The sequence below is a fragment of the Chiloscyllium punctatum genome, chromosome 18 (assembly GCF_047496795.1).
Source record: "Chiloscyllium punctatum isolate Juve2018m chromosome 18, sChiPun1.3, whole genome shotgun sequence".
NCBI classification, from domain to species: Eukaryota; Metazoa; Chordata; class Chondrichthyes; order Orectolobiformes; family Hemiscylliidae; genus Chiloscyllium; species Chiloscyllium punctatum.
Window position 1 is genome coordinate 58,397,065 of NC_092756.1, and position 72,089 is coordinate 58,469,153.

The 72,089-nt window shown below is 41.2% G+C and overlaps 1 pseudogene; it reads left to right on the forward strand.

Moving 5' to 3' along the window:
- The first annotated feature begins 14,998 nt into the window (after positions 1–14,998).
- LOC140489023 (Ig heavy chain C region-like) lies at positions 14,999–51,878 on the forward strand (annotated as a pseudogene).
- Positions 51,879–72,089: the final 20,211 nt, after the last annotated feature.

Below are 72,089 nucleotides of genomic sequence, written 5' to 3' on the forward strand. Positions count from 1 at the left end.
TATAAACTCACACTGATCCTAAAAGAATTCTACTAGTTACAGCTTTCCAACCTGAAAACAAGTAATTATCTCAAATCTGTATTTCAGGTTAGCTAACCAGGGCTCCCCTGTACCTGTGTCACTGGCCAGAAAGATTGTATGGCCTTATGCTGTGCGGTGTAATTTAGTCAATGAGTTGAATGACTATATTCTATTCCTGTGTAACTCCATAGAGGGACAGAATAGCCTCCTCCTGACTCATTATAACGATTCTGACTGGCTGAAAGGGGTCTTCCTCTCTCTCTCTCTCTCTCTGTAACAGCCTCGAGATGTGAACTGGGAGGACCACACGTGGGATAGGAGCAGCAGTAGGCCATTCGACCCCTCCAGCCTGCTGCACAATTTAGAAGCATCATGGCTGGGTCTGACTGTAGATGATCACCACCTTCCTTTCTGTTCCCAATAAATATTGACTCTTCTGTCCATCAAAGATCACTTAAAGTCAGTCTTGAAAATCTTCAATGACCTCGTCTTCACTGTTCCCTGGGGATGACAGCGCTATAGATCGCACAGCCTGAAGGAGAATGGAACAACATTATCTCAAATGTTTATGGGAGACCCTTTAATTTGAAAGTGTGTTAACCTCACAGCAAGTTACCTCCTCTTTTCAGAAATAAGGGCAAAACAAATGGGAGGAGTCATAGACCATTCAGCCCCTCAAACTTATATCACAGTCCCATTGACTATTCAGTAAAGTATTTATCGATGTCAGCCTCCATTGCACCCTTGGGAAAATATTCCTGGCATCTTAAGGCCATACAGCATAGGAAATTGAAATATGGCTATTTCACCCATCAACTCCAGTTTGCTGTTCGGTGTTGCCTGACATGTTTCTCAACATAATTCTCCCACCTTCTCACTGTAACTCTGGAACCATGTTTCAATCAAAAAGTATCTATCTCTGTATTAAAGACACGTCTTTGGCTGTGTGTGTGTGTGTGTGTGTGTGTGTGTGTGTGTGTGTGTGTGTCTGTGTGTGTGTGTGTGTGTGTGTGTGTGTGTGTGTGTGTGTGTGTGTGTGTGTGTGTGTGTGTGTGTGTACACCTGCTTAATGGCAGGAGCCTGGGTGGTAGTGGAGGGTAGTGTGTGCGTTTCTGTGTCTACCTGGTTAATTCTGTTTAATTATCGGCACAACATCATGGGCTGAAGGCGCTGTTCTGTGTTGTACTGTTCTATGTTCTGCGTAATGGCAGAAGACATCGAATAATAATCTGTTGATCCATCACATGAAGGAAATTGGTGACATTGATATGAAGTCATCATCATTAATTATGAAAAGCCCATCTGCTTGCCTCATGTCCTTTCGAGAAGGCAATGGGTCATTCTTCCCTGGTCATATGTGACTGCAAACCCACTGCAATGTGTTTTACTATTCACTGTCCTGTGGAACAACTGAACCAGCCACTCAGTACAAGGTTGGCAAAACATGATGGCCTGATCAGGGCTGCACACATCTCGTGAGGGAAGAGCAAAAGGAAAGGTAGGACCCTTCCTCTGACTCTTGCATGCTTTCAGCTCATTCTCATTCAGGTGGACGACCATTCCCATATTAAGTGCATTCTTTCTTCGTCTCTCCCCGAGCATGATGTTCATCTCCATCGGCATCTCTGGTGCTGCCTTTAGTGATGCTGACCTACAGATGTAAGGAATTTCTTAATTCCACATCTTTCATCATTCGCGGTGCAATCAGAAGGAATGCGTTTTTGTAATGACACAGGAAAGAAACAGATGTGTAAGTGTGGAAAATTAGGTATTGTGATCAACCTTGAGAGTGTTGTTGAGGCAGTCTTTGGGATATTGTTGACTGATTTTTTCTCCTTTATAAGAAATGATCACCTTGCCGCAGAGAGAGTGCAATGGAGTTTTACTAGACTAATCCCTGGGATTGTGGTACCGTGAGGAGTGAGGGGAGATTAATCTCTAGTGCTGTGAGAGAATGAGAGGTGATTGCATTAAAACTGGAGAGGGAGGGACAGTCACTCACTATGTACTAAAGAGACACTGATACTGTGATAAATTCCATGGCTTTTTTTAAAACTCAGCTAATTCAGCCTTTGAATAAATTCTCCCCACCTTAATACAGTATAGTTGGTATGTGATCCTGCACTGAACGTCACGTTCGATTAATCCCGATAGTAGCCACAATACCTTCATTCGAAAACAGTTAACTATTCCCACCAGCTTCTGACGTCCATGAACAACATGGACATGTCTTCTCGGAGATGAAAGATGCTTCCTTGAGACTAGACACAAAACTTTTCGCTTCCTTTCTCACTGCCAGCAAACCACGTTAAAGTATCATGTGCACCACAAGCAACATCGTGAAGCCGTCTCTGAGTGCAGTCTCTTCTCCATTGGTTTGTTGTATTGGAGCATCGATGACACCGTCCTAGTCCTGGATAAGTGTTTCAAGGAGTTGAACGGTCTTCACCTGGTCCCATGGAACAGGTTCATGCGTTTGATTGAGCTCTGCCTGATCCTGTTTAACAGCTTGATGTGCTGACCAGACCCCTCCTCTTACTGTGGAACAAGTAAAAGGATTGAATGGGCTGCCCCTCTTCTTGTTCAGTAGTTTCGATGTGATGAACGGATTCTAGATATCCGTGTGCAACTATCTTGAGGTGCTGAATGAGCTCCTCTTTTAACCGTGGAAATGTGCAGTATCTGGCCACCAACCACAAACATCATCATTTTTCCTCTGAAAGATCCCAGCCAGTGGGAAGGTTACACCTGATCCTCATTAAGCTCAAATAATTAGGTGGTCCTGAAGGCATCCTCAGTCAAATACTGCCTTGATATCAAGGCCACTCAGTCTTCCATGAGGCCCTGTGTTTGCCTCTTGTTTCAATCAATCGGTGATGGTATATGCATCGGGAGTGATTTCCTCTCACAGAGGGACATCAATGTCAGGAATTATCTGGGCGGGAGAGTTAGGGGAGCTGCATCACTGAAAGTATTTAAACAGGAGGTGGATAAGATTTTTGACCTGTCAGAGAGCTGAGGGGCTTAAATAATGGAGCATTAAAGAGGAATTAATGGGACTCGGCAAGATGGCGGGTAATTCTCTCGAACTGCTGTGGATAGCTCTGCCTAACAGCCAAGGCAAAGTAATGTTTTTTGCCATCCCTGGCCAATTTATGTGGTGGAATTATTAGTTTAAATCCTTACAAAACACATATGTTATAATATTTGGGAGACGGAAGGATACCAATGGGAAAAGGAACAAGCAAACAGCATCAGGGAGGACTCTCCCCTGCAACACCAGGCATTCCAGAGACTGCAGCAGCAGCAGGAGCAGCCTCTCCTGATACCCCCCGGAGACCTAACAGACTCACAGGAATTGGCTTCGGCGATGGAGCGAGTTACCTTGAAAGTTAGGGCTGCGATTGAATAAATCCTTGGGCAGATTCGTGCCCAGATCCGACCGATCACATCCATGCTGCAGAAGCATGACCTGGAGATCCAGAGCTTCCGGGAGAGGCTGGAGAAGGTGGGGAGTCTAACTAAAGCCTCGAAAGCTGCGAGGGAGTCCTCATCCAGTCGGTTCCAGGTGCTGGAGCAAGAAGTGCGGACCTTGTGAGACCATATCGATGACTTCAATAAATCTCCGAATTGCAAGGCCCCCTGAAGGTGAGGAAGGTGAGCAGCCAGTCAGTTTCATTGAAAGCTTGGTGTCAAAGTTTTCACGTCGAGTCCAGCAGGCTTCAGATTGAAAGGGCTTATTGGGTAACAGTGCACAGGTCAGGGCCCGTGCCGCGCCCCCGCTTGGTCCGAGTGTACTTCTATTCATATAAAAACAAGCAATAAGTCATAGAAGTTTCCAGATCCGTGGGATACATCCGCAAGTGCTGCTGTACAAGGGATCAAAAATCATGTTTTTCCAGGATTTCTCTGCAGCAATTATTCGAAAGAGGAAATCCTTCGATTAAGTTATAAAGTGGCTGAGGAACCTGTGCATCCAATACTTCATGAGATACCCCACAGTGCTTCGTTTTAGCCACGAGGACTTAGTTTATACATTTGACTCAGTGGATAAGGCTAAAAACTTTGTGGATGCTTTAAAATAGACGAATTGGCCTGAAAAATACGGTTAATGTTTGTTCTCTTTTATATCTTTCCCCATGTTTTTCCTTCCCTTTTTTTATTACATTCTTTCTCCCTTAATAATTTCCTTTTTGGAAAATGGTCAAAATACTTTGGAATAAGTAGTTGCTTTTATTTAATAACTAGATTTTCTGATGATAAATGTTGTGGATGTTCTTTGTTGTCTCTCCCTCTTTTTGTTTGTTCTGCTTCTCTTTTAGTCACAAGTACGGGTGACATGAAGCCAGGGACGGGTGGAGTGCTCATCCTGACTTTATCTTTTTTTCTATCGATTTAAGGATCATCTTCTTGTTTTTTTTTATTTCTGGCCTACGGCTGGGGCACAGTCCGGGTTTGAAGGAGTTGTGAAGGAGGGGGGAGAGTCTTCCATTCAAGGTTTTATAGTTGGTTTTCTTTGTAGTTTGTTTGGTAGGAATAGTTGTTCATAGTTATGATAGAGGAGCTTTTGTATATATAGCTTTTCAATTCTAAGAGTCTTTATTTACATATGCTCGGCGCTTTGTAAGCATGGTTCTCCCTCCGAGGGTATAAAGTTTGTCTGAAAGGGGATATGGATAAGTGTCTTATTAAATGGTGCACCTTGGAATATTAAGGGAAGTCATTCGCCTGTTAAAAGGAAAAAAAGTGTTTTCTAGCCTTAAGAGGGAAAGGGTTGATATCGCTTTGTTGCAGGAAACCCATCTTGATGTTGGGGAACACCTGAAATTACAACAGGTTATAACTGGATATTCTTTTTATCCTTTATTACTAAAAGCAGGGGAGTGGCGGTACTTATCCATAAAACTCTTCTGCTCACATTATTGGAGCAGGCGAAAGATGAGCAGGTACGGTTTGTGAGACTTAACGCCCTGATACATGGGAATTAATATGACATTTTAGACGTCCACTGCCCTCCAGTGCATCCCCTCAAATTTTTGATTAGTGCTTTCTCTAATTTGAATGCTTTTGGAACATGGCACATTATTATGGGGGCATTTTCATTGTCTTTTGTATCAGGAGTGGACAGGATGCTTTGGGGTACCCCATCTATTTCTTCGGAAGACAAGCAGGAGGTTGACTTATGCGAGAAGTTGAGGCTGGTGGATATTTGGAGATGTCTTCACCCTACCAGCAGTGACTTCACCTTTTTTGCAAACCCACATAAATGTCACATGAAGATTGCCCTCTTTCTGGCTCCCTTGGCTCTTCTGGATTAGATTATGGGTTGTAAAATTGGGAATATAGCTATCTCTCATCACGCGGCAGAATATGTGGATTAGCTTAGATTACTTACAGTATGGAACAACAAGTCCACACCGCCCCGCCGAAGCGTAACCCACCCATACCCCTACATATACATTTACCCCTTACCTAACACTATGGGCAATTTAGCATGGTCAATTCACCTAGCCTGCACATCTTTGGACTGTGGCAGGAAACCGGAGCACCCGGAGGAAACCCACGCAGACACGGGGAGAACGTGCAAACTCCACACAATCAGTCGCCTGAGGCGGGAAATGAACCCGGCTCTCAGGCGCTGTGAGGCAGCAGTGCTAACCACTGTGCCACCGTGACGCCCACTGAAGGCCAAGAGCAAAGGGCTAGGTTTGCAGCACCGGCATTTGGGCCCTTTTCTCATTAAGGATTCTAAATTTGAGCAATGCTTTTTGAAGGAGTTTCAGGAATTCTTGTCAATCCAATCAAGCATGTCTAGTAGTCCGTCCATGCTATGGGAGACAGCTAAGGCCTTTGCTAGAGGATTAGCTATTTCCTATTTGGCTCGCCAGAAATGACAGAAGGAGGAACAGCAGCGTCTACTTGAGACGCAGTTGAAAGCTGCAGAGGAGGCACATTTTGCACGGCCTTTGGTCACTAACCTACAGCAGATCACCGCCCTTCGGGCTGCCTTGAATTCAATACTGGCACAAAACAGAAAGAAAGAACTTGCTTTTCCTAGACAAAGGCTGTTCGAATATGTGGAAAGGCCAGGGAAGTATTTAACATATCTGACTCGGAAAAAGCGTGTTCCCCAATCGATTACTGTAATCTGAGACAGCCTCGGGGTCCTTACATACGATGTTAAAAAGATTAATGAGGCTTTTCAGTGCTTTTACTTTGAATTGTACCGGTCTGAAGGTTGCGAGGACAGGAGGGTTAAAATGGAGACATTTTTTAAGAACCTTGTCCTCCCAGGGGTAACCTTGGAACAGGCCACTCTCCTTAATGGCCACTTGACAGTTCGGGAAATGCAGGAGTCAGCAAGGCAACTTCAGAGTGTGATAGCGCCTGGCCTTGATGGTCTTCCGGGTGAGTTTTATAAGGAGTTACAGGGATTCTGTCAGGGCCGATGTTAGAGATGTCCAATCACTCCTATATGCATGAATGCCTAACACCATTTTTGAGAGAAGCTAATTTTCTTAAGAAGCGGAAGGTTCCTGAGGATTGTGCCTCATACAGGCCCACCTCCCTATTAAATTCAGATTGCAAGATTCTGTCCAACATCCTGGCGCTGAGATTGAAAATGATGTTGCCAAAAGGACCAGACAGGCTTTATAAAGGGCCGTAGGTCCTCTCATAATATTAGAAGGTTGCTGAATGTGGTCCAAGTTTGTCAGCAACGATAGATCGGTTGGTGATTTCCCTAGTTGGAGAGAAAACATTCGTCTTGGTGGAATGGACTTTTTTAAAGTCTTAGAACAGTTTGGGTTGGGTGAAGTCTGCACGAGGTGGGTGGAGGATTTATATCGCCACCCTCTGGCAGCGATCATCATCAATGGGGTGAGGTCTGGGAATTTTACGATTGGTCGGGGTAGTTAGCAAGGCTGCCCCCGCTCGCTGTTTTTGTTTACGTTGGTGATAGAGCCGCTGGCAGAGGCCATTCGTCAGAACGTCCACATAACTGCTCCGGAAGTGGGATCCAGGGCACACAAGATTACACTGTATGCGGATGATGTCCTTCTGTTTTTATCGAACCCAATGACCTCCGTACCTCATTTGATACAATGTATCAATTCATTTGGGGCTATTTCAGGATGAAAGATTAACTTTGCAAAATCGGAGGATATGCCTTTGGGGAATTTTAAGGATGTGCCAGAAGTTGAATGTGGCCCTTTTAAGTGGTCACGGGTAGAGTTCCGGCACCTAGGCGTTTTTATTACCCCCACGTTTGATCTGTTATTCCGGGCTGACTTGGTTCACTTCCTCGACAATATCTGGCGAGATCTTCAGAGATTTGAGGCTCTTCCAATTTCATGACCGAGCCGTATATCTCTCATTAAGATGAATGTTCTTCCTCGTTTGCTTTATACCATGTGTATGCTCCCTATATTTTTTTCCCAGGTCAATGCTGTGGAAACGTATGGGGTGGTTTGGTTAATTTTTCTGGTATCATGGGCGGCCCCTCATCAAACTTACAAACTTGCAGACTTGCAGTTGCCACATGGAGGGGGAGGAGTAGATTTCCCAGACATCAGAAGGTATCAATGAAGTTCCCTGCTGTCCTGCGTCTGCGAATGGATATGTAACGATCCAAACTCAATATGGCTGGATATTGAGGACTCCCAAGCAAAATGCCCTCTTATTAATCTGTTCATCATGGATAAGATGCAGACAGTTATGGACCACTTCCGGAACCCCATTGTCATTATTACAGTCAGGGCTTGGAGGGAAATGCGTCAGAGTGATCTATGACTTCGCCATCTACACCTATAGTTGGTTTGCCAGGGTTCCGACCAGGGATGATGGAATCAGGGTTCAAACTATCACAGCGAGAGGAGTTTCTAGTTTGGGAGACTTGTTTGAGGGGGAGGATATGATGTCTTTTGAGGAACTGACCTGCAAATCGGGGTTGCCCAGCAGAGATCTTTCCGTTTTTTTCAGGTTAGGGATTTCATCCAGAAGAAGACGACGCTTCTCACTAAGCCCTATAAGCCTGATACAGAGAGGTTGTTGCTACATTCCACAAGCACCCTTTCGGTTAGTGCCCTTTATCGCCTGCTGGGTGGCAGGGCCTGGCAGGATACTAACCGGTTATGTGAGGTCTGGGAGGAAGAGCTAGGAGTGGAGATCTCTTCTGAAACATGGGAGAACATATAGGAGAATAGTCAAAAGATCTCAATATGTAACAGGACATGTGCTGCACAGTTAAAAGTTCAGCACAGGGCTCATCTGGCACCAGAACATCGGGTAAGTTTAAAAAAGGGTCATCTTCCGTTTCCCCCAAATGTAAAATAAGTATAATTACTCTTATCCATTGCTTCTGGACATGCCATAGGCTTTGTGTTTACTTGAGCAGTGTGGAGGGACAGATAGGGAGGGTATTGAGGAATGAAAACAAACTGGAACAGATATCTCTCCTCTTAGGTCTACCAAATTTACCATCTTTAGACTGACATGGGAAGAAACTATGTAATATTCTTGCATACTGTCCATGGAATAAAATTCCGATGAATTGGGTGTCTGAGAACCAACCGGGCTTGCTGGGGTGGCAGAAATTAATTATGGAGGACATTCGCTTGGACATATTTTACAAACATGGTGCAGCACACAACAGAGCATTTTTATAAGGCATGGCAGCACGACTTGAGGTATTTGGAAGCGGATTTGCCAGTTGTCTTAACTAAGGTGTTTGTTTAACGAGAATGGTTAGATTTGTTCAGCCCTGGGCCCTGGAGGAGGGTCTCCTGAATTAATACAGATATATATTCAATGCTCCTGTTCCTCTGTTTGGAAGCTTTGCGCCGAGCATAGCTGTTTTGTATTTTGTGTTTTTTTTGGTTTTTCCTTTTTTTTGGTGTTGCTTTGCAGTGTTAGCGTTTGTTTTGTATTAGAGGGTAGGTTTATAGTTAGAAGACAATTGTTGTGTTGTAATTTGTGTTTTTTTTTTCTTTTTATTATACTGACAATTTTTATTGATTGTATTTTACAATACTTTATATGTTTGTGAAGTTAAAAAATTGCTAATAAATACATTTACCAAAATAAAGGAAAGGTCTTGCCGGAGTTATGCTGAAAGATATTTGAATTTTGGAAAGACTAGAATATGTCAGTCGTCAGTGATGTTAGGAGCAGGAAGGTAGTGCAGAAAAAATCAACCTGGCCAAAGATCTGGTAGGGTAGACAGCACATCCGATATGTGGATCATTGGGATTCCCGGGTTAGTAGGACCTACATTAGGAGGACAGAATGGACCTGAACTGGCAGCAATCTCCGACATGTGGATCGTTGGAATTCCCGGGTCAGTAGGATATACACAAGAAAGATGGATGGACCTGAACTGGCAGCAATCTCCGTTATGTGGATCATTGGGTTTCCCGGGTCGGTAGGATCTACACAAGATTCTACATTAGAGTGGTGCTGGAAAAGCACAGCAGTTCAGGCAGCATCCGAGGAGCAGGAAAATCGACGTTTCAGGCAAAAGCCTTTCATCAGGAATAGAGGCAGAGTGCCTGCAGGGTGGAGAGATAAACGAGCGGATGGTGCAGTTGGGGAGGAAGAATCAGAGAGTACAATAGTTGAATGGGGGCGGGGTTGGAGGTGATAGACAGGGAGGATGTTGGGGGTAGGTAGCAAAGAGTACAATAGGTGAATGGGGATTGGGATGGAGGTGATCGGTCAAAGAGGAGGGTGGGGACAGGTAGAAAAGAGTAAAATGGGTGAATGGGTTGGGGATGAAGCTCAAAGAGGAAGGTGGAATGGAAAGGTGGAAAGAAAGATAGGCAGGTAGGACAAGTCATGGGGACAATGCTGAGCTGGAAGTTTGGAACTGGGGTGAGGTGGGGGAGGAGGAAATGAGGAAACTGGTGAAGTCCATATTGATGCCCTGGGATTGAAGTGTTCCGAGGTGAAAGATGAGGCATTCTTCTTCCAGGCGTCGGGTGGTGAGAGAGCGGCGGTGAAGGAGGCCCAGGGCCTTTATGTCCTTGGCTGAGTGGGAGGGGGAGTTGAAATGTTTCGCCACAGTGTGGTGTGGTTGATTGATGCGGGTGTCCCAAATATGTTCCCTAAAGCGCTCTGCTGGGAGGCGTCCAGTCTCACCAAAGTAGAGGAGACCGCATCAGGAGCAACGGATACAATAAATTATATTGGTGGATGTGCAGGTAAAACTGTGATAGATGTGAAAGGCTCCTTTGGGGCCTTGGATGGAGGTGAGGGAGGAGGTGTGGGCGCATGTTTTGCAATTCCTGCGGTGGCAGGGGAAGATACCAGGGTTGTTGTGGGGCGTGGACATGACCAGATAGTCAAGGAGGAAATGGTCTTTGCGGAAGGCGGGAAGGGGTGGGGAGGGAAATATATCCCTGGGGGTGGGGTCCGTTTGTAGGTGGCGGAAATGTCGTCGGATGATTCGGTTTATGCGAAGGTTAGTAAGGTGGGGGGTGAGCACCGGGGTTCTGTCCTTGTTACAGTTGGAGGGGTGCGGTCTCAGGGTGGAGGTGTGGGATGTGGACGAGATGCGTTAGAGGGCATCTTTACCCAAGTGGGAAGGGAAATTGCGGTCTCTAAAGAAGGAGGCCATCTGGTGTGTTCTGTGGTGGAACTCGTCCTGTTGGGAGCAGATGCGGCAGAGGCAGAGGAACTGGGAATACGGGATTGCATTTTTGCAGGAAGTAGGGTGGGAAGAGATGTAATCCAGGTAGCTGTGGGAGTCGGTTCGTTTCTACCACTGTAATCTAGAATCTGGTTTCCAGCATCTGCACTCCTTGTTTTACTTAGGATCTATACAAGAAGGATGGGATGGGCCTGAACTGACAGCAATCTCCTGGCAGGCAGATTTGCTATTGTAACTCAGGAGGATTTAAATTAGTGTGGTCGGGGTGGTGGGGGTGGAGGGGGGGAGGGAGGACGTGGGAACCAGAGCTGAAATTCGACAATACAGTGACTGAGGAGAAATTGCAGACTAAAACCAGTGCAACTAAGGCTAGCAACACAGAAGCAGAGGGCACTGAACACAATGGGACTTGCAACCTGAAGTGTGATTAGTTTCATGTGAGGAATCTAGCAGGGCAGAACTTGGAGCTTGGGTGAGTACATATAATGACAATGTACATATTACAGAGGTTTCTTGAGAGAGGGACAAGAGAGCAATCAATCCAGTGGGTCCAGAAATAGTTGTTGAATATGCAGTGAGTGGCTGGAGACAGTTGTTTAAAGTTAAATAATTATTTAGTACTTTGTCGAAATCGGACCATGAGTAATGCAATGTACAGATTGAAGTGACAAAGGAGGACACTCGAATTGTCTGTCTACCATATTTTCTGATTTACTGATAGTCTTTTGTAATTTCCTGTCATCGGAAAACAGCAGCAGAGAATCTACATCAGAGAATTTCAAACCAAATATCACGTCAGTATCTGATGTGTTGGGCTGAAGTGTATTTATTTCAATGCAAGGATAATTATGGGTAAACAGATGAATTTAGAGCCTGAATCCGTACATGGGACTGAATCCTGCATCTAACCCGTCTCGTCCTGTCTCGTTTATACATCTCTATGAGGTCCCCTTTCATTCGTTTAAACTCCAGCGAAAACAATCCTGAACTGGACAATCTGTCCTCATACGTTAGTTCCACCATCCAAGCAAGAGCATCCTTCCTCAGAAAAGGAGACCAAAACTGCACACAGTGTTTGATTTGTGGCCTCACCAAGGCCCTGTATAACTGTAACAACACATCCCTGCTCCTGTACTCGAAACATCTCACAATGAAGGCCAATATAGCATTTGCCTTCTTTACTGCCTGCTGCACCTGCATGCTTACCTTCAGCGACTGCTGCACAAGGACATGTGGGCCCTGCAGCACACATAACCTCTCCTAATTCACAGCCAATCAGGTTGTAATCCACCACCTTGCTTTTATTTCCAAAGTGAATAACATGACATTTATCCAAAATAAACTGCATCTGCCATTGATTCGCCCTTTCACCCAATCTGTCCAGATCATGCCATAGGATCTCTGCATTCTCGTCACAGTTCACCCTCTCACCCAACCTGGTAACATCTGCAAGCCTTCAGATGTTACATTTTATTCCTTCATCCAAATCATTAATATATATTGTTAATAGCTGGGGTCCCTGTGGCACCTCACTCGTTACTGGCTGCCAATTTGACACGGATCCCTTAAGCCCTACTCTATTTCCTCTCTGCCTATCAGTTTTCTATCTATCTCAGTACACTTACCCCAATCCCATGTGCGTTAATCCTGTACAGTGATGTCTTAAATGGGGCATTGTCAAACACTTTCTGAAAGTCCAAATATACCATATTGATTAGTTTCCCTTTGTCAACTCTGACAGTTATATTTTCACAGAATTTCAATAGATTTATCAAGGATGATTTTCTCTCCATGAATCCATACTGACTCTGTTTGATCCTGCCACGGATTTCTCAATGCTCTGCCATAAAGTACTTGATAAAGGATCTGAGAATTTTCCCCACTCCCGCCCTGAGGCTTATTGGTCTATAATTCCCTGGTTTCTCTGTATCTCCCCTCTGAAAGTTGGAATGACAGTAGCTGTTCTCCAATCTGCAGGGACTGTACCAAAATCTAATGAATCCTGACAACCAAAGCATCCACTATTTCTAGAACCATTTCCTTAAGGTCTCTGGCATGCAGATTTATCAGGCCCTGAGGATTTATCGGGTTCAATCCCCTCAATTTCCCAGCACCATTACTCTACTAATATTGACCTCCCTCAGTTCTTCCCTCTCACTAAATCTTGCATTCTCCAGGACTCCTGTTACCTGATTTCTATCTTCGAGTCAGAGAGTCCTACAGCACAGAGACAGGTTGTTTGGCCCAAACTGGTCCATACTGACCAAAATGTCCAGCCATGCCAGCCCCATTTCCCTGCATTTGGTCCACATCCTTCTAACCCTTTCCTATCCATGTATTTGTAGAAATTGCTTTAAGTGTTGTGCACGTACCCACCTCAACCTCTTCCGCTGGCAGATCATTGCATCCACCAGCCTCTGTATAAACAAATTGCCCCTCAGGTTCCCGTTTATACGTTTCCCCTCTAACCTTAAACTACTGCCATCTAATCCTCGATTCCCCAACCCTGGCAAAAAGGACTGGGTGCCTGCCTCTCATGATTTTGTGCACTTCTCTAAGATCCCCTCTCAGTCTCCTAGACTCCCGAGAAAAGCAGTTCTATCTTGTTCAGCCTCTCCTTATAACTCAGATCTTTGAGTCCTAGCAACGTCCTTATAAATTTTCTGCACACTTTCCAGTTTAGTGACAACCTTCCTCGGGCAAGGTGACCAATACTGAACACATGCTCCAACTACAGCCTCACCAACCTCCTGTACAAATGTCCTATTTTTTGTGAAGACAGAATAAGTATGCATTCAGTTACTCAGTTGTTTCTTTGTCTATTGTTATACATTTCCCCATTTCTATCTGTAGGGACCTACATTTGTCTTCACCAATCTCTTTCTCTTCACGTACTGTAGAACCTTGTAGTGTCAGTCTCCATGTTCCCTGTAAGCTTACTTTCTTTTGTCCTGTGTTTTCCCATCTTCATCAATCCCTCGGTCCTTCTTTGCTGAATTCGAAACTGCTCTCAAACATCAGACCTATTATTTGTCTTGTCCAGTCTCTATGCTTCTTCCTTCAATTGGATGCTATCTAATATTCGTGTATAAGCCATGGATTGGCCCTGTTACTCATTTTGCTTTTGTACCAGACAGGAATAAATAGTTGTTGCAGTTCCCCCATGATTTCCTTGAATATTTGCCAATGCCTATCTACTGTCACACCTTTAAGCAACTTCCACTAATCTATCAACGCCAACTCATGCGTTATATATCTTCATGGTTTCCTTCACTAAAATTCAGCACCCTAGTCTCCAAATCAGCTGGCTCACTCTCCATCTTGAGAAAAAGTTGTATCATCCCCAAGAAGTCTTACGCAGCTAGATTGGCAATGATTCCCTTCTGATTACACAGTACCCAGCCTAAGATGGCCTGCTCTCTCGTAGGTTCATCCGCATGTTGGTTAAAAAACCTATCCCGTGTGTACTCCAGGAATTCCCCCTGTTAGACATTGTGGCTTTGTGATTTGTCCAATCTATATGCAGATTAACAGCACTCATGATCACCGATGTCTCCATATCACATGCTTGGCTAATTTCCTGTTTAATTCTGTTCCACAATGACCACTGCATTCTGGGTGTCTGTGTATGACACCCACTAATGTTTTTTGTCCCTTGGTATTTCACAGCTCCACCCACACAGTCTCAACATTGTCGAAGCTAATGTCCTAAATAGAGATGAACAAAAATATGCGACCAGGAATTGAGATATTTTTGCTCAAATATTGATCTTGGTTTGATGCTAATTAGCTGTGTTCAATGAGTTGCTTCGTAAAATCTGGGACCGCCAGCAGAAGGTGATGAGCTAGAACATTTGTGGAATTGCTTTCTCAGTAGATGAACATCAGATACATTTTGTTGAGATTTTCACAGTAGATGCAATGACAGTGCTTCTCCAGCAGTTGGAAGTGAGGGCTGATAGTAGATCCTTCAACCAACACCTTCACTCAAAAAAAGTTAAGGCACAAAAAAGATTGACTGAAGCTACTTAGTTTAACATCATTTATTGAAGAAATGGTGGAGTCTTTAAAAAAGGATGTTATAGCAGAACACTGAGAATGGCTTTGAAAAATGGAAATCTTGCCTGATAAAAGTATTGAAATTCTTGAGAAAATAGAGGAAACTGTGATTGTAATATGTTTTGATTTTCTGAAGGTGTTTGCTAGCACCCATGCATTAGATTACTGAATAAGATAGGAGCCCTGAATTTGGAGGTACTTTATTGACATGCAGAGAGGATTTTTGAAATCCCAATCAGAAAAGTTTGATCAAGAGTTTTATTTCCGAGTATGTTAATCTGTGGACTACCACATAAATATGTTCTGGGGACACAAAAAATTGAAAAATACTTTGATGACTTAGATGCAGAAAGTGAATATGCTGTAGACAAATTTGAGATTGACTCAAAAATTGGAGCGCAGGCAAGTGGTGAGTATGAGACAAAAAGAACTTTGCGGAAGGATAAAGATAGGACAAGAGAGTGAACAAGGAGCTTTGTATAATCATGTAATGTGTATGAAATAAATGAGAACAGACATATGCAGTGAAGTTATGCATTTTAACAGGCAAGATAAAGATTGAATTCAGAAATCTACAGGGAGTCCGGATCGCCGAACCACAAAGAGTTAGCTTTTAATTTCAACTGTCAATAAAGATGGCAAATGTCATGTTGGGGTTTGCTTAAAAACTAATGGAATATTGAGATTAGGAACAGTCAGATAGAGCAGCTAATGTGTGGCTGAGGAGCTGCTGCAGGGGTTAGGATTCTCATTTTCGATCATTGGAATCTCTTCAGGGATAGAAATGACCTGTATTAGAGGGACCTGAATTGGAAGGGGACAGATATTCTTGAGGGAAAATTTGCTAGCAGTATGCTGAAGGTTTTAAACTAGTAGGGGGGGGGGGGGGAGTGGTGGGAACCAACAAGATAGAGAGAAAAGAGAAATTTTTGAGGTAAGTGCAGTGAGCAATTCTAGGAGTCAAGGCAGACAACAGTTTGGCAAGAGCAAGGTAAGACTGCTAAACTGCACTTGCTTCAATGCAAGAGGCCTGACATGTGAGACAAATAAACATAGGGCATAGATGGGAATGTGGGACAAGGATATCATTACCATTACAGAAATGTGGCTCAGGGATGAACAGGACTGGCAGCTTAACTTTCCAGGATATAGATGCTATAGAATGTATAGACAGAGGAGCAAGAGAGGAGGTGGAGTGGTGTTTTTGGTTATACAGAACATTACAGCTGATGCACAGAGGATTTTTCTTGGAGGCTGCCCAGTGATGTTATATGGATGAAACTTAAAAATAAGAAAGAGTTGATTACCTAGCTGGGATTGTAAAATGGGCCTCCTAACATTCAGTGGGAAGTTTACAAGCGAATATGAAAGGAGGAATCTGCTATCTGTCAGAAAAATGGATGATGGTAGGGAATTTTAACATTCCAAACAGAGTTTGATATAGTGTTAAGATTTTTAATTGGAGAAATTGGTTAAGTGTGTAGAAGAAAACGTTGTTATTCAATATGTGGATGCACCTCCTAGACAGTTCGCAATACTTGATCTTCTGTTGGGTACCAAGGCAGGGCAAATGACTGAGGTGTCCACAGGGGCACACTTCAGGGAAAGTGATCATAATTCTATTGCTTTAATAATAATGGATAGGAGAAAGGATAGAATTGATTTAAAAATGAATGTTTCAAATTGGAGTGTGGCCAGTTTCGATGGTATTAGACTTTGAGAAGTTGGTTGGGGGAGGTTATTCAAAGGTAAAGGGACGGCTGACAAGTGGGAGGCCTTTAAGAATGAGACAATGAGAGTTCAGTGAAACTTCTGTTTGTGTGAAGGGCAAGGGATGGGAAAAGGTCAATGATGAGACAAATTGCAACTCCTGTCCAGAAAAAGAAGGGGGCATTCATCAGATATAGACAGCTGGGATTGAGTGAATCCTGAGAAGGGTATAAGGGCAGTCGGAGTATACTCAAACAGGAAATCATGAGGGAAAAAAGGGGACATGAAATTGATTTGGCAAATAGAATTAAGGAGAATCCGAAAAGATTCTAAAATTATTTTAAAGTAAAAAGAATAACTAAGGAGAGAATGCAGGCCTTAAAGATCAACATGGCTTTCCATGCATGGAACCACAGGAGATTGCAGAGACACTAAGCAAATATTTTGCATCAATATTTACAGTAGACAGGAGCATGGAAGCGAAGAAACTTGGGACATAAATAATGTGACCTTAAAAATGAGTTCATCTTAGAGAAAAGGAGGTGTTGGAGGTCTTAATGTAGAAAAATGGAAATAAATACTGGAGAACTGAATGGGTTTTCCCAGAACTTTGTGGGAAGCTAGGGAAGAGATTCCTGGACCCCTTGCTGAGATATTTGTATCGTTGATAATCATAAATGAGATGCCAGAAGACTGGAGAGTGACTAATGTGGCAGCATTATTGAAGAAAGTTGGATTGAAAAGCCAGGGAACTATAAAATGGTGAGCCTTTCACGACAGAGATGCTGCCAGACATTCTGAGCGTTTCCAGCAGTTTCTGCTTTTGTTTCTGATACACAGCATCCACAGTTCTTTCAGTATTTATTTAGTAGTCAGAGCATTAATTTTTGGATTGGAGGTCTGTTAGAACATAACAACATCCGAATATAAGGAATACGATCAGGAGTAGGCCATCTGACACCACGAGTCTGCTCTGCCTTTCAATAGCGTCATGGATCATCTTTCAATGGACTGAGACTCCACTTACCCACCCGCTCACTATAACCTTCATTCCTTTACTGTTCAAAAAATCTATCTTCACCTTTAAAACATTCAACAGTTTAGCCTCAGCTGCTTCACTCGGCAGGGGATTCCAGAGATTCACAACCCTTTGGGTGAAGACATTCATCCCCAAATCAGTCCAAAATCTGCTGCCCTTATTTTGAGGCTTGCACTGTAGTTCTGATTTCACCCATCAGTGGAAACAGCCTCCCTGCTTCTGTTTTATCTATCCCATTTATAATTTTACAACCCCCCTCCCCCATTCTTCTAAATTCCAATGAGTATAATCCCAGTCTGCTCAATCTCTCCTCATAAGCCAACCCCCTCATTTCCAGAATCAACATGGTCAAACTCCTCAGTAAACCCCACCACAGTGCCATCTCATGTCAGGCAATGAAAAGTGTACAGAGTACTCCAGGCATGGCCACACCAGCGTCCTATACAGCTGCAGCAGAAAGTCCTAATGTTAAACTCTATTCACTGGCAATGAAGGACATTATTCCATTTGTCATCCTAATTAGCTACTGGACTTGCAAACTATACTTTTGTGTTTCATGCACAAGAACACCCAGGCCCCCCTGCACAGCAGCATTCTGTAACTTTTCACCATTTTAAAGTAGTCCACTTTGGTATTATTCCTACCAAAATGGATGACCTCATGTTTACTAACATTGTACTCCATCTGCCAGACCCTTGCCCACTCACTTAGCCTGTCCATATCCTTCTGCACACTTTGCCCTATCACTCATTTAAGTGGCTTCTGTGAACTACATCACACTACACTTGGTCTCTAACTCAAAGCAATCTATCTGAATTGTAAACAATTGCAGTCCCAACAATTGTAACCAATTGCAGTCTCAGCACTGATCCCTGAGACACATCACTAGCCACTGATTGCCAACCAGAAAAACACCCATTTATCCCCAGTCTTTGCCCAATTTTTCATTTCTGTTAGTTAACCAATCTTCTCTCCATGCTACTGCATTGCCCGTAACACTGTGCATCTTTATCTTATGCAGCAGCCTTTTGTGGAGCACCATGTTGAATGCCTTTTGGAAATCCAGATACACCACGTTCACCAGTTCCCCATTGTCTACAACACATATTATGACCTCAAAGAATTCCAATAAATCATTTAGACATGACCTGTCTTTCATGAACCCATGCATTATAAAATAAATGTGAGGTGTTGCATTTTTGTAAAGCAAACCAGGGCAGGACTTGGGGAGTGTTGCTGAGCAAAGAAACCAAAGGGTGCAGATGCATCATTCCTTGAAAGGGTGGGGAAGAAGGTGTTTGGTATGCTTTCATTCATTGGTCATAACATTATGTGGAGGAGTCGAGATGTCATTTCTCAGCTGTACAGAACATTTATGAGGCCACATTTAGAATTATTACAGACAAATCTGTCTGATCATTTTTATCAAGGATTTTGTGAAACTTGAGATGGTGTAGAAAAGATTTCCAAGAAAGATGCTGGAACTGGAGTGATTAAGGTATAAGTCAAGCTGAATAGGCTGGGGCTTTTCTTTTCCCTGCAGCAAGAGGAAAGAAGGCTGAGGAGTGGCCTCAACAGGACTTAGAAAATCAGGCAGGGCATTGATATGGTGAATAGCCAAGACCTTTTTCCTCAAGTGGGAGAGTCCAAAACAAGAAGACAGCAGATTAAGGTGAGAAGAGAAATGTTTGAAAAGAACCTGAGGGTTAACCTTTTCACATGTATGGATGGAAAAGCTGCCAGCGGTAGTGGTCGAGGCTGGTTCAATTACTGCATTTAATAGGCACCTCGATGGGTGTATGAACAGGTAACATTTAGAGGAAGATTGGCCGAATGTTTGGCAAAAGCTACTCAGTCAGATTGAGATATCTGGTCAGTGCAGTTGGAGCGAAGGGTCTGTTTCTGTGCTGGATATCTGTATGACTATAATGTTTGTTAAAACTGAAAAGAAGCTCTACTCTTACCACAGCTGGAATACTGTGACCTGTTCTTGGGACTCATATTCCAAACAAAAGGTACACTGGAATGTGAGACAATCCACATGAGGTTTAGTCGACTAATCCTGAAGATGGAGGGACTGTCTTGAGAGTAGCGATTGAGTCGTTTGGGCCTATACTCATTGCAACACAAAAGATTCAGCGGTAACATTCTGAAACATCTATTATTTTCAGGAAAATTGATGGTGTAAATGCAGAAATGTTGTTTCCCCTTGTGGGAGAGTTTCGGACCAGGGAGTAGAATCTCTGAATTAGAGGTCACAAATTTCGGGCAGAACAGAATTTTGTCTCCCAGAATGTAGTGAATCTGTGGAATTCATTTCCACAGTAGACTGTCGAGGTTGGGTCATTCAGTATTTTGAAGGCTGATATGGGCAGATTTTGATTTGGTAATTGAATCAATGCTTACAGTTAAAATCCTGAAAAGTGGAGCTGAGGATTATCAGTTCAGCCATGATGTCATTGTTTGGAAGACCAAACTCCATTGGCTGAACAAGCTGCTTCTGGTTCCCTATCATTGGTCTTTGCTCTAAGTTAGTCTTTTCAGAATTATATAGGCCTCATTTAAATTAACCTCCATTTCATGTTTGAAGCCCAGCTGCTTCCATCCCTCCTCATCATGAACAAAGACAGGGATCGCCTTTCTCCCTGTTTCATGGCATTGCACTCTGTCTCTAATGCAGTGACTACATTTATAGTCCTCCAGTTCTGTTGAATATTTGTCAAACACAACCACAGTTGTCACAGAAAAGGTTAAAGACAGAACAAAACTACATTTAAACTGCCATATCAAGCACACTGTCGGCATGTGTTGCATGGAATACACACATTGCGTATTAAAGCTGTCTCAGCACTCAACCATTAAACACTGCAAGGGTTGTTCATAGATGATTTGCTTATGTGTGTATGTATGTCTGTGCCTGTCGAAGATAATCTACTTGTATAACAAAGTTTTGATGCATAGTGTTGTTCCCTTTTTATTCTGGTATCAAGCATTACAAAATCAGAAAGACAGTGGGGAGGAGATCAAGCCCCTTTAAATGGCTATGTCATATATTTTCCGTGATTGTACAGCTCATGTAATGTACTGGGTAAATCTCCCTCTACATTGCGCTGTCGAATGCAATCATGTCAAATCCATTTTGGTTTAGACACAGAGTAGAGCTGCTTTCAGGATTCCCTAAAAAAAACGCTCCCAGCGTAGGTACAACACAGAGTCGATACAGAAAAAATCGACATCTACAATATTAAACATTCCATGAAATGTGCAGTGAAGGTCAATTATAGACTAAATATGCATTACACTGAACCATTAAACATTCCTCAGCCAAGAATAATACTGCTGAGATACAATGAAAACACTAACACAGTAAAGTCTTGCAGCCTCATTCCTATCAAGCATTTCCAGATCACTCAATACTCAGACAGATTTTTGAAAATATCTTGCTGTACTGACTCAAATCTCTCGAAAGAAATAGATGAATATGGCTGAGAGCATATGTTGGTGAGGTGTTGGCTTCATGTTATTAAGGAAAACATTGTCCGATTGTGGAGAGGCAAAACAAGGCATCAGAGAAAAAGAAAAATGGGGGGCAAGCAGGAGGGGAAGAGAGAAAAAGAGAGTCAGAAATATTAGCGGTGCCAATGTATCTCTTAATTATAGTTTTGTTTGACTAAACATGACAATTGATACCTCTGTCATTCAACAATCATACAACTTATGCATTAAAAAGTCCTAACATCACTTAGTATTGGGATCCATTGAGGTATTTACATTTTTTCCGCAATTCGTGTACTGGGCTTGTGGGGAAATATAAATTGGGGGTTTGTTGTTCTGTAATTTATTCTGAGAATTCTATTTCTGTGTTTATTTACATAAATGCTTAATTGGTTTCAAGGAAGTGATGGTGACAGCAAAGCCAGATGAAAGAAGTGATTTGTTGGTAAGATTCAAATCGAAACAAGTTTATTTTTAGTGTGTTGACCGTTTTCAGAAGTGAATACAAATTCATGAAGACGAATTGCAACAGATTTTATTCATTTCTGAAAGATAAACACAATTTAAAACTTTTATTTAGGTTAACAATTCAGTTCTGAAAATTCTGCCATTAAACTTCAATGTTGAACTGGATCTACACTGAATGTTCCACTGAGTTATATTGTAGTCCTATTAGACGGTGCATAATCACTCAAAGTGCGTTTTAGAATATTCACGTGAAATACTTGAAATGACATCAGGAACTGCCGCAACAATTACATTTAATTGATATAGTTGTTACGAGGTTTCGTTACACGTATTACTTAATGGTAAGGGTCAACAATGAGTCCCTATCCCGAATTGCCCATTGAATAGCTTGCTAAAGCCACTTCAGAACACAGTCAATTACTTCCCAGTGGGTCTGGAATCTCATGTCGGCCAGACCAGGTAAAGATGACAGATGTCTTGTCATTCGTGAACCAGCTGTTTTTGTATTTTTTCTATTGACTCGGGTTACATGGTCATCATTTGGCTTTCTTTCCGATTCCAGGACGTCTTTAAATTCAAATTTCAACCTGGGCAAACGATGGTATTCCAAACCCCGTCCATTCAGCATCAAACTGGAGTTTGGGAATACTGGTGTCATGATACCACCACTGTGATCCTAATATTGGAAATGCACAGAAAGCGGTCACAAACAGAAATACAATAAATCTGACACTTTACATCATGAACAAACATTGGAGTGCAATACTGGCAACAACTCTCTTGCTGTTCACAGTAACATCACAGAAGACTTTGCATCCAATCATCAGTCTGAAATCTGTATCGGACTCTGAAGAGTTTGCCTCACCGTAATTTGCATTATTGAATTCTTCACTGAATTATGAAAACGTTAGTCAAAAATCCCAAGAAGGTGGTCATCAGCTACCTTTTTGAAGGCCTGCTATCTTGCTCGGCTAATTATGGTTGATCTTTCTTAAGAAGCTTTATTACAACCAAATGGTTTCTCAGTCGAGACTGTAGTGCTGGAAAAGTACAGCAGGTCAGGCAGCATCCGAGGAGCAGGAGAATCGACGTTTCGGGCATGAGACCTTCATTAGGATACGTGATGAAGGGGTTATGCCTGGAACGTTGATTTTCCTGCTCCTCGGATGCTGCCTGACCTGCTGTGCTTTTCCAGCACTACACTCTCAACTCTGATCTCCAGCACCTGCCGTCCTCACTTTCTCCTGATGGATTTCTTAGTCTGGTTCGGCACAGGAAAGGACCATCACCTTATTGTTGAACGGGTAGGGCAGGCCAGGTGGGAAGGTCAGACGTCCTCCTCTGAAGGACAATACTAAACTATGTAACATGCTTCAAACCTTTGGTAGGTCTGTCATTATCGTTCATTATTCCAGCGTTTTCATTCATACTCTTTTATTAACTGAAGCTACCATGGTAGGGACTGATTCTGGAACTTTACTCCAAACGTTTTGATTGCTTATTACATACTCATAATGCCTCCTCAACCACTTTATCAAACTGTCATGTTAGCTTCAATGATTTTTTTTATTGACTCATGGAACATGGTGGTTGCTTTTAGATGTCCGTAGATGTCCTTCAGCAGATGGCAGTAAGCTGACTTTCTGAAATAACATGTTCCAAAATGACCTGAGGAAGGGAATTCCAGATTTTGACCCAATTACAGTAAAGGATCGGTGAATATTTCCATGTCAGGATGCCGAGTGTTTTAGAGAGGAGCTTACAGTGGAGCTGTTCCCATGTATCTGCTGCTCCTGTCCTTCGAGATGCAAGTGGTAGTGGGAAGGTACTGAGAAGGAAGTGGCTAAGTTACTGCAGTGTAGTATTTTAGATAGTGCCAATGGCAGGGACTAAGAATCAGATTTGGAGGCAATGGATGCTTGTGGATGTGCTACAGGTCAAGTGGGATGCTTTGTCCTGAACAATGCCAATCTTCTTGATTGCAGTTGAAGCTGCTCTTATCCAATCAAGGGGGGAGCTGTGCTATTAGCCTCCTGACCTCTGTCTCTTAAACAGTCAATTGGCTTTGCGAATCAGGAGGGTGAGTTATTCGCTGTCGTATACCTAGCCTCTGGCCTGCTCGTACAACCATTATATTTAAGTGGAGTGTCCAGCTCAATTTCTAATGAACAGTAAAACCTGGGGTGTCGATGGTGAGGGATTCAGTGATGGTAACACTATTGAATGTCAAGGGATTTTGGTTAGATTGTCTTTTATTGTCAATGGTCCTTGTCTCGCAGTTTTCCGGTGTGAATGCTATGTGCCACTTGTCATCACAAGTCTGGATATTGTCCAGATTTTGTTGCATTTGAATGTTGACTGAGGAGTCACAAAAAAGTGCTATATTAATGCAGATTTCACTTCTGACCTTCTGATGGAATGAAGGTCATTGCTGAAGCAGCTGAACATGATTGAGCCAAGGACACTTTCTTTCGGAACTCCAACAGAGAATTACTTTGGCTGAGACGACTGACCTCTAACAAGCAGAGCCATCTTTCAATGTGTGAGGTCTGACTGCAGGCAGCAGGGAGGTTGTCACCTAATACCCATTGAATCCAGTTTTGCTGTGACTCCATAATATCACACTCTGTCGAATGTGACCTTAATGTCAAGGGCTGTCACTCTCCCATCGTTTCTGGAATTCAGTTCTTTGTCCATGTTTAAATCAAGTCTGTAATTCAGACATGAGCTGAGTAGGCCTTGCATGACCCACATTTATGCAGGTTATTGCTGAGCTAGTGATGCTTGATAGCACCATCCTACATCTAACTCATGATTGAGCATGGACTGAAGGCGCAAAAAATCGCCAGGTTGGTTTGACCTATTTTCTGTGCCCAGGACATTCCTGGCCTATTTTCCATGCCAGTGTTGTACCTGTACCGGGATTGATTGGCTAGCACAAGTCATCAGTATTATTGCCAGAATTTTGTCAAGCTCCATAGCATTTGCAGTAAGCCCTGCACCCACCCACTCCCCCCCCCCCGCCCCCTGCCCAACAGTGTCTTGATTTCACATGGAGAGAAGCGAATGCCCAGCTGACAGGTATCTGTGATATTGGTGATCTATGGAAGATACCGAGATGGATCAGACAACTGGCACTTCTGGCTGAAGATTGCTGTGAATGCTTCAGCCTTAACTTTTGCGCTGATGTGTTGTGCTATCCAAAGCAGAGAAAGGGAATATCTGTGGAGCTTATTCCTTCAACGAGTTGTTTAATTATCAACTTTAATTCACGACTAGATGTGGCAACACTGCGGGCTCAGACCACAGTTTCCCGAATTAATGGTCTAGCCACAATATCTCCAGACTATAACTCCAAACCCCCCACTCCATGATGTGGATATTCACAACAGAAGATCGCTTATCCTTTATATTGTGTAGATTCCAACAATGCATCGCATATTATCTTAAATTGCTAGTCTCGAAAATACTTTACTTCAAAGACTTTAGGATATAATGTTCTGTTTTCAATTCTTCTCTCCAACCGGCAAGATCATCGATGTGACACTGGCTTTCCTCCTCATTAATTGCAAAACCAAATGTTTTTCACCTCATCTTTGAAGATACTGATCAAAATTGCTACGTTCTTGACTAGATCGTTCATATACGCTGCAAACAGCAAAGGATCCAGCACCAAGTCATATAGTAAGGCACTGGACACAAGATGTCTTCACAATGACTACGTTCGACCATTACCTTCTGCCAAAAAATAAAACTTCGATGCCTTTGCCAAACTGCACCAATCCCATGAACCCTTACCATATTGAAGATGCAATATCTGGTCAAAAACCTGATTGAAGTCAAGAAGCATTACACATAATTTTTATACCCGATGTCACTTCTCATTGCCTCTCCGGAAAACAGAATCAATCACTTCCGATATGATATGACTTCCACCAAAGCCATGCTGAATTTTATTGCTTAAACCTTACAATTCCAACTTCTAATGAATGCTGTCTCTTAGATTGACTTATTAAATTCCCCCAAGCTTTCTACGTTTAAACATTGGTTTATGAGTGAAACTACACAATGTCATTTAGCTCCTTTCACCTGGTGGTAACGCTGCTTATCTCTCTGACCGATAATTTGCTCTCGCTGAAATAATCTTCTGTCTCTTCTGTTTCATTGTGGAAAATGGGAATGGAATTGAATACAATGTTGAGACCAACAACAATCTGTCCGTTTGTTCTTGACACTGTCAGGTGTGTTCACCTTCAGAGGTAGGAAGACTGTTTGTGCTGATAATACGGAAAGTAGCGCCTCGTGTATCATTCTCAGCTGGAGCGCAACTTCCTGTTTCTATGTGCCAACAGCAAGCCACACATCTCACTTCTGATCAGAAAATAAATCCAGTGGATACAATCTGGCGGAAACATCTGCCAATGTGGCCTATATCAGGACACAGAGTGTGATGCGATCACATCGAAGTGACATTTGCAAATCGACCTTTCAATCTCTGTTTCACGGTCTAATTCCAGGACGTCATTGGACGAGTCTCTCGACCATCGAACAAGCTCATTCGATTTACTAATGTCTGGAGCACATTGACATGCACCTTTTCATGTCTTTGATCTTGTACTACTTGTTAGTCTTTCTTCAGATTTAATGTTCCCAGTTTTTGATTATGTCTTCTGTATCCATCACCTTCCCAGCCGAATACATTCTGTTTGATCTATTTCCTAAATTTTGATCAACTAAACAGTTTTGTACAGACAGGTATGTCGGTGTGTCAGATTAACAGAATCAATATATGGAGAGATCACCTTGGCTGTATCAAACTCTGACCGACATTGAATTCAAATAAAGCACAGCACTGTATGGTTTCAAACTTTGCAAACCCTCTCTCTTTGAAAGAGCTTATTCTAACGGTTAATTATTTTCTTGATTATTTCAGAAACTATGACTAAAATCCCGATTTTTAATAAAGTTTCAAATATTATTAAAAGTTGCAGCACTGGCATTTCCTACAGTGAGCTTTGTGGTGTTTAAATATTTTGGTCAAAATTTGCTTCAAGCAGAAGACTTAAACATTGGTTTTTCCGAGTTCCCAGCCATTGTCCTTGCAGTTCCATAATAACTGCAAGCTATTGAAAAGCCCCACAAAGAACAGAATGTCCAGGCCCTGTACACATCGAAACGCCATGATGTAGCCTCGAAGCCCTCCGTTTCTTCCTGTCACGCCAACCCAAGCAGTACATGCTCAACCTCAAACTACATTTCCTTTCAATCCTCCCACTTCCTCCAAACGAAAGGGGTAGCCATGGACACCTGTATGGACCCCGCTATGCCTGCCTCTTCGTCAGATTTGTGGAACAGTCTATCTTCCACAACTACACTGGTATCATTTCCCACCTTTACCACCGCTACATTAATGACTGTATCAACGCCACCTCATGCTACCACGAGGAGGTTGAACAGTTCATCAACTTTAATAAGACCTTCAACCCTGACCTAAACTTCAGAGGGACCATCTCGGACACCTCCCTCCCTTTCCTAGACCTCTCCACCTCTGTCTCCAGTGACCAACTAAACATTTACTACAAGCCCTCTGACTCCCACAGCTACCTTGGCTACACTCCTCCCACCCGACCTTCTGTAAAAATGCCATCCCTTTATTGTCAATTCCTCTGCCTCCACCGCACTTGCTCCCAGGAGGACCAGTTCCCCCATAAAACATCCCAGATAACCTCCTTTTTCAAAGATTGCAATTTCCCCTCCCACGTGGTCGACGATACCCTTGAACCCCATTCCTCCAATCTCAACAGGGAGCCATTCTGGTCCTCAACTTCCAACGCACCGACCTTGCATACATCATATCATCCTCCGCTGCTTCCACCGCCTGTAAACAGACCCCATCACTCGGGTATATTTCGCTCCCTACCCCATCTGCATTTCGGTGGCACCATTCCCTCCGCGACTCCCTCGTCAGGTCCATGCCCCTCCACCAGCTCACTCCCCACCCCTATCACCTTCCCTTCCCACCACAGGAAGTGCAAAATCTGCGCCCACGTCTCCCCCTCACCTCCGAAAAGGCCCCAAATGATCCAGAGAAATTTATCTATACTTCCACAAATGTCATCTGATGTGTCTGTTCCTCCTGATGTGCTCTGCTCTACATCAGGGAGACAGGACACTAACTTGCTGATCATTTCAGAGAACATCTCTGGGACACCCGTGCCAACCAAACCCACGGCCCCGTGGCTGAACACTTTAACTCCCTCTCCCACTCCACCAAGAACAGATCAGTCATATTCTGTTCATTTCCAATGAATAAATACAAAATAACCGAGCCTGAATTTGGGATGATATTAACATGATTTATTTCGAACTAAACATGAACAGATTATTTTGACATAACAGGTGGAGAGATTCGCTTCCTTAAAAAGCAGCTCAAGTGATATAAGCTGGCACCAAACCGAGTTTGCTCAATACTGAGGCAAGAATACAGCATACAGTCTTGAGTGAAATAATTAAAGAAACTATCTTAACACCGGAACAAGATAGAGTTTTTAAAATATAAACAAAGACACAAGTATTTTAGGATATAATAGAAAAGTAATTTATAGTATATTGAAATGCAAACAGAGATGTGAATTTGTGTCTCTACATTCTTCCTAGCTAAATTAATCATTTCAGAAATGTCTTTGTTAAATTTCATGAATCATTCGTTGGTCCATTCCACGAACCTTGCTAGGTCCTTGTTAAATTCTGAACCATCGCCTTCCAGGTTCACGGTGGTTGTGAGTTTCATGTTACAGCAAATTGTGATGTTGTCCACTGTATGTCAATGTCTTAGATAAAAATATAAGCAATCACAGCTCCAAACATTTACAAAATATCACTATGGATCTTCCTTGAATCCAAAACACATTGTCCCTTTGATCAATGATTTCTAAAATTTACTCCCATATCTATTGTGAAGGACGTTTTCAAATAACTTGAAATGCAAATGGTTCATATCAGTCGGAATACAGTAACATTTCATGTGTTACCCCATACAAAAAGAAATCAAACAATATTCACGAGTTGCTCTAAGCAAGTCTATGACGAACTGTTTTATCAAACAAAATCATTTCCAATGTTGTGAGGGCTCGTCTATCTTCTGTGCAATGGTCTGAATTTTGTGTCTGACTGCAGATGAAACTGGCTGAATTGGAAAGAAGTACAGTTTGTGCCTTTCACATTGTTAATGTATATTGCTGACTTTAGTTGAATAAAGTGATGTTGTCCCAGGCATCGTCTGGCACCATTGATTAGACCATTAATTTCCACATAACTAGCCAGACTATCAGGTGCAATGTATTGATCACATTGAAACGAATGCTTGGAATATTTCTGGTGTGCAGAGCCTCTGAACGAGACAAAGTAGGAAAGATGAATTTAGGGTAGTAGGACGCTTTCACGACAGAGAGAGATCACTTCGCCCATCGCACCTGTATCACGTGAAGACAGAGCCTTCCAGCCAACACCCAATTTATATCATGTTGTCCATAACCCTGCAGGTGATAGCACTGTAAACATTCGGGAACATTGTGTAGGGTCTAATCCATTATCAACATAGATATGATCTCCAATGCTGTAAATCCTGGCTTATGGGAAAAAGTAGGGGCAGAACTGTATCAATATTCAAACAGTTGGTACAGCCCTGAGGAGCTAATAGGCCCATTTCTAAACGTTATTTCCCAGGACATTTTGACAATTCTTGACTTAATATCATTGTAACCTGACATGAAAAAAATGCAGACATGTTCCCAGAAATGCTGACAGCAACATACCTTTATTCAGCCAAGATCAGCAACATAAATTAAGAAAGTTTTTAAAAAAAAAACTTTCTTTTAACTGATTATTGACAACACGGATTTCACAAATGCGAAGTACAGAGAGGAATGGTGGAGGGTTGTGGGTGGGCGATGTTCATTGTTCCCTGATGTCTGGTTGCGTTTGAGAGCAACAGATGAACCTGCGAACCAGATTCAGGGTGGTACTGCTGGTATTTCAGCAGATACTGTGTAAACGGCATTCTCCCATAAATCAGCAATGACACAAACATTTATTCTTTATGGTGTTTGAAGCCAAAGAAAATTGAAAAATATGGTGGGACAAGTTCCTTTCATTTCATTGAACTGGTATCAAGGGACACTGTCTGTGGACCTGGGGTGGCAGGAGGATCTTAAACAGCAGAATGTGAGGGAACAGTCACCGTTGGATGTCCAGATAGACTGGAACTTCTTTCACTGGAGGGTGAGAGTTCAGGCGCTGACCTCATATAAGTTTATAAAGTCATGAGTGGAAAGGTGAATGGCTCTAATTTACATGATTCATACTGGAAATATACAAAGCTTTCGTTTCAAAAATATCACATATCAATAAACTCCACCTAATAATCTGGCTAGTGATGTGGAAATTAATGGTCTAATTAATGGTGCCAGACGATGCCTGGGACAACACTTCTTTATTCAACTGAAGTCAGCAATATACATTCACAATGTGAAAGGCACAAACTGTACTTTTATCCAGATCAGCCGGTTTCATCTGCAGTCAGACACAACTTAAAATTTAGACCATTGCACAGAAGATAGACGAGCGCTCACAACATTGGAAATGATTTTGTTTGATAAAAGAATCCATCGTAGACTTCCTCAGAGCAAATCATGTTAACACACTAGTTCTTTTTTGTGTGTGGGGGGGTAGTGCATGAAATGTTACTTTAATCCGATTGATGCACTTCCAAAGTTATTTGAAAACGTCTATCACAGTAGATACGTGAGTAAATTTTACAAATCATTGATCAAAGGGGACAATCTTTTTTGGACTCGAGGAAGATCCATAGTGATATTTTGTAAATATTTGGAGCTGGGATTGTTTTCAATATTTGACTAAGACATTGGCGAATTTTCCCCATGGTGGGGGATTTCAACAATAGGGAACATGTTTTTACAATGAGTTGAGAAAAATTTAAAAATAAATATCAGAGACAACATTTAACACAGAGAATGGTTTTTTTGTGTGGGATGATCTTACAACGTTTAGAAGACATTTGGATAAGTAAATGAATATCAAATGTTTGGAAGGATATGGGCCAAGTACACACAGGTGGGATTAGTTTAGATTGGGATTATGACTGGCATGGACTGGTTGGACCGAAGGGTCTGTATCCATGTTGTTTCACTACATGACTCTCTGACTATTTATCAATTTTTCTCAAAATTAAGCAGTGCTGTAGTGATCCTCGAATGAACTGTTGATGTTACGGTTGTGTCTGAGACTCTGCGAATATTTCCTTCAATGAGAGGAGTGACTAGTTCTCCAAGTTACATAACTAATAAATAAACTTTCCTCCAGCATTGTTGCTGAGTCGATTTGTTTCTGAGGAGGCGGTGGTTATGTTTTGCGGTTTGCTTTCCACCAACTGGTCAACAGTGAGACAAAATATCTTTGATCCACTGCAGAAACTCCACCTGCTTCCAGTAAATGAAACTGGGAACTCAAGGACCTTTTCTGCAGTCAGTTTAATTGCTGCCAACTATTGTATCTGGCCTATTAAAGTGAAAATGAATCAACTAAAGTAAAATCCTACCAAACAAACTATATTTTCCCATTTACTCACAATGGATACATTTCACTTGGCATTTCTTCTTTAAAAAGGAAAGTCACTGAATACAGCATTCACTGTGTGACTGTCAGAAAACAGGACATTGAATGCAATGACGTTCTGGTTAGTTCAGTCTGTTTATTGAGTATCTTTAAAACTCCTGAATATAAAGTTAATGGATCCAAAATCCCACATTGCAGTCACATTTGTTATCATCTCAAAGTAAATTAACAAACTTGAATTGGTTCACACTCACATCACTTATTGCACCATTCTCTGATTCATGCATCTCATTAAAACTGAGTGGGTCCTTTATACATGGTTAACACTGGTGTAGTATAACCATGAATGTTTGCTGATTTTTATGAGTTATCTCCCCCTGTCAGAGCTATCAGTGAGCAGAGAAGTGTACTGTTTATGACCTACATTTGTGGTAATGATTATTGTAATACTCTCTAATTTAACCAGACATTCCTGATGTACCCAGACGGTTAACTTCAATGGTTTAGATGTTGAGGATTTTTTTAAAAAAACGTATGGACTATCCTGTTCTATTTCAGTAGATGCTCTTTCAAAAGTTTCCCTAGGTGTTATGTATCACTGCCAACTCAGTTTTTGTTTCTCAGGCACACAGCTTTCCTTTAATATGCATTTTAGGGTCGGAGCAATTTGAAAAAAAAAGATGCAGGGAGAGACATTCTGCAACGTAAGTAGATGCTTCTAATCTCCGAGTCCAAACTGTTTAGTGACATACACTCACATTCTGAACACAATCACTTTAGACATGCTCCATATCCGGTTGCCAAATTGAATTTAGAAACGCAGATTAGAAATAGTATGTTATTTTGTAAAGTGAGAGAGACTTTGAGTGACAGCAAAAATAAAGTCACTAATTTTGTTGGTTAATAATATTATTGAAGTTCTTTTTAGCTTTATCTGCTTGTGGTGGAATGTAGAATTAAAGGGAGTTAACTTCTAATTGAATATTCTAAATATAATCACTTTGGACAAGCTCTGTGTTCAGTTGCCTAAATTGAATTTTGAAATGTTTAGTATGAATTATATGTTATTTTGTAGTGGGACAGAAACTGGCTGTGTCCTGGGAAAACAAGCTCAATTGTTCTACTAGCTGGTAATATGTTTGAACTTTGATTTTAGTTTTATCTGCTTGTGAATGAATGTAGAAATAAAGGAAGCTAACATCCAAATGAATTTGTTTTTTAAAAAACAAAATACTTGCAACTATCATGTGAAACAGACCTGAAGCTACTCAATTTTACTTCCACCATTTAAATAAAAACACTCTCAAAGAAGCTATTCAGCAAAATAAATATCCCAAGACGTGTATATGTCCATGTTTAAGCGTAACCTCGTAAATACATGATCCCATGTGTTCGGGCTGTACAAGCTGAGACCAGGATCCAGTCTCAGCCTCCATCAGGAAACCAACAGGCGGAAGCTGTAAGCCTGCCCCTTCCGATCGCCATATAAATCCTGGGCACTAGACCGTAATTCAACACTCCTGGGTCGGCTTTGTTTAGAAAGATCGTGACAGAACCGCTTCCCAGAAGTTATCAGATTGATTGTGTCGACAATTTTTCTCAGTTTATTACTGACTTTCTTATGATGTGAATGTTTTTTGTTCAAGTCTGTCTTTGTCACTGTCTCAATGTTAGTCTACCGCTGGAATGTCAAAGACTCAGCCATCATTTAATCTTCATTAATGCTCGTGGTTTATTTGTTTTCTTTTTTAAAGGTGTCCAATCGGAGGTTGTGTTGACTCAGCCAGAGGCAGAGACTGGCCGTCCGGCAGGCAGCCTGAAACTGACCTGTAAAACCTGCGGCTTCGATCTTAGCAGCAGCTCAATGCACTGGGTCCGACAGGTTCCCGGACAGGGTCTGGAGTGGCTGCTTTGGTACTATAGTTCATCCAGCAGTAACTATGCACCAGCGATTAAGAATCGATTTACTGCGTCCAACGACAATTCAAATAAACAACATTTTCGCGTTGGACATGGGAACCTGAAGATCGAAGACACCGCCATCTATTACTGTGCAAGATACCACAGCGAGAGGAACCAGGGCTGGACCCATTCAAAAACAGCTCGAGGGAACATTTTGTCAATTCCACCATAACCTGACGGTCAGTACGAGTTTTAAATGCAATTATACCAACTGCGATCTGAAGCAGATCTCAGGCTGCCTCTTACATAACTATCAAAGAGGAAATGTACCATTTAAACTAGCAAACTGGTGACACAATGGGAAAATGTTTTGGGCATGTCATATGTCCTGCTATCACTTCGATCAATTAAATGCGCGGACAAAATGTTGGTTTTAATATATCTGACAGCTCAGGAAATCGCTGCTAATTGTCATGTCAACTATGGCATTAATTCTGAACATGATCAGTACTAAATGGCTCTTTCAAATGAAAATTGCGACCTAGAGTAAAGAACAGAGAATGAGTGTACTGGTCTACATCATTGTGATACTACAGTGGGTCACAGTGTTGTGCACAGCGACGTCCTCATACAATAACCACTGACAAGGATTTATCTCAAGTTGGTGATTTCTACAGTGGCAGGAGTGAGAAATAATGTGAGATGCAATTTAAACACAATCCAGTAGTGCTAGTTTGTACAAATGTATAATTTGTTTCTATCTTCTTCGTGAGGATTGTCAAGTTAAATGCAGACCAAACCTGGAAAAGTATTCCAAGCTTTCAAAATACAATGAAGAGTAAAAGCTGAAATAATGCACCAAGTCATTCTTAGAGGAGTCTGAATCACTGCTTTCTAGGAAGTGAAGAAATTATCTGCATTTTACAGTTTACAGTCTGTCATAGTATTTGACACAAGGTGTCGCACAGTGATATAACTGGAATGACACTACAATTATGATCAATACAAAAACCTATTCAGCCTCCATTGTTTGAAACTAGTCAGTGATTACTTCTACAAACCGTCTTAAGTTGCAGTGCAGTATTAGTTCTGTGCGCTTTTATGCCAGTATTACTATTTAATTTGTAAAATTGTTGGGTAATTATTGATACACCAGTTGGGGATTTTGAGAATCAGCTCATGTGTTACTCTTTGAAGGATAAAACAGTATTAAAATTTATCAAGAATGATCAGAATTCACTAGCGCAATTATGTGATGAAGATTTATCGTGACTTTATTTTGCCTGTGGTTCTGAAAATTTAAAATGATGGTAGATTTTTGATTTGTTTTATGCAGAGCTGGTTATTGTGTGACCCAGTCCAGAGAATGTAACACTGTGATGGTCTTGATTACTAGGGCCAAAGGACCATGGTGACAGTGACTTCAGGTAAGAACTTAGAACTTTCTCAGTGACTTTTTAAAAAACTTTCTATTCATGTGACTAATTTCTAAATTAAATGGAACTCAGATTCTGTGCTGAGTTTGGTTTGGTTTGGATTGATTTTTGTTCACACTGATGATAGACTTCAGTTAAGGCTCAGCAAATAGTGAAAATGGTGATGATGGAGTCAGTTGTTCAGTGTATCTCTTTTTTGATCAGATGGGCATTCTGTGTAGCTGGGTTACTTGAAACACCTAATGTCTCTTAATCAGTCAGCTATAAATAATGTTTAATGTCAGTGGCATCCTGACTGTGAGTTTTATTATCAACAACAAACGCAAGAATTCAAACATGTTCGAGATATTACCAAACATGATTAAAATATGTTAAAATATCATTATTCATTTCTTGAATATATGTTCTTACCATGATTACATTTTCTCATTTATTTTGTTAATTAGTTGATGACAAGCAGGTTAGAAACTGTCATAGAATTTTCTTGCGGTGCTATATTTCATTCTGTTGATTAGATTATGAGTTTGTTTTACTTTATTCTGTTGAATTGAGTTGATTGGATTTTGAGGAGAAAGTGAGGACTGCAGATGTTGGAGATCCGAGCTGAAAATGAGTTGCTGGAAAAGCGCAGCAGGTTTTTGGATTTTGGCTTTGTTTTAGTTGATTCGGTTGAACTGTGTTGATTAGATTCTGACTTTGTTTTTACTTGGTTTTGTTGAATTGTGTTGATTGGTTTTTGAAATTGGTTTATTTGATTCTGTTGAATTGAATTGGTTGGATTCTGATTATGTTTCATTCAAATCTGTTGCTTTGAGTTGATTGGATTCTGATTTTATTTTCCTTGATTCTGTTGAATTGAGTTGATTGAATTCTTATTCAGTTTGTGAAATTGATCTGCGTTTTCATGCTTTCTGTAATTGGTGTTTTCTTTCTGGTGAGGAGAATGTCTCTCTGGATTACTGTTCATTACCAATATTTGTGAAGTTCTTTTGTTTTTCACGAATAATTTCTGCATTTGTTCAACTTATATGACACATTTTTCTCTGCTTGATTGAAAACATTACATCCATTTGTAACGGTCTGAAAACTAACTTAAGGCAGAAACCCAGAAGTGTGAGAAATGAAAAAAAACGAGTTTTTAATGCATTGACATTTTTAAAAAAAGAACTCAGTTCTAATTGTAAACTAACTTAATTTTGTTTTGAGTAGCCTCATTCAAAATAAAATTTGGGACTAAAATCTGAAACTGCAGAATTGATAAGTTTATGTAATTGAAACTAACTTAAAATTATAATGTGGTAATATTTGTCCATTCAGTAATTTTGATTTGACCATGAAGTGATTAATCAATATATGCATTTAACTGCTCTAATGTGTGCTGCACAGGATTATCATGATCAAGAAGGGTGTGCAGGTTGGAAATAAGTTGAACTGTTGCCAGAAACGTTACAGCTTTAAGTGTTAAGTCCCCTCACAAACAAGGCTGCTGTTATGACTTGTTATTTCTATTCAATTTAATAATTAGTTTGCTTGATTCTGAGCAGCTTTGTTAGACTTCAGTTTGGTCTTTTTTTGTGAGGTTACATCATGTTCTTGGTTCTGTTGAAAATGTTTGCAGAGCTAGTTCTGCTGCAAACACACAGTGTTGTGATCTGGTGATCGTGGATCTGTTGAGGAGGCATTGTGCTTGGGTAACATTAAATGTGTTATATTTGGGAAACCGTTTCTGGTTTCTACATTGTTTTTGCAATGTTAACACGGTTGGTGACAGTGAACCGCTCCAGGTTCCTCATTCAATGCAATCAGCTTGCGAGTTGAAATTTCATAAAGCCTATTATTAAGTGAAAGGCAAATCGCAAAGGTTTTAGAAATGAAGGGAAAACAGATACCTTCAGGTGCCATTTTTACTTAAAATAAATAATTACGGATTAATCTAATCCATGCTCCACAATCCACATTCAGAACTCCACTATCTAGTTCAATCACAAAGTCTGTCTTTAAACAGTTTACAAGTCATAGAGAAATATAAATAGAAGTTCAAAAGTCTAATGTACTAATAGTTCTTGCTCTTGAGTAAAAATGCCATGACAGTGTTACAGTTGATCAACAAACACCTTTCAATTCCGCTGTACACTACATACATATTTTTCTGGCTGGAAAAGATCATTGGCAAAGACCATTTGGAAATTCTGCTCAATTCTATGAAGAACCGATCAGTTTCACTGCTTTAATCAGTTTCACACGTAACTTGAGTTAATTAATTGTTATGTCCCTGATTAAACTGGATTTGCAGGATAAAAATAAACCATTAACTGAATTATTTAATCTGCACAGTGCTTTAAGCGTTCCCAATCTGTGCATTTTAAATAAATAGTTACATTTGACAACAAAACATCAACTGAAGAGTCATTCTTTCGGAAACAACTGCTATAGTGAATTATGTGACCAAGGCCAAATTTCGAATTAATTAAAATAATCCACCCATGAACTCGCAGGGCAGCATGGTGGCTCAGTGGTTGGCACTGCTGCCTCATAGCTCCAGGATCCCAAATTCGATTCCACCCTCGGGTGACTGCCTGTGTAGAGTTTGCACATTCTCCCTGTGCGTGGGTTTCCTTCGGGTGCTCTGGTTTCCTACTACAGTCCAAAAGATGCGCAGGTCAGGTGATTTGTGCAATTTAGCACAGCCATAGTGTTCAGGGATGTCTAGGTTAGGGTGCATTAATCAGGGGTAAATATAAATTAGGGGAATGGGTCTGGGTGGGCTACTTACTGTTCAGAGGGTCAGTGTGGAATTGTTGGGCCAAATGGCCTGTTTCCATACTGTAGGAACTCTACTCTTAAAACCATGGGAGTACTTGCTGCAAATGCAGAGAATTCATTTTACATCGATGTGTTCAGACGTATGCAGAGTTCACAAATTTGCAGAAGACATGAACGAGAGGATAACGGAGCGCATTGTTTATTCAGACACTGAAAATAGAGTAATATTTATTTTAATTAATATACTTGACCGATTTATTGCAATGTAGCGATCGGAAGGAATCTGCTCACATTAGTTAAGTGTGACAATCATTTAGATTAGATTTCCTGCAGTATGTATCGGGCCATTTGGCCCAACAAGTCCACACCGACTGTCTGAAGACTAACCCATCCAGACCCATTCCCCTACCCTATATTTACCCCTGACTAATGCACCTAACACTATGGACAATATAGCATGACCAGTTCACCTGCCATGCACATCTTTGGATTGTGGGAGGAAATCCACACAGACACAGGGGAGATTGTGTAAACCCCACATAGGCAGTCACCCGAGGCTGGAACCGAGCCTGGGTGCCTGGATCTGTGAGGCAGCATTGCCCACATTTACTTAGACATCTGTTAAAGCGGGCAACTCCAGACAGAAGCATGTTTTCAATTCATACGTTTTTACACATTTTCGTTCATTAAAAGCAGTTAACAAGAAAATGACCTTGCCCTGATTCCTTCAACAGAAATGCTTTCCACACTGGAATGCAGTATTGACTTTATGCAGCGCATGCAAAATCTCCACAGTTCAAGGAACGTTTGAAGAATATGTAAAAATAGTTTAGAGAATAATCCATTTCCTCCGGATCTGTGCTTTTATTGGCGATATTTCCCACCTCAATAATTTTGTTAAATACAATGACTTATTATGTTTATTAACTCAGTGGTTATTTATGTTCATTGTGAACACATTCTTGTTCACATTAATCCACTGGTTAGTTCCTCTGATGAATGTTCAATTACAGTGACGTGAGGAGTTGAGCAATGTCTCCTCTAGGATTAAGTCTGTTGTACAGTTTGTTTCAGTGCTATCTCTGACTAACTTGTCAACGGTCCTGACCATTTGTAAATTGTCCAGTTTGGATACCTGAATCTCAGACAGTTCAATTTCATCTCGCGCTTCAAAACCACATTTATCGACCAGAAATACAATATTCGATTAGGTGCCTCAGAATTGAGAGCCCTGACTAAGTTGTTCCAATCAGAACATACGTTTCAGGAACAAAAGGCAGATAGCAAGAGTTTTGAAATTGGTTGTTGGCAATAAGAGATATTTGATTGAGTGAGGCAGAGGGAAATATGCTGTATATTTTCTTTATGCCTTGGTTATGCAGGACATGTTTCGTGACACAATGTAGAATCATACTTTTTTTGCATTTTATTATTTGAAAACCTATTATCAGCTTTTAATGTCACTGGCAATGGTCATATTACACTTCAAAACATTTTAATCTTTTTCAAACTAAGTAGACCGTCTGGTGCAGCAACATTCACAGGGGAAAGAGGAAGGGAGTTTGAGGTTGGAATCCAGTGACAGTGAATTGATGGCAATGCAATTCCTAGTTTTATTCCTCTATAGTTCCCACAGAGTTTGAACAATTTGAAGCTGCTGTCAAAGTGTTCTTGGATAAATGTTGAAATGTTACTTTCATTGTACAGATATTCTGGAACAATCCCTGGTTGTTGGAAGGTGTTAATAACTAACATGGTTTATGTACTGTCAAACAGGTGGGCTTTGTTCTCCGTGATAATGTCGAGATCATTGTGTTCAGGTCTGTTGTGATGTTGTCGTAGTGTCCCTGATTCTGTGTCAGGTGGCCTGTTAGAGAGGTTAGTAACACCATCTCTTATCAGGTTACTTCAGTGCAAGAAAGCAGATTGAGATGTTTGGGTGTTTGTTGGAATTCCACTCACAGAGGCCAGTGAAATCTATTCAATCACTGTCCTGACTTGTGTCTCTTAGATATTAAACAGAATTTTGGTGGTTAGCAGCTTTTTTCAGATCAATATTTGTTCACAAGCTTTTGGGCATCGATGGATGGGGTTAATGGAGTAAGTGCTCAAAGAAATCCCAGCTTTTGACTTGCTGTTCTAACAATATCATTTATAACTAATCCATAATGAATCATTTTCGAAGCATATTTGATGAGATTATGTTTAGGCTGTTTTACTTTATATTAAATCAGTGCTGTAGCTGAATTTGATTGTTCAGTACAGTGTGGGTTCCGCTGAATCCAACACTTGCAGCAGATGGAGATAGCTTTTCAGTTGGTCTTCAATTGCTATCTCAGACCATCCAGTACCTCTGCCATGAATCCTTTTTCCAACAGGAGTCAAGCCAACGTAATCACTGTTTATCTCAACAGTTTGAGCTCTTGTATCAAAAACATGAAAACAATTTGGTGAAGAGGGTGGCTCTGGATGCGAAAGGTTAACCTTGCCTTCTCTCCACACGAGCTGCTAGACCTGCTGAATTTCTTCAGAAATTTATGTCTTTTATTTTGGTTTTGTAGCATTTAAAGTTTGTTGTTTCATTGAAAAAAGTTCTGTTCAATTAAACACGTTCTTCAGAGAAAAGATGCATTTGAACAAATTGCGAATGTTCAGAGATATTAAATATCAGAGAATCATTGAATTTGAGCGCCCTGATCTCGAGCTGTAGTTTCACAAGAAACTTTTATGAGGTAACAACACACTCCAGAGTGCACTGGCTGCTGTAATTGGGTGGAAGTTGTTTTGATCACTCAAATAGAGAATGTCAACGATCCCGTTCCAAATAATCAACAAAAGTTTTTTTTTAAAAGCATATGTGAAATAATTAATTTGTTGAAATACTTTAATAAAAAGTGTTCACCGCCAGTGCTGGCTTAATGACTGACACAATGATAGGAAGGTAGGAGCAAGAGAAGGGCACTCAGCCCCTCGAACTGTTCCACCACTTACTCAGATCATGGAGCATCTGTGAGCTAAATCCACAGGTCTCCCTTTGGTAAAACTCTTTCACACCTTTGATTAACAAGCAAAAACTATCCCAGATTTACTGATTCCATTGCCCATAACAAAGGGAGACACCATTTCTGAAAGACATTCCTGTGAGTACTGTGACACAATGAGGGTGAAATTAATTGCTCATGAAAGTAAACTTTAAATCTCTGACAATTTCCAATTGAAACATCCCAATCATCATATTTCATTAATATAACACTATACTTCCCTGAAAGAAGGAAATATAATGTGTGATTGCCTTGCTAAAAATGAGGGATGCTTGATTCCTATTATATGATTAAGAAATAGCTCTGTTCATTCAGTGAAAATACAGTCAAATCACACAAAAGGAAACCATGTCATCTTGTGTAGACACACAATGCCTCAAATAATTTACAATTCTTCCAGTGGTTGTTTGAATCTCTAGACAGGTGTGGAAGCATCCAGAGAGCCCCTCTTCACCAAATTGTTTTCATATTTTTGACTTTTTATATCGCCTTGAGAAACCAGTTATCATCAGTTTATTTGAATTGCTAAAGTTTGTGTGGTATTAGCACATTCACAGCGCTGTTAGGAAGTGAGTCCCATGGCTGCGATTGAGGAAGAGGAAACGGGCAGGGAAATAGTTGAGAGTCAAGTTGAAGTCTGATTTGGAGGAAAGCTTTCAGGAGAAGCATTTACATGCATGTGCGCCCTTATCCTCAAGGATCACAATTTTGGAACATGCTGCCGAAGGGACATGTCAGCATGCAAAATGGAAGCTTAAGAAGGCACCTTGACTCCTCCAGAAGGCTATTCCATTCATGGGATCATCATTAATCTTGCTGCTCACCAGTCTTCCCAACACACCGATAACATTGAACCTGATTGTTTACTGTTCAGCAAAAGAACGGTGAACCTTTGGAATTCTCCACCACAGAAATTGATTGAGGAAAAAACATTAAATGATTTCAATAAGGAGATAGATTCCTTCAATCCTTAAAAAAATGCTACAGATATGTGGGAGAAAGTGAAACAGGCGACAATATTGGTTGAAAGCCATGAAAACATTGAATGGGGCATGGTTTGTAGGTTTGTAAGTTTGCACGTAATGCCAAAATTGGTGGTATAATTGGCAGTGAAAGTTATCTTGATCAGCTGGGCCAATGGGTTGAGGAGTGGCAGATGGAGTTTAATTTAAATGAACACGACGTGTTGCTTTTTGAGAAGATAAATCAGGTCACAACTTACAGAGTTATTGGTAAGGCACTGGATAGTGATGTTGAACACTGAGGACCCTGAGGGTTCAGACTCATAGATTCTTGAAAGCATTGTCTCAAAATACCTGGTGTGTTGAAGGTGTTTGGCACATGTAACTTCATTGGTCAGAGCACTGGGTGCAGGAGTTAGGGCTTTATGTTGTAACTGTCCAAAACATTGGAATGAACTGCCAGAGGAAGTGGTAAATGCAGAGATAGGTCCAACATTTAGAAGACATTTGAACAGCTACAGGAACAGGATAGGTCTGGATGGATATGGGCCAAAGGCAGGCAAGTGGAATTAGTTTAATTTGGGAACTCTGGTCAGCATGGATGAGCTGGACCAAAGGAACTGTTTCTGTGCTGTACGACTTTATGACTCACTGAATTTATGTTGGAGTAGGCTCAAAGTTGGTAGGTGATGAGCAACTGAGGGGCTAGATTGGGCATGTGGGAGAGTTTCCGCTGGTAGGCTGTGAGGTGTTGGCTGGCTGCTGGGTAAGCTTGCATGCACTCTGTCTGGCAAGGTGGCATCAAGGTAAATGGTAATGGGCACAGGATAATTTGTTCGAATTGTGCTTGGTAGGTGAGGGGTGTTTGAGCTGAAATACAGGAGGTCTGTCTTTGCCAGGCAGGTTTATGGAGAGGTGGGCAGGATGCCAGGCTGGTTAGTGAAGAGGTGGGCAGAGTGCCAGGATGTTTCGGGGTGGAAGGTCACTGTAATGAAGTGACAGGTGGACGTGTTGTCAACATGCAAAGCTCGGAGTCTGGCAAAATGGTCGGTTGTAAAGCACAGATGCGAAAGGAGCTAGGATGCAATGTGCACAGGTTGACTTGGGTAAGATGAGAGGTCAGTGATCAAGGGCTGAGGTCATGTCCTGGGTAGTGGGCTTTTGTCAGAGGTTGTGAAAATGATGGTGCCAGGTCTAGTCAGGGCCAGATTCACCATGGGCCAGGTGCAGGGCAGCAGGAGTGTAAATGACTGAAAGGAATTGAGATCATATGTCCACCTGGAATCTAGAATATAGAACATTACAGTGCAGTAAAGACCCTTCATCCCTCAATGTTGCGCTGACCTATGGAACCAATCTGAATTCTATCTATCCTACACTATTCCATTTTCATCCATATGTTTATCCAATGACCTTTTAAATGCCCTTAAGGTTGGCGAGTGTACTATTGTTGCTGGCAGTGTGTTCCATCGCCCTACTACTCTCTGAGTAAAGAAACAACCACTGACATCTATCATCTATGTCCTCTCCTGCTAGCCATCACTATTCAAGGAAAAAGACTTTCACTGTCCACCCTCTGTTTATCTTTTAAGTCTCAATTAAGTCACCTCTCAACCTTCTTCTCTCAAACAAAAACAGCCTCCAGACCCTCATCCTTTCCTCATTAAACCTTCCCTCCATACCAAAAAACATCCTGGTAAACCTCCTCTGCACTCTTCCAAAGCTTCCACATTCTTTCTATAATGTGGTGACCAGAACAGTACAAATTACTCCCAAGTGCGGCCACAACAGAGTTTTGTACAGCTGCAGCCTAACCTCGTGGTTCTGAAACTCGTCCCTCTATCGATGAAAGCCAACACAAAGTATGCCTTCTTAACAACTCTATCAAACTGGCTGGCAACTTTTAGGGAACTATGTACATGGACAACGAGATCTCTCTGCTCAGCTACACTACCAATATGGATTGCCTTGGATTTGTTTCGTGTGATTGGGGTTGTGTGTTCCGGACATGATTGGGTGTATAGCAGAGTAGGGTTTGTCAATGTGAGTGGAAATTTAGGTCTAGACAGAGTAAGTGCAGTGGTTAGTCTGAAAGATGAGGTTTGGTGGTGAATTGTGTGTCAGTTTGATAGTTACTAAAGTTAAAGATTACTCGTTCATTTCTCAAATCATATTTACATAAATACTCAGCTGTAACACTCCAAAGTCTCTGAACCTTAATGGTCCTCCATTTTTCAGAGGCCTCCAGAATTCAGATAATTGTAAATTAGATGTTTCAACTAACAGACAATTGGCATGAGTTCAGCCGTGACAGCCCTCCTCCCCGTCCCAGTGCTCAGCTCCTGCCTGTGCTGCTGCTGCAGTGACCTTCCTCCCAGATAGAACATATTGCCTTGCATTGATAAGTGAGGAAGGATCACTGGACCTGATTTCCAAGTATGGGGACAGCAAACACGAGGGGACACAACTTTAAAGTGAGGGGAGATAGGTATAAGACAGATGTCAGAGGTAGTTTCTTTCAGAGTAGTAAGGGTATGGAATGCTTTGCCTGCAAAGTTAGTATCGCCAAGTTTAAGTACATTTAAGTCATCATTGGACAGGCTTGGATGCTGCCTGAACTGCTGTGCCCTTTCAGCACCACTAATCCAGAATCTGGTTTCCAGCATCTGTAGTCATTGTTTTCACCTAGGCATATAGACGTACATGGAATAGTGTAGGTGGGATGGGCTTCAGATTAGTATGACAGGGCAGCGCAACATCGAGGGCCGAAGGGCCTGTATTGCGCTGTAATGTTCTATGTTCTATGATTCACTCTGACTTCTCTCCGGGGGTACTGCCAGCTGGTGGGTCTTTCCAGCAGCACGGTACCTAGTGGGGAAGCACGCTGGTTCCATGGTTAGCGCTGCTGCCTCACAGTGCTAAGGACTCGGGTTCCATTCCAGCCTCGGGTGACTGTCTGTGTGGAGTTGGCACTTTCTCCCGATATCTGTGTGCGTTTCCTCCCACAGTCCAAAGATGTGCAAGCTTGGGGAATTGCAAATGTTGTGTTTAGTGATTGGGAGGTTAGGTGCATTAGTCAGGGTTAACTGTAGCATAATATGTTAGTGGAATGGGTCTGGATGGGTTACTTTTCAGAGGGTGGGTGTGGACCTATTGGGCCAAATGGCCTGTTTGAACACACTGCAGAATTTCGATGAATCTGCATTTCCTTGGTTTGTATTTTGTGAAACTTCTCTGCTCTTCACAGCAATCCAGTGAAAGTGTCAGTTGCTGAGATCTTCAAATAGTTACTGGGGTGGGATCAGGATGTTCTTCTTCCTAAATTATATGGCAATGGTCAAGGTCGAGGGCATGTTTCTAAAGAGGGAACTAATGATCATGATCAGCAACTGTTAGGAGACAACAATAAACTCCAGTTATGCTGTAGCGCTAGAATACTGGCAAACGTTTACAGCTGAGGATACATTTGAGTAACTGATAAGGTAAAATGAACAGAAACTAACATTCTCAATTGGTCATTCTATGTAGAGACACCATCTCCCCCCACGCTTTATGTCCTGGTCTCCTCCTGTCAGGAGCACGACACCGGTTCTGCGATCTTTGGTTGTTTGGCGATGGACTATTCCCCTGACGTCACCAAGGTAACCTGGAAGAAAGGAGTGGAGCTAATCACGACTGGATTGAAGACTTACCCATGAGTGAGAAACAAGAAGGGAACCTACACCCTGAGCAGCCAGTTAACCCTGCCAGGGTCAACGGCAGGTTGCTCCAGCAAAATCTACTGTGAGGTTCAACACAGCGGGTCACACAAGAGCAAAGAAATGCCATGTCCAGGTACGTGTTGTGGGAACTGAGATAAACAGAGCATCTGGGATTAATATGAAGAAGGCATTATTTATAACCGTTTTCACAGAATCACCTTATACAGCACAGGAAAAAGGCCCATTGATGAACCCAGTTCACGCCTATCAATAACAGCCACCGAACTATTCCAGTCTCATGTGCCAGCACATGATCCATTGCCTTGTGTGACTTGCCCTTGAAAGGATGCATCTCAATAATTCATACTTCTTATGAGGGGCTCCGTCTCGACATGACTTTTAGATGCTGAGCTCCAGGCTAACCCCACCCACTGTTTGATTTTGTTTTCCCCTGAGATCCACTTGGAAGCTCCTGGCCTTACCTTCACCCTGTGCCCCTGAGGCATTGATCTCTCCATCAAGGGGAAACGTTTCATCCAGTTTACCCTGTCTATGCCTAAAGTAATTCTAGACATCATGATAATCTACTACCTAATTCTCCTCTGCTCCAAGGAAAACCCCTGTCTATCTAATCCAGTTCCATAACTAAAACCCTCCAACCCAAGCAAGATCCTGGAAAATCTCATCAATACTGCCTTCAGTGTAATCACATTCCTTCGATAACATGCACACAACGCTTCAGTATGGCCTAACCGGTGTTGTATTTAGTTCCAGTATCATCTCCCTACTCTTCATTGTCAATGTTTCGGCTCATAAAAGAAAATATCCTCTCACCTTCTTAACCTCTTTATTCAGACGACACAGTACTATAGGGGATCGGTGGGTACATGCACCGAAGATGCTCAGTCCTTTCCAGGGTTCCACCATTCAAAACGTCATACCTCACAGATTCTTCTGCCGAATTACACCACCTTTCATTTATCTAGATTAATTTCCATTTGCAACTTCTCTTCACATTCAACCAACCCTTTTATATCCTCCTGCAATCTAAAGCCATTATGCTCGTGACTTACCAACATGACAGTTTTCACTTCATCTGTGAATTCACTGGCTAATCCTCCTAAATTTGAGTCTTAATCATTGGTATGTAAGAGAAATAGCAAGGAAATCAACACCAATCCCTACTGAACACCAGGAGACATAGAGTTCCAGTCACACAAACACCCAATGACTATTATCCCCTGCTCCCACCACTCACCCAGTACTCGATCCAATTTGTCAAATTAACTCAGATCCCATTGACTGTGATTATAGCTATCATCTGGACATCGAGTTATCTCTCTGAAAACTACTATCAAATTGTTACACATGACTTCCTCTCAATAAAACCGTGCTGAAAAGTGTTGATATATCTTCCAAATGAAGACTAATTTCACTTCTCAATAGTTTCCCCACCACTGAGACGAGCTTGACAGATCTGTGTTTTCATTATTTATCCCTTCCTTCGTCCTGCATGACAGTGCAACGTTGGCTGATCTACACTCAATTGGCACAACTGCTGTGGCCAGACAGGAATTCTAAATTATTGTCAGCGACCCAACTATTTCATCCTTTGCATCGCTCAGCCGCTTGGTATACTTTTCATCTGCCCTGGAAATATAACCACTTTTCATTCAGCAAGACAACACAGAACATTATGTCATGTGTCCTAATTTCTGAAAGTACATCACAACACCCCTCCATGTTTTCTGTCCCCACATTGTCCCTCTTACTAGTGAACACTGACACAACACATTCGTTTTGACCACAACCTAATCCTCCGGCTCCACTCCAATAATAACACTTAATGGGCATTACTGTTTCCCGAATAATTATTTTAATTATGATTGAGCCTGTAACTTTTAAAAACTATTTTCCTTTATTTTGGCTGCTATTATTTTCTCATGGTTCCTTTTGCTCTTCTAATTCCTTTGTCTTTCAAACTCCCCCTTGCACGTTCCGTACTCCATACTAATTTCTATCGTTTTGAGATTTCAGTATAGACTGGAAGCCTCCCTTATTTCTCTTTATCTCACCCTCCATGCCCTTTGGTGTCCAGAGCCCGCTGCATTCCTGATCTCACGCAGTGGCTTCGTGGGAAATGTCCTCCCTGTGATTTTCCTATCTCTTTCTTAAATGTGTCACACTGCTCTGACTCAGATTTACCAATAAATGTCAGCTTCCAGTCCACTCTGGTCAAGTCATTACCTGATTTTACTAAAATTGTCCTTCCTCTTTTCAGAACTTTGGGCCAATTTCTATTCCTTTGCAGTACAATCTGAAATCCAACTGATTTACGATCACTGTCTGCAAGGTGCTCCACCATTGATGTTTTACCCACTGGGTCGACTTCATTCCCTAAAGTTAAGCTCAGGTTCACCCCTCTCTTATAAGATCTGGATTAAAATTCTCTGTATTAAACACATACTTTGTTAAAATATTCTCCTGGGGCAGTTTCAGAATTCTGCTCCCTCTAAATTTTTGACAAAATGAATATCCAAGCCTATGCTGAGGAAGTTAAAAACCTCTTTTCTCATTCCCCTGTTTAATTTACATTTCTCTGAAATTTGCCCATGTATGTGCACTTGGTCTTTTGGACCTATAGTAAGGTCTATCGTGCTCTCCCAGTAGTTATTTTTGCTGTATTTTGGTTTTGAAGTACTGTCCATTTGACTTTGTTTGAGGAGGTACCCATGATTTCATTTCTCTTTACAGCCTAAAATACTCTTGTCAGAATTGCGACAGAAGCAACATTCTGTACCGCACACCCCGCCACCTCCCACCTCCCCCCTCCCCCCACCCCATCCTTTTCCATCTTTCTCTGTCTCGCCTGAAGTCACTAACTCCTGGAGTATTGAATAGCCACTCCTGCCCGCCTCTCAATATGTCTCTATGATAGCAACCGCATCATTTCCTCATTTATGCCGATAATTCATCTGCCTTGTTCATCAGACTCTGTCATTAAAACGAATACCATTCAACGTTGCTATCTCCCTTCTGATGTTACCGGCATATAGTTTCTATGCCTCCTTGACTCACATGTTGTGTCCTACAATTTTAGCATTTCACATTGTCCTGCTGATCTTTCTGTGTGGATCCCAGCTTCTCCAGCACTCTGCACAATTATGATTCTTGTATCCATTAACCACAAGAAACCTTGATATATGAGAACTGATTGTATTTGTTATGAAATTCGTCATATAACTTATGCAATGTGTTTCCTAAAGATCCTCTCCCACCAACTCTTCTCCTAACTGTGAGCTTCAGTGAAGAAATTGCAAGCAGCAAGTTTGCAACCATGTCTGTTCAATCATCGATTTCCATCCGAAGTCAATCTCCGTGAGTTGGTTGAAAAATGGCCGACCCTTGGATTCTGGCTTCTTCACGTCTCCCGTGAGGCAAACGGGAACCTCTCGGTGACGAGTCGGCTGATGGTCCCTTATGGTGAATCGTTCAACAACGCAGTCTATACCTGCCAAGTCACACATGGAGGGAACATTCAAAGTAAAAACATCACCACACTCCAGGGTAAGAGACACATACTGAGAGAGCTACAAATCACTCTAAACTCTGATGTGAATCAAACACGCTAATTTATCAGGCATAGTAAACAGCACGGTACAGCTTCTCGTTTCCCAACATGCCACGTATCGCATTTCAGTTTGAGTGTGACGTTAGCGTTGCTCATGACTCAACATTTTTGCAAGTCAGAAAAGCATGTTTCCTCTCTGTTGAAGATAGATATATAGACAGTGAGCTTTGTTAAATAGTTTGTTGCCTGATCATGCTGGGAGAGGCATTCAGAGTGCTGAATCCTTGCCTGGTAGTCGCTTCAAGGATAGGTTTTGGGTGGAGGGGGGATATTGGAGAGATATGTGATTGAAACATAGAAAATACTGAGAGACTGAGGTCGAGTGAACGTGGAATAGATGTTTTGACTGGTAGGCGAGACGAGGACCCAAGGGTACATTCTCTCAGGGTCAAAGGGGCACCGTTTAGAACTGAGATGTGGGGAGTAATTTCTTCAGCCAGAGGGTAATGAGTCTGTGGAACTTTTTGCTGCAGAGGGCTGTGGATGCCATGCCATTGTGTGTATTCAAGCCAGAGATAAATCGGCTCTTGTTTAGTATGGGGAGAAGACAGTAGACTGGCTTTAGCCCGAAACATCGATTTTCCTGCTCGTCGGATGCTGCCTGACCTGCTGTGCTTTTCCAGCATAATTCTGATCTAAACTCTGGATTGGCCGAACAGCCTTATTCTGATCCTCTATCTTATGATGTTGTGGTCTCAAAATGATGTGGTTAAAATATGCAGTGACCTTGAAACGAAATCAAAATGCGTTCATTGATTCATTCCCTGCTCAGGAATGACCTGTTGGCCTTGGACATTGTACGACATCGATTTTTATCTGTTACTGAGCTCTAACTTCATTGATGGGATCAGACCACAGACCAAGTGGGTATCACATTTGATGAACTGGGATAGTCGTGATCTCACTGAGGTTCTTTCAGATTCTCTCTGAAATTGGTGGATGAGGCAGGAGAATAAATTCTGGTAAGAATGCTACAATAGAGATGAATGAAGTAGGAACTAGAGACAGGCTGATTTAGCATGTTTTGGGGTGGCGATGTTTACACAGTGAGTGGTGGATGTCTATAAAATTAGTGCACATTACCATCGCATTTGTAGATTAATTTAAGACACTTTTGTTTGTTTGTTTTTTCTCCCCACTCTGTGAAGAAATTTAAAAATGTAGCTTGGTAAATAAAGTGAAAGTACAGACCAGCCATAAACTAACTGAAGGGAGGGAAAGACTTAAGGAGATGGGTGTCCTTCTCGAGGTCCAATGCTGCACTCAATGTCTTGTTTTCAGATCTACTCCAAGCAGAGCTCACGAGGAAGAATGACATTAATTAGAGAATGACATCGCACCAATAACGCAAAGTATTTTTGATCACGTTAAAAATAATGATCAGAATTTCCATGGCTGTTCACCGCTCCTGTAACATTTTAGAACTCTGTAAAGAGAATAATTATTATTTATTATAATTTGTCTAAAGTTTGGGATGTTATTTGGCAGTCAGCGTGACCAGCAGCACTTGCACCTCAGGGTTATGAACATGGAAATGAACTCATTTTATTCAGATTACTCTTGTCACAAGTATCAATACATGGTCTTAAGTGAGAGACAAACTCTGAAAGAAAGGTCATTCCATGGGTATCTTCGATGATTTTACTTTTTTCACAGGTTTCACTTGTTACAAAGCCAGTATTCTTTCGGAATAATTAGACAGGGTATGTCATAGGTAATCACAAATGCTTTCAAAAATCAAAATACATCAACAATAGTAAGCATGGTTTCAGCAATGGTTGGAATTGCCATTGTGAAGGTGGTGTCTTCACCCTGTGAAGAAGTAATCTGAAGATTGGCTGTTTGTTTCATAAAGGGGCATTTTTAATTGACTTTGATTTTTGTTTCATAGAAGATAGCGAGTGCCACCCTAACACCGTTAAACTCCTCCCACCGCCAGTAGAACAAGTCTAACTGGAGGCGACGGTGACGTTAACCTGCGTTGTGTCCAATCTTCCTTCTGGAGTCAGCGTGACCTGGAAACAAGAAAAGAAGCCTCTGAAATCAGAGATTGCTGACCAGCCTGGACAGAATCCTGACAGCGTGAACAGCAAATTAGACATTTCTACTGAAGCCTGGCTGAGTGGCGTTACTTTTGAATGTGTGGTGTACCATCAGAATCTACCGACTCCGCTGAGAGACTCCATCCACAAGGGGAAAGGTGAGCCGTGAGATTAAAACACAAAGGATCCCATGTGTAATCCAGATGCAGTTACATCAATGGTAGGCTTTTTTATTAATGAATAAACACCGTTGGGAGTATTAATGATGAATCTGAAGGCAGGATAGCTAAGTAGCTGATTAAGAAAAAGATGGACCAAAGGATATTGTATTCTGATTTCGTCAGATAAAGTGGGAAGAAGCCAGGGTTGTGACGTCACCGTCAGCAATGACAGTTGGACAGAATGCCCTTGTTGTGGGCTGGAAATATGGAGGCAACTTTCACATTAAACTTTACTTTTTTTACTGAACAGAATGTGTACCATACTGCTGCTTTAGAAAACGAAAGTGAATAAATCCGAAATTATAAATGGTGTATTTTAATATTTAGTGAAATTAGATTAGTTTAGATTACCAACAGTGTGGAAGCAGGCCCTTTTGCCCAACAAGTCCACACCGCCCCGCCGAAGCGCAACCTACCCATCCCCCTACATCTACCCCTAACCTAACACTACGGGCAATTTAGTATAGCCAATTCACCTGACCTGCGCATCTTTCGACAGTGGGAGGAAACCCACGCAGACACGGGGAGAATGTGCAAACTCCACACAGTCAGTCGCCTGAGGCGGGAATTGAACTTGGGTCTCTCGCGCTGTGAGGCAGCAGTGCTAACCACTGTGCCACCGTGCCACCAATTGCGATATTGGTTCAGGATTTTTTTGGTTGATTTATATTTGTCTCAAATATTCTGCAGTGATTAATCCGCTGGAGCCATCAGTGTTGGTTCTCCTGCCATCAACAGAAGATATCTCCGCTCAGATGTTTCTCTCCCTCACCTGTTTAGTGAGAGGTTTCTCCCCCCGAGTGATCTTCATCAAGTGGACAAACAATGACAAGCCGGTGAATCCCAGTAACTACAAGAACACCGAGGTGATGGCGGAGAGTGACAACATCTCCTTCTTCATCTACAGCCTGTTATCCATTACAGCAGAGGAGTGGGCCAGCGGTGCTTCTTACTCCTGTGTGGTGGGACATGAAGCGATTCTATTGAAGATCATGAACAGAATTGTCGATAAATCCAGCAGTAAACCGAGTTTCGTAAACATTTCACTTGCACTGATGGACACTGTTAATTCATGTCAATAAAAATCTCAAAGTTGCATTTAATAATTCAGCAGAAGTAATAAAGTGTTTTTTTTCTTCCAGTTATGAGTTAACTACTGAATTGTTTCCCACTCTGACTTCCATCTGTGTAGTTAAAGTGGATTATTAACAGGTCTAGGACGATTGTCTTGTGCAGTTAATGTTCTCTGCTCAGATACATCCTGGGTCAGAGACAGAGTAAAGCTCACTCATTACAGGATTCCGCCAAGTACCTTATCCATCCTAAATCCCTCAGTGACAAAATCTGACAATGTCCATTTTATGTTAAGGTAGAGCACGAGTTTTGAACTTGGTGTTTTTGATTCCCCCGATTGGACATTCTTGCAAAATTCATGTCAGTTTTAAACTACGACATTGCACCAATTGGAAATGTAAATTTAAGATACTTTAAAATTAAATTTGATTGGAACATACCAATCGTAAAGAGTACAGAACAGTTTGAATGTAACCTTTGTTTCTGGGGAACTTCCAGTGATCTTGCACCAGCGCATGAGTTGACAGAAGGTATCTTCACTTTCACACGAAAGAGAATCGACAGGTAAGTTGTCGTGGAGCAGAGGGGAGAGGAACGTTGAATGGTCTGTCCTCTTGCTCCCTGTGCAGAGTTTTCATGGTAGATGTCCTCTGTAATGTAACCCAGTTACGAACAGGAACAGTCAGCTTCTTGCTTACTGTCCAAAGATTTAGCATTTCCATGCAAAATAATACCGTTGAAGCATGTTGGACACGCTTGGCTCTTTTAACAAATGATTAACATTGATTCCCATAATGCAAAACTGGTGTTTGCATCATCCCAGTTTGAATTCCATAGTTTTGTCTCAGTTTTCTGGAGCACGTGGCATCAATTCTGGTATTTGAATACCTGATATCATTTCGTTTCAAATACAGAACACAAGTACACATTTTCTAATAAACCTATTCAGAAATGTTATCTCTGTGGCAGTGGGGATTTGAACTCACGCCTTTTCTCTCAGAGACAGAAATTCTATCACTGCAACAGAAGAGTTGCTCATAAAATGCTTATCTCTCCACAACGATGGGAAACTGTTCCTACAACACCAAGGTCAAATCGAATTGTGGGCAATCCATTAAAATTAGGACAATAAATTAGAATAATAAAAATTGCAGTCTGGTATAAGAACAGATACAGAGAGATTATCGCAAATACACACGTGATGACACATATACGGGTTCTCATCTAAAGACACACTCAAATGTGCATATAGATAAGATGTCACACACGCATACTCGCACAGAGCCACACATGCAAGTGGTACTTGAACACTCACCTAAGCTCATACAAAAACTCACATACACCGAAAGAAAATCATTTGCACAAATGAACAAGGGTACATAACCATGAGAAACATAGACACACGCTCACACACAAATGGACATGAATACATATATATTCATGCAGCATAATGCATACAGACATACACGCATGAACACACAGATACAAATTTCAAAAAAAATGTCCTCGCACATGTCAACTCACACAGGCACTTAAATGCACAGAGATAAACATTAATACCATTATTTTCCCATTTTCAGAGTCACAAACATACGATGACAGGGCAGCTTAATTAGTTATTTTTAAACCACATTGATCAGCATGTATACAATATCACACGTACACACAAATTCAGAGTCTCACATGCAGACACACAAGTGCATAGATCAACAAATAGAGGGACGTTTATTAAATAAGGATAATGGACACAAGCATCAGCAAGCATCCACACACAATAACACAAACAAGCTTCTCAGGAGATGGTTTGGGAAAGATTACCACACAAGGAGACATCATCATATAAATATAAACATCCATCAAAATATAACATTGCACGCTCACATTTATTAAGCATAAACATGAAAATAACCTAGCTTAGATAGGATCTGAACCAGACACATAAGCACACATTTTAGATAGCACTAATGAAAAGTGAACACTCACAAAGACATTACAAGAAAAGCATAGGCAGCAACGAAGTGATATATTAGCATGATGATGCTTACACAATGTTAAAAGACCAAAAGTTAGGTGCACAAACACATTAGCACACCAGCAGTAAAGGAACAGGAATATGTCTATTCACGCACAGACTCCAACATGGGCAAGAGTGAAGTAAGAGACTCTCATAACCATAGACACAAACATTAAAGAAAAACCAAACACACCAAGCAGTAGATCAAATAAATTAAGTGACACATGTACAAAAACTTATTCCTAAATATACAGACCCTACAAACAAAAACATGAAGCAATGTCCTGACTGTGATGTCATTTATATTCACAATTTGCCAAGCAATTGGTCACCAATACATAAAGATGAGAATCACATTTGAACTTTTATTCAGTGATGGCCACAATTTTCAACTAAAGTGCTGTCACAGCCTATATTTAAAATATAATGATATAATTAAAATAATCATTCGTAATAAGCATTCCTCAAATATTAATATCCTTAAATAATAGATTCAAAGAAAAATAATTTAAAATGCTCTGACATGGACAATGAAGAAATAACATGTGCAGTTAGTTATTTTTAATTTGTTGCTGAGAATCAACAATGCACTAATAGATACAGATAAGAGTTACATTTGAGAAATACCTGACTGCTTAATGAAGATGTAATGGTCTCTAATTACATGACTTGGATGCAGATCGATTGATCTGGATCAATAAACAATCTAAATGCGTTCTCTCGGGTTTATATTCATATATTCAATAGATCGCACTTGGATTGAAGACTTTGAGGATGATAACAGCAACATCTGGACAGCTGCTTCCACGTTCATCACCTTGTTCTTCCTGAGTATTTTCTACATCGCTGCCGTCACTCTGGTGAAGGTGAGAATAATCACATCTTTCTTACGCCAAGCAGCCCAATATGTTTTGTGAAATCTCTAAGTGTGCCATTGAATAAACATTAAATCTGAAAGTCCCTGATCATAAATATCTGCATTATTGCTTTATCTCTCTTTTCCAGGTTGAGTGAATGAGTTGTGGACCCCTTTGATTTTCCTGATCTGCTTATCAAGGTCTCTGAATTCCCAATCTACAATCTGTCCTGTTGCTGACTCGAACAGCGAGATTACTTCAGTTTATCAGCGTGTGACTGAGACAATTATTGATGGATTTTAGTTTTTACTTTGATATCTTTGAGATGGTTGTGGTTGGAAGAATTTGTAGCTTCCCAGTTGTTTGAAGTCCATTTGTTTTGTTTTTATTTATTCCTTACTCAGAATGGTTGCCTACCCTTTCTGATGAGCCTTTGTATTCCCTTTCTTGTGACTGTTACTGATATACAGAATATTCCCAGCTCACAGCGCAGGAGTTCTCATCTCAATGTGGCATCCAGCCATTATATTCACTTCTGTTAGCTTTTACATCAACTTTTTGGATAAAAATGCTTTCTGAAATGGTTAATAAATCTCGAATGAATATGCACTAAACTTGGGTTTGCTTAATTCTCTCTTCAAGGCCAGTCAGTAATAATATATTTTCCCACATCCTACTTCTTTCCCAGCCAAATACTTTCACTTATTCTGTTTGGTTGTGTTTCATCCAGTCATTTAGTTTAATGCTGTGCTACCATGCAGCCCACTAATGTAAATGCATCTTTCACACGATATGCCTGATGGAACACTCCAGAGGCAGAATGATTAGAGAACATTTCCTCTTATGCACAAAGGGTCACGACCTCGGGCTACCTAATGATACAAATGAGGAGCTTTGCTTCACCAGAAGCCTATAAAAGGCAGGCAAAGGAACTTGAAAATTTACTCTGCCACTGTCTAATCTAAATGTACTCCCAATGTAGGAACAGCCTGGGTTAGTAATGCAGAAATCACCACCTAAAGCGCCCAACGAAACATTCATCAGCCAGAAATGTCAACGTTCAGTCAGGTATTCAGACACAACACGTGCAGAATCCAAGGGCGGATTCTCAGAACTGGAGTTTTCTCACACATAAGTCTCATGGAGCACGATTCTTGGCATCTATTTGAAACACCACACCTGTCAAATCCCAGGGAATGAGACTGAGATCTATCTGAGACAGGGATATTACAGAACAGCAACCCTCACAAATAATAAATCAGAGGTCGATGTTGATCAGGCAAAGCAGAGCTCATGAGTAAATATTCAGCCATTGGGATCTATATGACGCAAGACTGAATTGAGAACCAATCATAGCAACTGTTCACAGAGTCTGGAAACTATCAGCAGAGGAGAACATTCTCAATTTCTCAGAGTCGGTGAGGTATATCATCCCGGGAATAATGTTGTGAATCAGTCACGCACCCAATCTCATAACTTTGCATTTTTTCAAAAACGTGGCACCTGAAACTAGATGCAACATTGCAGGTGAGACAAAAGACTATTTTATTTCAGTTTAACATTATTGCTTTGTGTTTGTTCTCTACAGCGTTATTAATGAAGTAGGGTTTATTTGCTCTTCTGTCCATGTGCAATGGTACATTCCCTGATTTGTACACACGGTCGATCCTCTGCTCCTTCACCCCTTTGGGTTTACACCCTTACTATTGTATGTTCATCTGAGTTCATCACAAAACAAAGAAGCACGTCACACCTCCCTGAGACTGAGATCTATCTGTCACACCGATATTAATGAATAACAATCCTCAAAAATTATAAATCACAGGTTGATTTCAATCAGGGAAGGCAGAGATCAGACGTTCTGGAAACCCTGCTGCTTTCCATGTCCTGTCCCACAACCCCTCTGTCAAACTTGATGCTCTTAGCTGTTCTTCCAATATCCTAACATTTTACCCTAAATTGCTATTAATATTTTTCTGTAATTTTGCATTATATACCAAAGCACAGGGTGAAACAACAAGGACTCCAAACTCTGAACTCTGAGAACGTACACAATAAGGCAACCTACATTTTGAAACGGCAAACACCCGTTAACAAATGGTTGACAAGTACAAAACAGCGGCTGAGATTAACTTGAAATCATTAAAATTAAAGGAAACTCCTCTAGAGGTACAGCGGTGTAGGCGAGACCTGGGCAGACAGAATGGAGATTGGTTTGTAAAATTCTTGTTTATATCCAAAATTTTCATTCCACACAATGTAACCTTTTATTTCCCATCACCCAAGTCACCATAGTATCTTTATTTTCAGCTACTAACCATAACCAGTAAATTGAATAATTTCTTTTCAAAGCCCCTCCCACCATCAAAGGTACGGCCGAAGTAGGAAGAGCTAGAAGGAGATTGGAGTCATTTTTTCTTGTGGTGAAACATTACTGCTGTTCTAACACAAGGGATTTCGGAGGGATGGTCCAGTGAAGCTATGTGGAGGGAACTCATAAATAAGAAGGGCATGATTAATTTGATGCAATTGTAATAGTCCCCCCAGTCGTCAGAGTGAAATTGAGTAACAAATATGTGGAGAGATCTTATTTAGACATAAGAATAATAGGATTGTAATAATAGCAAATTTTTAAACTTCCAAACATAAAGTGGGACAGCCATGGTCTTAAGAGCTTGGATGGTGAGGAATTTGCTAAGTACTAAAGTCAATTTTCTTCATTAATATTCAGATTTAACTACCACAGAAGGAGCAAACCTGACCTACTCTTGTGATATAAGGCAGGACAAGTGACTGAATGGTTAGTAGGGGAGCTTTTTGGGGCCGAGGTCATAATTTGATTAGTTGTAAAATATCTACGGAAAGGATTGGCATTACATATGTTAAAGTTCTTAATTGGACGAGGGCAAATTTTGATAGTATGAGACAAAAACTTTCAAGGGTTGATTGGAGTAGACTGTTTGCAGCTCAAGGGACGGCCGGCAAGAGTGAAGCTTTCAGAAGTGAGATAACGAGAGTTCGGAGGGGTGATGTTCCTGTTAGTGTGAAGATAAGGCTGGTAAGAGGAGGGAACACTGGAGGAATAAAGATATTGAGGCTCTGGTTCAGATTAAGAATAAATCGTATATTAGATATAGATAAATGAGATCAAGTGAATCTCGAAGAGTACAAGAGGTGCAGGGACATTCTAAAGAGGGAAATGAGGAGGGCAAGAAAGGAAAATGAGGTAGCCTTGGGAGATAGTGTTAAAGATAATCCAAAGAGATTCGACTAGTACATTAAGAGCAAAGGCGTAGATCATAGAGTCATAGAGATGTACAACTTGGAAACAGATCTTTCAGTCTCACGTGCCCATGCTGACCAGATATCCTAAACTAATCTAGTTCCATTTGTCAGTACTTGGCCGATATCCCTCTAAACTCTTCCTATTCGTATACACACTCAGATGCCTTTTAAATGTTGAAATTGCACCAGCCTCCACCGCTTCCTCTGGCAGTTCATTCCATGCACATCATCCTCTGCAAAAGTTACTCCTTAGGTACTTTCAACTTTTCCCCCTCTCACTCTAAATCTATACTCACAAGTATAGGTTTAGATGAGACTCCACCCACTTCAGGGAAAAGACCTTGTCTATTCACCGTATCCATGCCTCTGATGATTTTATAAACCTTTATAAAGTCACGCCTCAGCTTCCAACGCTCCAGAGAAATCAGCCCCAGCCTATTCAGCCTCTCCCTATATAACTCTACATGGCTGTGAATAAATATATGCCTAGAGGGATGGCTTTATAAATCATGTTGCATTTTATATAAATGCTGTTTTTTATTGTCAAAAAGTTTAAAATGGAGGATGGGTGCCTTTTCAATTTCATACCAGTAGCACAGAAAGACCTGGGGAAATAAACTGCAACAAAAAAAAATGTACAAAAAGTTATTGCACTATGGATAATCTCGCCATATCATTCGTGTAAAAAATAATTCCCTGTTTTGACCTTGCAGTTAATAGAGTCTATTAATTAGTCCTGTTTTTGTAATAATTTTCATCTGTCATTCTACATTTAGTTGTTACAGTTAACGTGTGGATTACTGCATCTCTCTAATAATTCAACACAAAATAAAGTAAATGCAAATTAAATTTAAAAAATAGCAATTCAATGACACCAAATTGGAAAAGAATGTTGAAACGTAACCAATTCTGAGGACAACAAGAGATTGCAAGTGATCATTAATTAATTTACGTATGTTCAAATAATTAGCAAATGAAGATCCACAGAGATAAACGTAAGGTGTTACATCTTGGTAGGAATAATGTGCAGGTCATTTATCCAAAAATGCACGTCTAAGTGAGGGAGACAAACAAAAGGCTTTCAGACAATTACGTCAGTCACTAACAATTTCACCACAGGTTCCAAAGGCCATAAAAATGCAAACAAAGCTCTAAGCTTTATCTCTAAGGGATAGATTCGAAAGTAGGGTCCCTATAAAAAATTGGTTGACTATAATTAAGAGAATTGCTTGCAGTTCGAGTTGACATATTATAGAATGTATGAGAGAGAGTGAAGAGAAGATTTTTAAAATGCTACGCAAGTTTCTGGCTGTGTATATCAAGGAAGAATTGTTGTGCTGTTCAGTTCTGTCTTGAAAAGAAGGCTGACAGTTCTAAAATAATGAAAGGTTTTGAAAAAAGAAAGTGCAGAGAAAACATTTCACTTTGGGATAGAACATAACGAGAGGCTGTCAATATAAGATGGTACCTCAAGAAATCCAAAAGGGAATTCAGAAGAAACCTCTTCACTGAAAGAATGATGAGAACAGGGAATATGTGATCAGTCGGAATAGTTGAAATCAATAGTTTAGATGTATTTCAAGGAAACTAGGCGAGCACTTGGAAGGGATGGGAATAGAGAATTACAATGGGCGATTTAGATGAGGAAAGATGTGAAACACCTTGAGTGGAACATAAGCACTGCATGGACTGATTGTGCCAAATGGTCTGTTTTTCCTCTGTAACTCTATGTAGAAAATCACCACTGTATGAAACAAAAAGTGTATTAAGAACATCTAGAAGAATTATAAAGTTTCTCACAAAAAGTCTCACGTATTCAGCACTGAATGTAAATGATTTTATCACATGGCCACACTTCACTATTTGCTTGATAGCACTGAAACAGCAGTAATCACAGTACTCTGACTAGGAGTAGGAATAACCCATTGTCCATGCACCAATTGGGGGAACTTAATGAGTTATTAATGGCCTCAGGAGGACCGGCCAACCTGGTCCTTGGCTTCTTTCACTCACTTCCACTGATTTCCAGTTCCCGTAATGGTCGCCACCATGGACAGGAGACTGTTCCAGTATGCAGATGGGATACCTTGTTGTGAGCCATGAGGTACTTCATTGGGATGGACATCCTGCAGGCGTGTCTCTAGGATGCAGGAGGAGGTCTCCCACACATTGAAGGACCCACCTACTGCCAGCATTGGCGGGAACAGACTCTACATTGACCACCTGAGTGGCCATCCTTTCCCGAATTTGGGACAAATAAAATACTACGGAGGTGGAAATATGAGAGCCACTGAAACTCCTTCCTTCCCTTATCATCTTCCACCCTATTATCCACCTAATGACCTTGCTGCCTGTCCCTGGGGCTGATAGAACCCAGTCCCATTCCAATATTCAAGAACATGAAGAGCTGGCAAACTGATCAACATTAATAAAGCTTAACACAAACAGTTCTGACCTGACTGTCAAATTCTAAAGTGTAGCTTGAGATGAGTTCAATAAAAATGGCAGAAGTACAGAAACAACCACTTCCATCCATCAGAAACAAATTTCTGTGAATGGGAACGGGTGGTCCGCTATTTGGAATGGAGCAATGAGAAGTTAATTTGAAAAGTTAATGAGGAACAGCAATGTTTTGTGTTGGACGTGTGCACAGTTTGAAGTTGTTTGCTGATTCAGTTTTGTTAAAGGTTTGGCAGATACATTCCAATTAGAATCGATTAAATCTGCCAAAGTGGACATTAATACTCACATTCATGAGATGCTTTAACATAGAACATAGAAACGTACAGCACAGAATAGGCCCTTTGGCCCACGGCAGTGTGTCGAGGTTTAATCCTAATGTAAAATATAATAAAAAAAACTGCACACCTCTTAACTCACTGCTAAACATTTGCATGTCCAGCAGTCACTTAAATGTCCCTAATGACTCTGCTTCCACCACCACCTCTGGGGATGCATTCCATGCATTTACAACTCTCTGTGTAAAGAACCTACCTCTAACGTCTCCTCTATACCTTTCTCCTAATATCTTAAAACCAAGACCCCCTTGTACCAGTCAATCTTGCCCTGGGGAAAATTCTCTAGCTATTGACTTTATCTATTCCTCTCATTATTTTGTATACCTCAATCAGTTCTCCTCTCTTCCTCCTTCTCTCCAGAGAGGAAAGTCTGAGCTCATTCAACCTTTCTTCATCAGGCAAGCCCTGCAGTCCAGGCAGAATCCTGGTTAGCCTTCTTTGCTCCCTCTCCAAAGCTTCTATATATTTCTTACAGCAGGGTGACCAGAACTGGACACAATAGTCCAAGTGTGGTCTCACCAGGGACTTGTAGAGCTGTAGCAAAACCTTGCTGCTCACAAACCAGACTTCCCCGTAAATGAATGCCTAAACATAATATGCTTTCTTAACAACCCTCTCCACTTGGGTGGCAACTTTGAGGGATCTATGTACTTGCACACCCAGATCCCTCTGTTCCTGCACACGGCCAAGAATCCTGCCTTTAACCCTATATTCAGCATTCGAGTTCGACCTTCCAAACTGGAAAAGGATGCACCGAATGCCAAACAAGAGAAGGTTGTTGGCATGTATCAGAAGAGTTAGGACCAATGACCAGAAACATGAAACCGGCTTTTAAGCAAGCTTTCAAAGTGAGAATGAGTACCAGAGGGCATCTGAGGAAGTTTATCAATAAAGTACATCTAACTCAGGGGACTTGACCATACTCATGGACAAAAAGGTAAAAAGCAATCAGAGAACCAAAGGGAACAAGAGACAGCGTGGATCAAGCCCTTGAAGAATTTAGCAATAGACATAAGTTTAAACTCAATACATTAGATGATAATGAGCCAGTTAAGATAGAATATAGAACAATACAGCACAGAACAGGCCCTTCGGCCCACGATGTTGTGCTGAACATTTGTCCTAGCTTAAGTATCTATCCATGTACCTATCCAATTGCCGCTTAAAGGTTACCAATGATTCTGACTGATCTCAGTCCTTTCTCTATGAGCACAAGTTTAAGGTTACCAGTCTTGTCCAGGCCAGCTTTAAATGGTACTTTTATTTGCACTGTGCACATCTCCTGATTTCACAAGATATCTTAGTTTTGTAAATGCAATATAATGTATTTTCCACCGTTTCAGCAATTCATTAAATAGAAGTTAACAGAAATAAACAACTTTCCAAAGCTGTCTTTCAACAGCCAGACTGATACAATATTCAAAGAGGAGCTGCATGTACAAAGTGGACTTGTCAGGGGGTTAAATCATTTCAAATTCGAAACCTTTATTCCATTTTAATCATATCAGCTGGATGCTGGATACTCCATTAACAAAAGGTTCCCATATTCCCATATTCAAACAGTTGTTTGCAAATACAGCAATTGGGTATAGCTGTAAAATAGGACATGCTCTTTTTTCTATTTTCCTGTCTTGCATACATCAGGATAGCTGCAAGAATTTTGACATAAAGGGAAACTACATTTTACACTGAACAAGAAAAGAGTTCTGATGCTTTGGAAAGTGCACAATGATTGATTGAGATGTCCCCAATGGAAATGGACTGGTCAGATGGTGCCGGACAGTTAACAGCTAAACTTTGTTAAGTTTGCAATTCGTGGGTTGCCTGAGTTGTCAAAGTATTGCCCTGCCAAATGAATCAGAGAATGATCATCACCAATTTATTCGAATCACAACAAGCATTGGCAGTTAACTACCAATCATCACCTGGTCCATTCTCCATGACTTTACCAATCAGCACTCATTACCCAGACAAATTAAATGCTTTCTCCCTTCCCATTGGTATTCTTGAGAGTGTCCTGATAAGTACAATACTAAATACTTAATTTAAAAAACTTTATTTTCATCAATACTCAAATTTCCACGTTGTACCAGCTGGCACAGGTGAAACGTAACTATAATGTATCAGGCCTACAATGAACTGGTAAACTTCTGCACTGGTCTCAGAGGAAACCCAGCAACAATGTCCTTGAGGAGATATTACTTTGCCTTTGATCCTTTACAGCAGCAATTTCAAAGCAATTGAGGAACAGGAATAAATAGAAACAAACCACATGCACATACACACAGCACACTATTATTTAAAGTAATAGAGAGAAATTCTGCACGAGTAGAAAAATTAATTGTTATTCTGAATAGTGAATATGGCACCAAACGCACCCTTGTGATAATGACAGTTGGAAAATCTAGCCGACATTGGTTTGTAGCAGTTGAAGAGTTGGTGATTCTGTTATAGGCCCCGCTCAGTTCCTACACCAGTATGTGACCATTGATTCAGATTGTTTTTAAAGGCAGATATCAATATGCAGTTGCACAGTGGCAGGAGCACGGCTCTCCTATGGACAGCACTAAAGAGATCTCACACACATTGGCTCTTTAATAAAGAAATGGGGCAAACCTCAGAGACAGGGAAATGTAAATAAATGAAACACTAACAAGATTTCATCCAATTCGATGGTAACTGATACCTGATCACCAAATTCAGCTGCCACTTGAAAGGATTCAAGAAGCCCCAAAGGGAGATACTCCAAATTTCACTTAATTCTGTGTCACATGATCGCAAGAGAGCTTTGTAGTTGCCTTCTAGCAGACATTTATTTTTATCCACAAACCACATCGGCTTGACAGAGAAGCATTGGTTCCCATCACAGATCAGAACAGAATAGTGCAGAACCACATCATAACTCATCTCAAGAAGCTGTGTCAATGGGTGCTTAGGTTTACAGTGCCTCTGTGTTCTGAGCTTCGGCCCCAATCTCTCGCTGTTCCCTAGTTTTTCTGATAAGTTGCAGTTCCAGTCAGTTTGTATTTCATCATTGTTCCAGATTATAGAGGTTTCAGTATGAGTGAGTTCACCAGTATAGCGCATTGGGTAAATCAGCACTGTTATCCCTGCATAGTTATCCCTGTTAATTGACGTAATAACAATTAACAACATTATATTTGATCTGCTATATTTCCCATTACTAACTGCAATGAATCTACCTTATGGGATACAGAAACTCACCAATGTGAGTAAAAATCTCTTAAACTTTGGGCAAAACCCAGGCTATTGTCTTAAGAGAATAGACTCCATACAATAATGCAACAAAGAAAAGCAGATTAAAGTCAAATGATGCACAGGTTTGATGAAGAGCAAAACGCCCTTTACCCTAGCAGGAAGGCAAGTAGAAACGTTGCGCATTTATAGAAAATAGAACATAGAGCAGTACAGCACAGAACAAGCCGTTCAGCCCACGATGTTGTGCCGACCACTGATCCTCATGTATGCACCCTCAAATTTCTGTGACATATGCATGTCGAGGAGTCTCTTAAATGTCTCCAATGACTCTGCCTCCACAACTGCTGCTGGCAACGCATTCCTTGCTCTCACACCTCTCTGTATATAGCATCTTAATGCAATCTCAGAGTAACCTAAACATCTCTTTCCAGATCTTTGAAACAAGTGCAGAATTCCAGGGGCCACTGTCAACTACATGCTATCAAACCCAGGGAATCATAGACAGAAATATCAGCATGTGCCCATGTAACAGTTTAAAATGTGTGTTTAATACCTCCGCTCGAGTAACTAGCAAAATTGTTTCGCGGTATGAACAATAAATGAGAATAGGTCACTTGGCCCTTCGAGCCTGCTCCACCATTCAATAAGATCCTGACTGACCCAATTTTAACAAGTTTATAAAACATTCAGCTGACAATATCCCACTTCAGCTTCTCTTATCATATCATTTTAGTATATTCCACTACACATCTATTCTAATCTGGAGCATAATTCTCCTGCTGTTAATCACTGATCCACACTGTACTGCTCTCCTCATGCACTGTTCTTTTCCTCAGCCTATTCTTTAGACAAGATAAAATAGATTGGAACAGACTCCAGTGTTTGCTGGTACTTGACACAATGAGAATGATTGAAATATTTCAATACACTCCTTTGGTGAAAAATATCATTTGCTTTAATACTTTAAAAGTGGTTCAATTTATTTTATATTTGCATTTAATAGTATATTAGTTTGATCCAGATGTTAGTTAAAGTAAAATATTACAGCACTGAGCTTTGTCTCATTCTCATTTAATGGAAGTTGGAAATGAGTGTTTTCTTACAGCAGAGAGTTAAACATGAACAACAAGTTGAGTAATAATACCTGCAGGTTCTGACAAAGTCAATTTTCAATCAGAGATGTTCTATACAACAACTGAAGTTCTTTTGATCATGTAGTCACATGTCAGAAATGTGATATGTAATTTCTGTTCCATGAGAAAAGCAGGAAGGAGATGATGACCAGATCATCAGCTCATCGGGATTGAGCGATAAATATTGGCCAGGACACCAGGTATAATCACCTCACTTTAATTCAAAATAATAAGGGTCCCTTTAGAGGACAGAGTGGCTTTTGTTTATTGTCTCATATACATCTCATGTGCAGGATTATCTCAGGACTGCACTGCTGTGGCAGTATCAATTAGTCTATTGTAAACCCGATGGTAGATCTCGAACCCTCCGACTCAAAGATCAGCATACTACTTAGTGACACCTGAGCAACACACAATACTCTGACAGGTGGCTTATTATTTATATACCCAGGGATTAATGAAGCAATTAATAGTAATTGCATCAATTCTATATGAGATGCAAACCGGGCCTCTTATGGTAGAATGATAGTCTCCCTACCCCTAGATCAGTAGGCTTTAGTTCCTAGATTAGACTTATTAGGCTTAAATTCCTGTCCCAACTACTCCAGAGGCGTGTCATACATCGCTGAACATTTTAATTAAAACAAAAGGAAAACCGCTTCAACCAATGGGCTGTTGTCATTTGGAAAGTGCAACATGTGTAATTCGGAATCAGCACTTTGGGTGACCTTTGCTGATTCCCTGTGTGTTCTACGGGAGTCAGTAATTTCTATCAGTGTCCACCGTTACAGCTACAAAAAGTCCTCTCATATCTCTCCTCAATGGGTCATTCTTTCCTTTTGAATATGGGCAGTGAGCACTCAGTCCTATCTCTTTTTTTTAGCAACAAATGGATACCTTGCTTCCAACTTGCTATCAGCAAGAGGTTAACTTGCACTGTCAAAGTGTGACAATACTGAAAACAACACTCCCCATATTGACACAGGCTAAGATGACAAGATGCAGCACAAGCCAGTATTTATGTGCAGAATTAGATAACCAGGAAGGATGTTCTCCACGACTGGGGTGTCCAGAACCAGGGATCACGGCCTAAGGATACTGGCGCGGACATTTTGGACTGAGATGAGGAAACCTTCCTTCACCCTGACTGTGTTGACTCTTTATAATTCACTGTCATAGAAATTGATTGAGTCCAAAACATTATATATATTTTTTCTGGCTCAAGGGATCAAAGCTTATAGAAAGAATGATGGAACAGGGTACTGAGTTAGATAATCAACCATCATGATTTTGAACAGCAGCGCATGCTTAAGGGGCTGAATGGCTTACTGCTCCACCTATTTCTGTGACCATTCTGTGGCTTGAAGAGATGTGTTTGGTTCAAAAGCTATTTTGATAGGAAATCAAAAGAGAATGTGTTACTCGTTCCAACACAGAGTGACGAAATAATTTCAGATTATTGTGAATTGGACATTCCTCAAATTAAATTGAACAATGAGGAAGTTCTGGAAAACTGGGATAAACTGCTGAGTTACCTTCCAGATGAAAATTGAAATGACCAGAAAGAGTTAGTATAATCACATAGGGAGATATGAGGGAAGAACCTGGGAATTACTAATCTTACTACACATAATATTGAATGAGGAAATGCTGTTCCAATCAAGCAACATCCTATAGACCTAACCTTTGAAGGCTGGCACAGGTTCAGAAAGAGTCTGAACACATGCTGAAGCATAACATGTCATACATTTAACCAAACTTAATTTTTGACTGTCACTTTCTCTTCTCATGAACTTAAATTGTCAACTTCCTCAGAACTTGGACAGAGGTTGGACTCCATGTTTGTTTCACAGCTTCAATTGAACACAAGGACAAATTAATACTCCTCAAGCAAACACTTTCAACTACAATTCAAGAGTCAGTTTGATATAGCACTTGGGGAAAATGGGATCGAATATTATGGGGAGAAAGCATGATTAGGCTATTGAGTTGGACAATCAGCCCTGATCGTGATGAATGGCAGGGCAGGCTCGAAGGATTGCATGGCCTCCTCCTGCTCCTATTTTCTATGTTTCTAAACCGTCTTAAATACCCAAGAAAACTGAAGATTCAGAATTATAAGCCTTCATCAGATGATTTAGGTAAACAGGTTACACATTAGATATTTAGTCAGCATATAAGGTTAGTCCATATGATCTCCCAATATTGTTGCTTGAGGCTGAGATTACAGTTCATTAGAAGCTTTCCCACCATTAAGATGAATCTGGATGCTGGATTTGTCCAGGCAATTTTAAACAAAAGTATTTTAAATGTTGTGATTCTCCTGTCTGTGATTCCATGTCTGTATTTGAACAGGAATAGATTGTTGAGGATATTACCACTGCAGCTTCAATGTTACTTTTCTCTGTATCCTCAGGTGTCTCCAATTCAGTTATTATCAGCTACCAACACTCAATGACAATCAGCCTTTCTAATTGAAGCAGAAATTGCTGGAGAAGCTCAATAGGTCACAGGACTCAAAAAACATTACCTCTGCTTACCCGCCACAGATGCTGCCAGACCTGCTGAGATTCTCCAGCAGTTTCATTTTTGTTTCAGATTTCCTGCATCTGCCATTTTGTTTTATTTTAGCCTTTCTAAAATGTCAAACTTCATCTCATCCAAGTCTCAACTACATTTTTTTTCACCATGAACTGGACATCAACTTCCTCTTCATAATACCTCAGCCAGACCCCTGCCCCTATGAAGTTTAAACAGGGGATTCATGATAATTGGCCCCACTCATTCTTTTGCTCCCCTTTCACTGTTTGTGACTAATCATGACTTTTGGATTCCCTTTTAAAGTTAGCTGCCAGTCTCTCTTTCTCTTTATTTCCCCTCTGAACTATCTATAGACCATAAAACATAGAACATAGAACAATATGGCACAGAACAGGCCCTTCGGCTCACGATGTTGTGCCGAACATTTTTCCTAGCTTCAGCACCTATCCATGTACCTATCAAATTGCCACTTAAAGGGCACCAATGATTCTGACTCTGCCACTCCCACAAGCAGCGCATTCCATGTCCCCACCACTCTCTGGGTAAAGAACCTACCTCTGACATCTCCCCTATACCTTCCACCCTTCACTTTAAATTTATGTCCCTTGTAACACTCTGTTGTACTCAGGGAAAAAGTCTCTGACTGTCTACTCTATCTATTCCCCTGATCATCTTATTAACCTCTATCAATTCACCCTCATCCTTCGCCGTTCCAATGAGAAAAGGCCTAACACTCTCAACGTATCCTGGTATGAACTATTCTCCATTCCAGGCAACATCCTGGTAAATCTCCTCTGCACACTCTCCAAAGCTTCCACATCTTTCCTAAAATGAGGCAACCAGAACTGCACACAGTGCTCCAAATGTGACCTTACCAAGGTCCTGTACAGCTGCAACATCACCTCACGACTGGTGAATTCAATCCTTCTGCTAATGAACGCTAATACACCATAGGCCTTCTTACAAACTCTATCCACCTGAGTGGCAACTTTCAAAGAGCATTGAACATCGACCCCAAGATCCCTCTGCTTCTCCACCTTACTAAGAACCTACCGTTAACCCTGTATTCTGCATTTTTATTTGTCCTTTCAAAGTGGACAACCTCACACTTGACAGGGTTGAACTCCATCTGCCACTCCTCAGCCCAGCTCTGCATTGTATCTGAGTCACTTGCAGCTGACAACAGCCCTCCTCACTATCCACAACTTCACCAATCTTCGTATCATCTGCAAATTTACTGACCCACCCTTCGACTCCCTGTTCCAAGTCATTAATAAATATTACAAACAGCAGAGGACCCAGAACTGATCCCTGCGGAACTCCACTTGTAACTGGGCTCCAGGCTGAATATTTACCATCTACCACCACTCTCTGACTTCGACCGGTTAGCCAGTTCTGTATCCAACTGGCCAAATTTACCACTATCCCATGCCTCCTCACTTTCCACATAAGCCTACCATGGGGAACCTTATCAAATGCCTTACTAAAATCCATGTACACGATATCCACTGCTCTACCCTCATTCACATGCTTGGCCACCTCCTCAAAGAATTCAATAATACTTGTAAGGCAAGACCTACCCCTCACAAATCCGTGCTGGCTGTCCCTAATCAAGCAGTGTCTTTCAAGATAGTCATAAATGAGATCCCTCAGTACCCTTTCCACTACTTTGCCTACCACCGAAGTAAGACGAACTGGCCTGTAATTCCAGGGGTTATCCCTATTCCCTTTTTTGAACAGGGGCACAACATTCGCCACTCTCCGGTCCCCTGGTACCACCCCCGTTGACAGTGAAGACGAAATGATCATTGTCAACGGCTCTGCAATTTCCTCTCTTGCTTCCCACATAATCCTAGGATATATTCCGTCAGGCCCGGGGGACTTGTCTATCCTCAAGTTTTTCAAATTGCCCTTCCTAACAAGTATCTCCTCTACCTTACCAGTCTGTTTCATACTTTCCTCTTCAACAATACGGTCCCTCTCATTTGTAAATACTGAAGAAAAGTACTCATTCAAGACATCTCCTACCTCTTCCGACTCAATACACGGTCTCCCACTACTGTCCTTGATCGGACCTACTCTCGTTCTCGTCATTCTCATGTTTCTCACAAACACAAAAAAGGCCTTGGGTTTATCCTTGATCCTACCTGCCAAAGATTTTTCATGCCCTCTCTTAGCTCTCCTAATCCCTTTATTCAGCTCCCTCCTGGCTATCCTGTATCCCTCCAATGCTCTGTCTGAACCTTGTTTCCTCAACCTTATGTAAGCCTCTTTCTTCCTCTTTATAAGACATTCAACCTCCCTCATCAACCAAGGTTCCCTCACACAACCATCTCTTTCCTGTCTGACAGGTACATACATATCAAGGACACGTCGTATCTGTTCCTTGAAAAAGTTCCACATTTCAACTACGTCCTTCCCTGACAGCCTATGCTCCCAAGTTATTCTCCTCAGATCCTGTCTTGCAGCATCGTATTTACCCTTCCCCCAATTGTAAAACCTACCCTGTTGCACTTACCTATCTCGCTCCATAACCAAGGTGAAAGTCACAGAATTGTGGTCACCATCACCAAAATGCTCACCCACTAACAAGCCCATCACTTGTCCCGGTTCGTTACCAAGTACCAAATCCAATATGGCCTCACCTCTGGTCGGACAATCTACATACTGAGTTAGAAAAGCTTCCTGTACACACTGCACCAACACCGCCCCGTCCAATCTACTTGATCTAAAGAGCTTCCAATCAATATTTGGGAAGTTGAAAACGCCCACGTCTGCTACCCTGTGGCTTCTGCACCTTTCCAAAATCTGTTTCCCAATCTGCTTCTCCACATCTCTGCTGCAATTGGGGGGCCTATAGTAAACACCCAACAAGGTGACTGCTCCTTTCCTATTTCTGACTTCAGCCCATACTACCTCCAAGGGCAGATCCCCCTCGAACTGCCTTTCTGCAGCCGTTACACCATTTCTATTTAGCAAAGTCACCCCCCTCCTTTTTTACCATCCTCCCTAATCTATATTTTGCACGGTTCTCACTGGGGTTAACAATAATCCATATCCTTTGCAATATCATACAGAGAATTAGAGTTTTGTTTTTGCCACCATTTCCTGCTTGTGGAAATGTTAAGCTGTACTGTACAGCTCAAGCTGAACGTTGCCCAGATCTGTGCTCAAATGTCCTTGCTCAAATACCCTCATGCCCCATTGAACTCAGCCCTCCTCCAACTCTGAATTATTCTGGATTTTTCCTTGGTCTTTTTATACACAAGCTGAAATATTTCGATACAATGATCAATGCTTCCTTAAATGATCCCAGTCTAACATTTATTGCATTTTATACATATTGTCTGTATGCTATACGCACAAATTATGAAGCTGGCAGTGCAGATTGAAGTTATCATTATGATTCTGAACATTATAAATTGGACCGTGGCATGCAAAATATGGGAATTATGACAAATGGTTATTAACAGTCCTGTTATTCCCTCATGTCTAGTATTTATGCAGCACGCTTCAGGAAGGGATTTGAGAAGGTGCACAAAAGGAACGCGAAAATGGTACCAGAGATGAGCAACTGGAGAACTATGTGGATAGTTTGAAGAAGCTCTGACTGTTCTTTATGGAGAACCGAAGATGAAGAATTCATTTTACACGTGTTCAAAATCATGAGGGATTTGTTTAGAGTAGAGTAAAAGGGTAGGAGAATGCATTTGGATTGGTTACTCTTTGGAGAGTTGGTGTGGATTTGTTGGGCCAAGTGGCCTGTTTCCATACTGTGCGGATTATATTTTAAAAAGGCTTGAAAAGAAAAGAACACTGACTTAAGATGATCAGCGAAAAACAAAGGGAAAACAACGGTTACAAGGAAAACTGTTTTTTTTTAAACAGCATTGCTTGGAAACTGGAATGTTCTGCCTAATAGTGTAGTGATGGAGGCAGTTTCAACTGAGGTCTTGAAAAGGAATTTACAATTTTCATAAGGAGAGGTTTTGCAGTATCACATAGTAAAAGGACTTGGGAGTGAACATAGGCAAGTTTCTCTTTGAGAGCTGATCAAATCATTGCCTCCGAGTTGTAACCATTGATCATTGTATAACATTGCACAAACTACCAGCTCACCAGTTATTTCGTAATGGTTTGTCATATTCTGATATAATGACTAACCTAGTCGTGCCTGCAACTAAACTTACTTTGCAATTACTTCACCTCATCCAGGAGAACTTGCACTCCCATTTTTCTTACTGTTTGCACTGACAATGTTTCCAGAACTGCCATTCATCAAAGAGCACAAATTAAGTCATTTAACATCAATAAACTTATCCAGAATTAAGTTGAAAGCAATTTAACAAAAAAAATCGCAGACTTGAGATTCAATATTCCAAGCCTGGTGGACTAG